This window comes from Ruditapes philippinarum, unplaced genomic scaffold (assembly GCF_026571515.1).
Source record: "Ruditapes philippinarum isolate M1 unplaced genomic scaffold, ASM2657151v2 ctg247_1_1_1_1, whole genome shotgun sequence".
NCBI lineage: Eukaryota > Metazoa > Mollusca > Bivalvia > Venerida > Veneridae > Ruditapes > Ruditapes philippinarum.
In genome coordinates, this window is record NW_026852169.1 from 146,026 (window position 1) to 218,114 (window position 72,089).

A 72,089-nucleotide genomic window follows, 5' to 3' on the forward strand; every position below is an offset into this window, starting at 1 on the left:
TTATGTTGACATGAAATATATTATGAACGCTTTGCGCTGTTCAGACATCAAATAAACCATTCCATCCCATGGACGTAAAACATGACAGCGTTGAGGGTCGCGACAGTAGACCGGCATAAACTTTGAGGAAATCTTATCCCCCATACCAGTTACACAGGCCATCAAAATCCGGGATGCACATACTTTTTGTTTTTTTTTCGGTCGTATTTGGCATGTGAAGATGCATTTTTACATATCCCTTTGAAAAACCCCAAATGTGTTTAAAAATTTAATAAATTATACAGGTGCAAATTTTGAAATCTTTTAAATTTACAAGCAAGAAACCTGAATGTTTCCCTTGTCATAAAACATTTTTCCCACAATTAAAGAAAAATTTTACAACTTAGACTTACAAGTTAAAAAAGCAAAAACTTATATTATTTTTTTTCTTTTGGGAAAACTTAAAATTAAATTTTTTCTTTTTCCCCTCGATTTTTATTAAAAAATAAAAATTCCACAATTTTGAATAGTCTAAAAAAAAGGCTTGACAAAAAAAAGATTGCCTCCTTTTCTCGACACAAAATGAATAAAAAATTATATTTTAAATTTTCTCTTCCCCGAATCCTTAACAGGGGTTTTATCCCCCCTCTAGACAAAGTAATTGCTAACTTGATATCCTATGAACTAATTAAAATAAACAACATATGATGTTACATATAATTTCGGCTCTTTTAATTTGTCACTTTACTAATTAACAAAAAAAAAATAGGGAAAACTGTCAAACCCTTGTTTAAAATTTATATAATTTATGTTTACAAATATAAAATTTGCATAATCCATAAACAGATATATGCCATCAATACACTCCAACCAAAAAATAGAAATAGACTCACGCCACTGATGGAAAGCATAAAAAGATAAATGATTTAATTGGCATTTTCAAACAAAATTAAAATTCATTTATTTAGTTACTGATTATTTCCATGTAGATTTATTTACAGAACAAATACATTTCATCTTAAGTCTTGCAAATACAGCCCAAAATTTTTGTTCGCAACTCAAAGTAGAACTCTTCATATAACAAATACATGTATAACCCAAAAACTTCAAGAATTAATTAATTTCAGATAAAATTCATTGTCCAATATGTCCATTTAAAATTGTAATTTATTGATCTTGCAAGATTACAAACTATCATAGATTTACAAAATTGTGATATCATTTCTGTTAAGCCATTTGTTGTTCACTATCTTAACGTACATTAAATCAGTTTTTCCCAGATATTTTTGTCTCAGAATTCACCGAATTGTAGTTTAAAATAGTTTCACAAAAATAGTATTGTTTTGCTCATTTCTCCATACTGAGTGATATATCATTCCAATAGACATAATCAAAGCATTAGAAAAATAATTAGCAGGGAATGTAACCCTAAATAAAAATTACAACATTTTAGCATTTATCTCTGAAATTAGGTCTAAATCGGTGCCCAAATTACATATCTCCTTACATTCCATTACGCTATCGGGGCGAAATATAAAATTTTTTTAAAAGGCAATTAGGACCCCAATGTTTTTTAACTTTTTATCCCTCAAAAATTTTTTTTTTTCGTGTCTTTTTACAGTTTTAAAAAACAATATTTTTTGGGGCTACTACGCACCCTTAGCATTTTTTTTGTTTAAAAGGGAAAAGGGGGCCCCTTTTCCAATCCTCAAAAATCTTTTATAAAAAATTTTCTATACCGTTTCACTTTTTTGGCCCTTTTTTTAATAGAAAAATGTATTTTTTTCCCGAGGCTTAATTTGTAAAAAAAATCACAGAACTATCGATACTGAGTTTGTTTTACCCAAAACATATTTTTATCTTCAAAACTCCCCAGCGACCCAAAAAGCAACGAAAAAAAAAAAAAACCCAATTTAAAAACCGCACAAAAACTAAAAAATGAAAATTTTGCGGGTTCGGTTTCATTGAGCCTGCCTATGAACGCGGTAATGGGTACGGTAAAGTTACCGTTCACGCCCTCTAAGAACCGACTTAAGCTTGAATTCAACATTTAGCATGAATTGGTAAAATTAAGAACTTTACGGCGATTAACATGGAATAATTAATGTGAAATATTAATTGCCCATTCCATAAAAAGCGGTATATGGTTTAAGAATGCATTTGCCCCTAAACGAGAAAACAATGGCGGAAGTAAATAAATATGGAATTTTAAAAAAAGAATCAAAAGTTTATGAAGCCTGCATAAATTACAGGTTATATTGTCAAAAGACAAATTTAAAAAGCAGGCAACATATCCTAAGTATTCAAGTGGGAAATACTGGAACCACCCAACGAAATTGTCTTTTTATCAAAATGAAAAAAAATGTATTTGTTCCTACTTAATAATAAATGGTTTAAATACAAATTTAAATCTGCCTGAAAGCGGGGTTTAAAGGATGGCATTCAGGCCAGTCCAGTTTGATCTGTTTAAAATTAATTTTAACAAGCTGCAATATTCTTTAAAATGAATTGTTTGACTTTTAATAATACAAGTTTGAAACGCAAACACACAACTTACAGTATTTTAGTGAAAGTTCTTATAATACTTCAAATTAATTGGGGAAAATAGAAAAAAGACAACAATATTTGCATTTTAGAAAATCAAAGTGACAGACATGTGAAGTGATATTGCTGTTATCCAAACATCAGCCAGACAAAAATGACTGTTTTGACAGCATTAGAAATATGATCAATCATTATAGAAAAATCAATGTATGTATTAAAATAGCAAAAGATTCGTTTCGCGATTGAATTCATTGCAATTATTAGCTCTTATCTGAACCACCTACACCAAACTAATCTTGGTTTAAAAAATATTTTCATGAGAACATCGCATAGATAGAGGGTTTTTCAAAGTTAAACGTCTGCAAAAAATAGCAACCCCGTTTGCAAATTACCCCTTCATGGGTTGCTTTATTTCACGCTTTCCCTGAATAAATAGAAGATCATACCATTTCCGTCGGTTCATACAAAATAGCAGCTTTAAATTATTTTATTACCCAAAAGAAAAGACGAAAATCATTTGCAAATTTAAAACATTTTTTTTTTAGTATCATGGGGTTTAATTTTTAGTCTTTTTCATTTAAATTTTTTTTTATCGTCGGACGCCCAAAAAAATAGAAAAATTAATTTAAAAACACAAAAAAATCCCCTAAAAACGGGAAAAATTTAAAAAGTTGGGAGGGTCGGTTTTATTGAGCCTGTTCATGGGTGATTGGGAAAAGGGAAATTACCGTTTAACGCCCCCCACACCGCGTTTAACCAGTCTCCCCCTTCCCCGGGTTTCCTTTCCCCTTCCCCCGTTCCCCTTTAAAATTTGTGGGCCCTTTTTTTCAACATTTTTTGTTTTTTCCCTTTTAATTTTTCCTATCATAAAAATTTTTTATCATTTTGGGGATTGCCTGTCCTTCCCCCCTGCCTTCTTTCCCCTTCCTTTTTTTTTTGGGCCGTCGGGCTCCTTCCAAATTTCCTTCTTTTTGCTGGTTCGTTTTGGGGATCTTTCAGTGAAATTTTGGTTTCAAGACAAAATTAAATGAAAAAACTTACCTTTAAACAACACCCAAAAATAACAAAAAAACTTTTTAACCCTTTTTTTAAAAATCTGTTCCTGATTTGATTTAAAAGTAAGATTCATCATAAAACCCCCTTATATTTAAAATTGCACATTCCCAAAAAAATGTTAGTTTTTAATTTTCCACCCCAAAATTTAATTTTTTTCAATTAGGCCGGCCACTTACAAAATTTTCATTTTTTTCATTGGTTTGTATAAAATATCGAAATTAAAATCGTTTTTAAACATAATTTTGCCCAAAATATGAATTGTTTTAAAATAAAAGGGAAAAATTTCTTTTTGCTTTTTTCATTTACAACATAAAATTTAAATGAAAAAAAAGATGGCCCCAAACCCCTCCATCCAACAGAAAAAGTTCAGCTTCCAAAATTTGACCCAAAAAAACAAAAAAACAAAAGCTGTTACTTATAAATTGAAAAACAATTTTAAGCTTTTTTTAAAAATTGGGCCTTTTCCCTTTCCAAATTTAAAAGAAAATTCAATTTCTTTTTAAAGAGTTTTTGGGTTTATATATTAAAAAAACACTTTTTTGGGGCCCTTTTGAAAGACACTCTTTTGATTATATTCAATTTCATTTAATGTATTTCAGAATTTTTCGGACACACTGTTTTTAATAATAAAGGTAAATGGTACATAAATAACAAAAGAATTATTCTAAGGCACAACTAATTACGTTGTATGAATTGAAAACGTGAAAAATCCAAGCGGCGGAAAGAACATTATTACCCTTAGGTCATCCCTATGTAATATATCATTTGTGGCATGCAAAATAGAATAGGCAAATACGATTGTTTTGCTATTTATTATGGAATCTATCCTTGAGGAAACAATAACACACACTTGACAAAAGTAGATTGTGTTTGAAGTTAAAAATAAAATAAAAATTAATACTTTCTGATTACATTTACGCTTAATTGCAAAATAAGTGAGTGCAAAAAGATCGCAAGTCATAAATATTGTAGTCTAATACGTCAAACAGACTGATAATTACAAAATTTTATAGATCAGCATTAAGTAGGCTTTGACATCATAGCTCGTATTAAAACACTTATAAATTTCATACAGTAGATATCATTACGCAATAAAATAATTGAAATCTGCAATTTTGTCATGTAATTATTAGCATTTTGGCTTTTTAATCTTAAAATAACATTTAAGAATGCTATATGTAAACCACACCTGTTAAGTATTCTTGATAGATATCAAAACACGAAGTTTATGATTCAGATAATATATGTTCAATTTCATGTTAGACAGGCTGAAAAGCAATGAACGTTGATATTGAGATTTCTTAGCATTCAAAATTTAAAAACTTTGAAACCATTGAAAAATGAAAAAATTATTTTTAACATTTCGAGCAATGAAAAAGAATATTTATGGCATACGTATGTTAAAAAATAACTGCCAATTATGTAAATATATCTTTCTCGTCTTGACATTAAGTAAAGAATGTCGCTGTTTCCATGCAAACGTTTGATGCAACAAAAACAATACGATTTACTATAATAAAATTACAAACTAAAGCAGCAGCAACATTAAATGAAAGTATTATAGATCATTCTTTAATTTAAAACATTGAATACTTAAGTTTAATCTATTTAATTTAGAAACGTCGCACAAAAGAACCGCAAGAAATTTCATCGGCAAATACAAATGTTGCACACTAAAACAAACGTTCATTAAATAAGATAAATAATTGCTGAGGACTTTAAAAATAATTTATTTATCTGCCTAAGTTCGGGCGGCTACTACCATTGCCATGATATAGTGCATGTTTTCTCTTTTATAGTTATAGATTAATAATTTTAAATGAAACTAAGATATGTGAAATATGAAGCATTTGAATACTTAATGTCTGGTTTCTATTTTAGTCTAAATTAAAAAACTAATTTAACTTTATATCATAAAACATTTCAATAAACTTCAAAATATTGGCTTGACTGAAGAAGGATATGATCAGAAATAACATTTTTGTGTGTATAATAAATAACGTTATTTTGGTGATGAACTTGGTGTATTTAATAAAGAATCATTTATTTTTATTTAAAATTTATTTTCAAATAAATCACGGGAAACTCAGTTTTTAGGGTTTTGGTTAAAAAAAATTTTTCTGGTAAACATGCACTTTATAGATTTTTAAATACAAAAAAACATTTATTTTAAAATGAAAGCTGCGTTTTTAAATTTCATACCTTTTAGCTTTTGTTTTGCTTATTTATTTTAATTCTTATCAATTTAAATTTAAAAAAATTTAAAATGTTTACATTATAACTTAATGATTTGAGGATGAAAATAAAATGAAAAAAAAAAATAAAAGTCACAGTTATCATGGTCAATGCAACAAAGACAATGTACTAATTGGATACAAAAAATGACAGTTAGACATTTATTTGAATTGTAACAAGACAACAACAACTAGACAACCAAAATTATGCATTAAATGCAATAACATGACAAATGGAAAAAGTAGTTTTTCAAACTTAAAATAACCAATTTTTCAAAATATTTGGGGCATTTTTTTAAATTTTCCAAAAAAACTTTAAATTAAACTCCAGTTAAAAAAACAGTACGACATTTTTCTTAAATATTGTAATGGTAAACCCCAATTTTCAAAAGTGGGAAAAATAATTTTTCTTGGGGAAAAGTTAACTTTTTACTTTAATTAGTCATTTCCCCTTAAAACCCCTTCCCAAAATTTAAATTCTTGCCTCCCCCGTTTTTGATTTCCCTTTCGCTTCCCCATACTTAAGAAAAGTTTTAGCGTAAAACTTCAAAAAAAAGACAGGGCCCCTACAATTTTTTTGTTAACTATCTAAAAACTGTCAATTTTTACTTTATTTTAAAAAAAACTCGATCTGCAGATCAACTATAAAAAATTTGTTAGCAACAGAACTTTTTAACATTATTTTCCCAAATAATTCCACAACGGGTAAGGTTAAATAGTTTATTAACACTTGTTCTTTTTGACTTACTTATTGCTCTGCTATTCATATGGTAGAAATAAGACTTCGGAGTTGGGGAATTTCGTGATTTTTAAATTGATTACTTCATAATAAATTCTGAAGAAGTAAAATACTGATATCATGGATTTTCTACACCGTCACTAGGGTGGTCCTTTATTAGCTCAAAGATGCAATAGTGCATATGAACTTTTCTTAAAGGTTTAGCGATACATAACATCTTTTGTAAAATAATACGTATGTCAGAAACATCAAGGATGGAAGAATAAGATTCTGAAGAAGGATGCTTCAAACTGAGAATTTATAAATGTTTTTATTTTATTTTTCATATAGAATTATAATAAAACTTATGAAGTAATTTATCCAACTGAGTTGCTTATTCAAATATAATACAAAAGAATGCTGGACAACATAGATTATCACGTTATATAGGAATTAATATAGAAGGATGAAAATATCAATTTAGAGGTCTTTTAGCGCACTAGTACTGTTGTCTTCACCTTTAAAGTATCGCTTAAGAAATGTTGACATATACGAGTAATTTAATAATCATGTTTCCTTCGTTGTCCCAGAATTGCTTTGATATTTTATATTTTATCCCACGGTAGGGAATCACGTGACTTTTACGGTTACGCGTACAGACAATATGGAGGCCTAAAAACCTCGCTTCACATGTGTTTTTCAGGTAATTCTTTATTATATCCCTTTTACTTACATACGAGGAGACCTGTTGCAGCCTACGCGGAATAAAGAATTGTTGCCGCCTATACCTTATTTTCCACCCCTGTGCTCATAGCTTTTACAAACACTCAAAAATTCAACAGGATTTTTCAATGTTGACAATTATTTTTCAGGTAACATTCACGCAATCTTTGTATTTTTTATGAATTTGATTAAACTACGTAGAGTTAGCAAAGAGAAAATGTTCATAGAAGTTCTTGATTTGAAAATGTAAATATTAGGCATGTTTAATGTTGACTAGTCATTTTCTATTCCAACACACAAGAGAAAAATGATTTGGGTAACGGCCACGCAAACTTTTATTGTTGATAACTCCCACGCAATATTTTATGTGCAAGCAATATCTATGCAGGTTATAGCCTAGATATTGATTTAACAAATCATGATTGATGCATTTAGCCTCAGACTTTCAAATAATTTTGAATAATATTTAAATTACCGCTAATAGGTCCTGGATAGAATTAACCCAGCAGGCACATAAACGTTGAACAACGTTGAATTATGGTCAGATTTTAACGTTGAAATAACGTTGGATTTATGTTCGGATTTGAAAGTTTAAACAAACGTTGAAATTCAACGTTGGCACAACGTTAAAGTTTCAATGTCATTTCAACATACTTCAATTTTAATATAAAAGCAAAGTAACAGAGTTTAACTGTTTAACAAAAAAAAAGACAGTTCAAGTGCAGCTTTAATTTTAACGATTTAAGAAGTCCTTTTAGCTACAATTAAGCTACAATCTGTTCCACTCTACTACTAGTACTTCTTCTAGATCTCTCCTGGTATGTCTTAAGTGTTTCATGATGGTGTTTGAATACTTCGTTGGCTGTCTCTTACTGCTTCTGCAAATAAAATAAGAAGTTACTAATTAAAAGTGACTTGGTCAATCTTAAATATATATATAATTAATCAACTTAGTGATATGTTTTATTTTAAAATGATTATCTCTAAGATTTACATAATAAAACAGCATAGAAATTAAGATACAGCTGAAGTTTCATATTGACAGCAAATTATGTACATAAAACAACAAAAACTTTTTTAAAAGAAGCTATTTAGAAGTCTCACCTATGATTGGTAAGAAAAACTGCTCCCCTTCAGTTACTTGCAGCATATTCCTAAGAAATATTAATTCTAGGCTCTAGCTAAGACCATTGTATGCAGCATCCTGAAAACAACAAATATGTAAATTTTATATTAATAATGTTACACAAGTATTCTAAAAATAATATACATGTATTATTAAGACAAGATAAATGTCCAGTAGTTGCAATATTAATGCGTTCTTGATATGGGCCGAACAACACATCATCTGCTTATAGGTTACAATAATACGATAAATAAATTTCAAAAAGGCATGACCTGTAAAATCACAAATTGCCAAGGACATCAATAACTTCGCGTAAGGCCTACCAAACCCAAATCATTCAATTAGGTCGCGTTTTAATACAAAAGTATCAAATATAATTACAGTGGATATTTTTCATATTTTGCAGATATGAAAGTTTCCAGCTCGGATATTGATTGTGATAAATGTGGGAAACATTTCATTCACGGAATGACCGCATCGGCACAGGACCTTATAACGTTTGTGGTAAAACATTTTATAGCTCAGCAAATCGGAAACGTTACGGATTTTACTGTTAGTATTAAAATAACATTCAAACATAAGTCCTCTAGATTTTATTACCTAGTTTGTAAAAAAAAAGAGACCCATTCTAATATGCTTTAGGGTTGTTTTTTTTTTTAGCTCACCAGAGCCGAAGGCTCAGGGTGAGCTATTAGTATCAAAGGGGGATGCTCCGGCATCGATCGTCCGTCGTCATGCGTCAACAATCGTCTTCTTTTCTGAAACTACTAAGCAGATTTACTTCAAATTTGGTCTGTAGCATCCTTGTGACAGTCACACTTGAATTTGCACATGTCATTCCAATTGACCCCTTTTAGGGGTCAGCAGAGCTAAAAATAGAAAAACCTTTAAACATCTTCTTCTACAGAACTAATTGATGGATGATCACCAAACTTTGTCAGTAGCATTCTTGGGAAGTCTTTTATCAAGTTTGCTCATATTAATTTGATTGGCCCCTTTTAGGCGTCTCTAGGGCTAAAAATAGAAAAACCTTTAAACATCTTCTTCTACAGAACTAATTGATGGATGATCACCAAACTTTGTCGGTAGCAATCTTGGGTAGTCTTTTATCAAGTTTGCTCATATGAATTTGATTAGCCCTTTTTAGGGGCCACTAAAATTAAAAAAAAAATATGTTTTAACAGCTTCTCCTATAGAACTAATGAATGGATGATCACCAAACTTTGTCTGTAGCATTTTTGGGTTATCTTTTATCAAGTTTGCTCGCATTATTTGATTGGCCCCTTTTAGGGGCCGCTATAGCTAAAAATATTTTTACTTCAGAACCAATTGATGGATGATCACCAAACTTTGTCTGTAGCATTCTTGGGTACTCTTTTATATTAATCTGATTAGCCCCTTTTAGGGGCCACTAAAGCTTCAAATAGAAATACCGTTAAATGTCTATTTTGTAGAGATCTAATTGATGGATGATCACCAAACTTTGTCTGTAGCATTCTTTGGTAGTCTTTGATCAAGTTTGCTCATATTAATTTGATTGGCCCCTTTTAGGTGTCTCTAGAGCTAAAAATAGAAAGTTATTGTTTAAACATATTCTATGCTCAAATTAAATATTAGAAAATATTGGCAATGGATAATTTCCAACACTGAAAAGCAGTTGTTTCTGGTGAGCGACTCAGGGCCATCATGGCCCTCTTGTTCTTTTTTTTTTTTTTTGCTTTAGAATAAAAAAAACATAATTATTTTAAATACAGACACTTATTTTAAAAATAATTGGTTACATAAGAGACTAAGTGATAAAATGACTTGAATGTCTTTAAAATCTTAATATTAACAGTAAAATGCCATACCTGTGACAGTTCGATTTGCCACAACGTTTACAAGGTCCTGTGCCGAGTAGCCAGTTTAAATGGTCATTAAGACCTGTCCGTGAACGAAATGTTTTCCAACATTATCCACAAACAATATCCGAGCTGCAACCGTCCATATCTGCAAACTATGAAAAATGACAACTGTAATTGTGCTTAAACTGAAAACGACCTCCTTCTTATATTTGAGACTTTTATTTTAATTTCTGTGATTAATTCATCTATATCTCTATATCGAAACTTCATTTAATATATTTACGTGAGTATGTATTCTGCTACCCATAGGCGCTTAATTCTATCAAGGACCTTTTGGCGGTATTTTAAATATTATTCAAAATTCTATGAACGTTTAAGGCTAAATACATCGATCAGATCATGATTTTGTTAAATCAATATCTAGGCTATAGCCTGCATAGATATTGCTTGCACATAAAATATTGCGTGGGAGTTATCAACAATAAAAGTTTGCGTGGCCGTTACCCAAATCATTTTTCCCTCGTGTATTGAAATTGAAAATGACTAGTCAACATTTAACATGCCTAATATTTACATTTTCAAATCAAGAAATTCTATGAACATTTTCTCTTTGCTAACTCTACGTAGTTTAATCAAATTAATAAAAAATACAAAGATTGCGTGAAAGTTACCTGAAAAATAATTGTTAACATTGAAAATTCCTGGTGAATTTTTGAGTGTTTGTAAAAGCTATGAGCACAGGGGTGGAAAATAAGGTATAGGCGGCAACAATTCTTTATTCCGCGTAGGCTGCAACAGGTCTCGTATGTAAGTAAAAGGGATAAAATAAAGAATTACCTGAAAAACACGTGTAAAGCGAGGTTTTTAGGCCGCCATATTGTCTGTACGCGTAACCGTAAAAGTCACGTGATTCCCTACCGTGTATCCTAAGTCAACGACATTTAAATGTAACAGACGCATACACATCACATTTATATTTTTGTCAATCATTCCATTATCCAAAGTGTTTTCTGTAATTTCAAATTTTCGAGGATTATGTTTTTATTACATATCATTGAATAGCCTTGGCCTGTCTCTGTGACCTGCAAAGACAGATGATTTGCATTTTCTGCACAAATAAAGCATGTATTTACGCAAAAGACTCACAGAAAGAATGAAATAAATTACAATTTGTTATTGACGTCTTGTCAGCAAATATCATTTCAAACGCCGTTTGTTGTTGTTTATGTTGTGTTGTATCATTCAAGACAAATTGCTATGAAACAGAAGACTGAAGATCATATAAAATGTTTTCTATAATATGTTGTTAGTCCGAAATGTTCGTTTTCTCTTGCTGATGAATTATAAAGGATACAACACCTCTGATTAATTACTTTATCATATCATTTGAGTATTTTGATCATAGGAATATACAAAATGCATGTAAATATGTCAGATATATATTTTAAAAGTGCTTAAAGCGTGTTATATAGTTTGATTTTTTTCTTTTTTAGGGGTTTTTTTTTCATTCCTGTTTTTACCTTGAACCAGAGGAAGTTAAATAATCGCACATATCATGTAAATTATTACTTGAATCTTATTTTATTTACTTTTCTTAAAATATTAGTACATTTTTCTCAAGGTTCTTACTCGAAATATTTTTGCTCATCTGGAGGCATGCTGCTTTTTCCTTGTACTGCTGCATAAATTTGATTTATCGTGTTGCGCCATTCAAAGTTTATTCACCTATTCAATTGATGTTGGAAAGTGTTTTATTGATAATATATATACATGAACAGCATTGCTACATTATAATATACCCAATCTAAGGCATTAAACGATATCGCAATTTTACAAGAGTACTGAATTATTTATTTTATCAACTGTTGTTATTAGCAAATACAAAACTTATTATAAAATCATTGTTTATTACCAATCACCATCAGCTTCTTGTGTTAGTTTCAACGAGTTTAACAAAAATACCCGCTTCGGACTTACTTGCATATTAGCAGAGAAGTATCGAAAATAATAATGGCGACAGCATATTGACATTGAATAAAAACCATTGCAAAATAAAGGAACATATACATCTTAAACTGCAAGAATACCGTAGCGTAGTATTGAAGCTTCTTTTTATCTGTTTATTCCATAGGGTAAGTCAAATATTTGAAGAAACAATCTGTATGCCGATGATTCTTATATAAAGGCATCAGATGCATACCCGGTCTTCACCTCTTCCCTACCCCAAACCACGCCCCCCCCCCGCCTCCGTCAAAACCGCTGAACGAACGGGCACAGGTCATCCCTTGCTTCATCACATGGCGGCAGGATTCGAATCATCGATGATTTATGGTAGCTTAACATGTTTGATTTATTAAAAGCCAAAATGATGATCGTTTGTGTGTGACACGATTAGTTTCTGATTTTGAGATTATATGTTTAACGCAAAAATAATCGTAGACAAACAAGGTCAAAAAAAATTGTGATTCTAGTTGCATCTGTTACTCCATTTTTTCTTTTATTTTAATTTATTTATTTATTTATTTTCTGCTGTGCTCTGTTTTCGTTTTATTTTATTTCGTGTGAAAAACTTTTATATCGTTATTTCTAGTCACATTAATGAGGAAGCTTAGTAAAGGTTAAGAGCAGGGGGTTTTAAGATTGCAATTAATTGTTCACTTTTTATCACTCATAAGGATATTATTTCTAATTTATCATGATTTATGTTAAAGTCATTAAGTCGGTGTCATTGTCCATTTGTACATATGTGTCTAGGTTGTTACCGGGTACCTGTCAATGTGTTAATTAGATGCTCTGTTTTTTTAATTTTGACTCATCACATTTATCAAAGTTACATTTCATGTAAGGAAACTAATTTTCAAATGAAAAAAAAAATAATTTGTAAAATGTATTACCGTTAATTGTACTTTTAATTTTTACTCTACATACGTTTATTACCCTCTATGTACTTTTATTTTCTTGCAAAACATACATCTTCTTCAAATAACCTCAGTTTATGTTTGAAGCATCGTTTATGTCACACTTAAGGATTCTTATGAATTAATTTGGCAATATCCATACGACAGAAACACTAAATGAAGCTTAATATGTCAATTAGATAAGTAACAAGAAACCTTTAATTTTTGTATTCTCACTTTGGTTAAGGGAAAATTGACATTTCAGCTGTCAACAAAATAATCAAGACAAAGGCTTTTAAGACAAAAAATTCTTTAACATACAATTATTGCTTATTTTGACACATAGTTTCTTCTTTATATTTACTATGGATAAAAAAGCAGCGACCATTGTCAATATAATTATTACAAAGTAAATGAGAATTTAATTTAAACGACAGAAAAATATGACTGTGTTTTCGTGGACGGTAATTTGCACTTTCCAGGACCGTCCATGAACAGGCTGAATCAAACCGAGCATGCAACATTTTACAATTTTATCGTGTTGGGCGTTCTTCATGGGATTCTGTTTTTCTCTATTTCAATCACACTCTTTCTTCCTAAATTGATGATCAAAATATATATATTAAAGAGATACTTTAAGGTAAACCTAACATACAAAAACTGTATCTGTACCTAGTATATGAGCAAATGCCTTTATGGCCATCCATATCAAACTGTTTCTTTTTCCTGAGCACCATCTGAAAGTGCTATACTTCATTATAAATAACATAAAAATAATGCTGATTCATTGCAATTCACTTAATAAAATTAGCGAACATGTTTTTTGCTTTTATTTATTTTTTATTTATTTATTTATTTATTTTTGTCAATGTTGTTTTTTTTCCGTTGATTATGTTTTTAGGGGGGTCACTTGGTCAGATGATAAAACTAGCAAGAGAAGCAACATATCATTATCATGATATTACAGTTACTATTTAGAAATTAAGATAGTTCAATTATTAAAGAATAAAGACACATATCACGAATTTAAGAGCAATCATAATTGTGTTTCTTGTTTATAAGCGTAAAAACTTACACTGTAAAAATGTTAATTTACAGATAATTGAATTGAAATGAATTTTGTCACTTGACACTATCGTCGTCGGAGGCTTGCTTTGTGACAACAGAAAACAATATGCTGTAAATTATAAGCTATGTATATTGTTATTGATAACTTCTATATTTTCTGACCTTGCAGATTGTTCATAACTAATGGCAGAACAGCTTTTAAATTTAATAATGTTGGTTTATACAGAATTTAGTTTAGTTCGATTGTGTAGGAAGCTGTAAGCTTATATACAAACTTTCGAATCCGTACCTGGAAACAACCAGTACTGAGCAATGAATGTTAACCTACAATGTTATCTAATATTCATTGAATGGTTTCGTTTAATGTGATTTAGGAGGTAGATTGCATTAGCAATATTCGCTAACAATTATTTGAACAGCAGATAAAGTGATTTTCATTTTGAAACGGATAGAATGCAACAGCTATACATATTTAATCACTAATCAAATACATCGATTTTAACAACAGTATAATTCTGTAGCAGTATATCTAGATAAATTGTTCTTGAGAACACTTAAAGTTTTTGTTCTTACTTAATTTTCAACCTCATTTTTAAAAAAAATAAATGGATAATCCCATGTTGAGGAAGAGTAAACGCTGTTAGAACATAAAATGTCACAATTTCTTCAAAAGATGAAGATTATTTGAAGCACAAAGTATGTCAAGTGTTAAGGTTCTCTGAGATAATATATTATTCCTTGGATATTAAATGCGACAGACATCCTTAACACAGATTATGTCAGCAAAATTATTAAATTAAATTGAATGATGGTGTTTTGTGTTGTCATTTGAGGCAAAACGATAATTATTTGTTATTTAATGATGTAAGCTACCACGTTACTAAAAGGTTACTAAAATGGAAATAAAAATTCTCTTTTTGATTGGTGCTCTAAAATTAAAAACGATGCAATTTAGTACAATGCCCAAGAGAATAGGGGGACAAAATGTTTTTGAATCACCAAGTTATTCAGCAAATAAATGAAATAATTATTACTTTAAACGTCAGTTATTAAAAACGCCAAGGGCGATACGTCGTTAACAGTTTTTCTTACATCAATACACAAGCAATAATTATGTTACTGCAACAAGAAGTTCTATTTTATTGAATGACTTGAGGAATAATAAGTAATCATGTTTTCTTACTTTGTGACCCAAGAAATGACATATTCAATCCTTTTTTAGCTCACCTGTCACAAAGTGACAGGGTGAGCTTTTGTGATCGCTTTTCGTCCAGCGTCCGTCCGTCGTCCGTCCGTCCGTCCGTAAACTTTTAATTTAAATGACATCTCCTCATAAACCGCTAAGCCAATTTCATCCAAACTTCACATGAATGTTCCTTTGGTGGTCACCTTTAAAAACTGTTCAAAGAATTTAATTCCATGCAGAACTCTGGTTGCCATGGCAACCGAAAGAAAAAACTTTAAATATCTTCTTTTAAAAAACCCTAAGAGCTAGAGCTTAGATATTTGGCATGAAACATCTTCTAATGAGTGTCTACCAAGTTTGTTCAAATAAAAGCCCTGGGGTCAAAATTGGCCCCGCCCCAGGGGGTCTTTGATTTTCCCTATATGCATATAGTAAAAACTTAAAATATCTTCTTTTAAAGAACCCAAAGAGCTAGAGCTAAGATGTTTAGCATGGAACATCTTCGTATGAGTGTCTACCAAGTTTGTTCAAATAAAAGCCCTGGGGTCAAAATTGGCCCCGCCCCAGGGGGTCTTTGATTTTCCCTATATGCATATAGTAAAAACTTAAAAAATCTTCTTTTAAAGAACTCAAAGAGCTAGAGCTAAGATATTTAGCATGAAACATCTTCTAATGAGTGTCTGCCAAGTTTGTTCAAATAAAAGCCCTGGGGTCAAAATTGGCCCCGCCCCAGGGAGTCATTGATTTTCCCTATATGCATATAGTAAAAACTTAAAAAATCTTCTTTTAAAGAACTCAAAGAGCTAGAGCTAAGATATTTAAACATGTTCTAATTGGTGTCTACCTAGTTTGTTCAAATAAAAGCCCTGGGGTCAAAATTGGCCCAGCCCCGGGGGTCATTGATTTTCCTTATATGTATATAGCAAAAACTTAAAAATCTTCTTTGAAAAAACCCAAATAGCTGGAGTTTAGATATTAAGCATGAAACATCTTCTAGTGAGTGTCTACAAAGTTTGTTCAAATAAAAGCCCTGGAGTTAAAATTGACCCGCCCCGGGTGTTATTGATTTTCCTTTTATTTGTATAGCAAAAACTTAAAAATCTTCTTTGAAAAACCCAAATAGCTAGAGTTTAGATATAAAGCATGAAACATCTTCTAGTAATTGTCTACAAAGTTTGATCAAATAAAAGCTCTGGGGTCAAAATTGGCCCCGCCCCAGGGGTGTCATTGGTTTTAACTACATGTGTATAGTAAAAACTTTAAAAAAAAACAACCTTCTTTTAAAAAACCCAATGAGCTAGAGCTTAGATGTTTAGCATGAAAAATCTTCTTATGGGTGTCTACAAAGTTTGTTCAAATAAAAGCCCTTGGGTTAAAATTGGCCCTGCCGGGGGGTCGAGGGGACGGGAAAAAAGGGGGGGTAGATCGTTGTTTTTCATTATATGTGTGTAGTAAAACCTTAACATTGTGAAACATCTTCTAATGGGTGTCTTCCAAGTTTGTTCAAATAAAAGCCCTGGGGTTAAAACTGGCCCCGCTCCGGGTGCCTTTATACAGGTGAGCGACCTCAGGGCCATCATGGCCCTCTTGTTTAGATACTGGTCGACTGAAAAATGTCTGCATTATAAAAACAGATTGGTTATGTCATGTTTTTTTTTCAATAATAATCACAGGAAGTAAATTTAATATTGGTTATGACAAAGAATGATGTCATATGGGGGTTGCGTTCATTGAACGCCGCCTTTCCTTGTTGATCTTGTTTATCATATTTTGTACTGCGGACTACTTGTTATTATAATGTTCTTCATACAGGAAAATCTAAAAATGCTAATAAAAAAGAAGTTTAGTCAACATGTGAGAATTAAGTGTTACAGTCTCCTCATTTTGACGAGTCCATTGGGTAGGATTCATTAAAAAGTCTTATTTCATTATGTGATAATACCTTATTCGGCACAGGAGATGATGAGATTTTTTCAGCATTATATTATGATGGCAAACTAACATATAACAATACATGTTTCGGTATTCTGTTATGGTGTGAGGTTCTTGAGAGAAACTCACTGAGAAATCTAAACACGCTTGTTATATTTCACGTTAACTAAATAAATAATTATTAACTTCCCATGTACCACGAACTTTAAGGCGGTAATCTATCAGTCAATAATACTAACCATATCAAAGAGAGGTACACAAGTTAGAGGTAATATTAAATTGTTTAAAACATATTTTTCATTTAATGTGCAATCAACTGTGTAATTGTTTCTTCAATATATGTGGACATGACAGGAATAACAAATGGAATTTATACTAATCAAAGGTCCATGGGTTGTGTATAAAACTTACACTGTTGGACGTACCCAAAAATTACAATAATAAAAAAAACAATGAATATTCATTATCTTGTTGACATTAAAAATTAAGTATATTGCATTATTTTATGTTATGAACACGAGTTTTCTTGACAGATTTGTTTGTATCACATTCTAGGTTGTTTGAAAATGATTATTAACACCAACACATTTATTTTTTCATTTGAAACCAACATTACATAGTAAAAGTTGACGAGATTAAAACAAGATAGTATATTTACAGTGAGATAGTTAAAATGAGTTCTATCTTTTATTTCCCCATTGGCAATTTGTTTGTATTGTTCTATTGTCGAAAGCACAAATATGTTTTCTATTTATCATCAAAACCTTTCGCCAGAGCTAGAACTGACAAAGACCCATTTTGCCGTTCTTATATAAATAAATTTAAGATAAAGTTGCTTTAATAATAGCAGTTTTGGGTAAGGAAAATATGCAATTATGTCTAATAGCTATTGAGAGGCCTGCACAATAAATATGTTTGTGTCTAGAAAAAAGAAACGTAAGTGATACTTTCCAAATAAGTCTGGCTTGAAAAACATGAGGGAAATTAAGAATTGAAGGTCGTTTTATATTTCAGGCATTATGCTTTTCATCATCATAAATTAAATAATAGTTTAAAAGAAAATATCTTCATTTAAATACCTTTAATCAATTGGTAAAGTTTTCTGATTTTAGTTAGATATAATTGTGTAATTATATAGTTGATAAATACATTAACATCGATGCTTTTTAAGTATTCAAAACTTTCAGAAATTAACATGAAAGAGCCGGTATGAATTCGAACAAAAGCGTGCCCTTGCAACAAAAGAACACTAGATAAACACCATGTATAAAGTATGTCAGTGGTTAATTTGAGAAATTTTTTAATGAGTTATCTGAATTACAGGACTTATTTATGATTAAAATGTCATAGAAATAATATTTAAAAGCAGTCATAAAGCTCCTTTGCTAGTAAAAGAAAAACCTTTTGATATTAAGATAACATGTGTCTTAGATGTTGCTTTTTTAATCAGTAAATATCTAAAAAAAAAAAAAAAAGAATAACAACATATATTTTATAAATAAAACATTGGTATAATAGAAAATAGCATCAGTTAAACAGATTCCGGGTTAGCGTGATTTGACACTGTTGCAGAATTTATTACATTTGCAGATGCAGTCTGGTGGAATATACAGGAACTTATTTGTTTGCCACTCCAGTTGAATTGGTGAAAAATGAAGTGATGCAGAACTAGGACCATTCAAGTTAAGTTTAAAACGGTGCCGTACTTCTGACTTTGCAATGCCAAAATAAGATTTCAAAGGTGCAAAACATTATTCAAGAGACTAAGGAAAACATATTTTAGTGATAACAATTGTCCTATGTATTTCATACACACCTACAAAATTAGCTACAAAGCACATAATATTTATCAGATGTTTTGGTACATTCGATTTTTTCTGCATACAATTGAAATTTAAATATTGTCCATTTCGCAAAGCCCACCAGACCTTTTGTCTCATTTAAGTGAATGAAATCTAAATACTATCGATTTCGCAATTTGTCTCATTTAAGCTAATATATCTGAAGAAGTATTCGCATTAATTTATTTTGCATACTTTTCGCAATACTAAAATGGTGTTTTACCATGTTAAAAGACGAAAGATATATCTATTTAATCTATTTAATTGTGTAAAAAAGAATATTTAGAAATAAAGATACACCATTCGCATGTTTATCTCTTATATGTAGTCACTATGGTACCATTTTAGATATAAACCTATAAAACCTGTTTTTTTATATCCTTGACGTAGTAACTATGGTGTCTATCTAAATATATCATTGCAGCTAATGGTAAAGAATATATTATAACAGATTACGTATTTCCAATTATGAAAAGAATAAGCTAGAGTTTTGGAAGAAATTAACATTTGCTTAAATTCATACAGATCCTTTTCATCAAGTTTACAGCGTCACAATTTTTTTTTAATATTTGTGTCATATTTTTAATTGATTAATTAATCATTTGTGTGATTAAATTTTATTTTTAGACCATTTTACAGGCAAATAATATCAGACTGAAGCAAAGAGGGATTTCTTAATAAGTAGTTTGTGAAATATAAATTTGCAAATCCTATCGTGGATTATTATTGTGTCTTTATTATAAAATAGAGAAAAACAGAATCTCTAAAGGAAGCTCAACCAGGCAAAATTGAAAACGTTGCAGGCTCAGTTTGATCGAGCCTGTTCATGGACGGTAGTGGTAGTTACAAGCCCCCCTAGGCCTACCACCGACTTAAGCAGAATTTAATATTTTACATGAACTGGTAATATTTATAATTTTAAAACATCCGCAAATGTGTTATACACAGACAAACTTGTTTCACGAAAACTTAGTTTAAAAAAAAAATCTAATTCGAATATTATCAAATAGTTCTTATTTTTTATCAGATATTTGAAGGAAAACTATTTCATATTTCATCACATTTATACTTATTTAAACTTAAACGAGGAATGATAGAGAAATGTAAGATAGTTAAGCGATGAAACCACTCTCTGTTAATGATTTAATGATGTAATGCTATAAACAATTTGTATGTAACAAATCAGGCCGAAATTTTTATGCACGTATCTCGATTAGCTTTATGGAGCTTAATCAGCTTATAAATGCATAATGCCAAGTTTAGTTTTTTTCTGCGTAATTTGTGAATAGTTCTAAGACTGAGAATGAAATGTATTGATGAATATCATGCATATTTGCATCAATAAAATAATTGAGTTAAACATAGTAATGACACATTGAATAAATGTAATAAATAATAAAACATAGAAATGAATATAAAATATTAGGTCCATAACTGAAAAAGAATATTAAAATTCCTATTGATATGAAATTGTCAAGTAATGATTTTGTGTCATATCTCTTAACTTACAGTGTATTGAGTTTGGACTTGTATTTTACTCCCGTCAGAAACTCACAAGCACTGAAGTGTCGAATGTGATACGTTCTTGTTATGTCTATGAGAGCCAACTACGAGTAAAAGATCAAGATAGTCCTACAATTAGCCTTCCAATTATACCTCCTTGAATTAGAGCAAGTTTATCCATACGTAATGGCAGCAAAAATAAAATACGAAATTGCTTTCTGTCAGGTCGTATTTGTACACGTGGTAGATGCAGTAGATATTGTACATTTTCTAAGTTAAACAATATGTACAAACCATATGTATTTAAATACTGATACAATATGCACGAAAACATAGTTTTATCAAAATCTAATTCGAATATAATTAAATAGGTCTTTATTTTTCTTAACTATTTTTGAAGAGGAACGTCTTCATATATTTATCACATTTATATTATTCAAACTTAAACGAAGCTCGATAAAGTATTGATAAATATGAATATATGGAAGTCTGATAGTAAAGGAAAACATGAAATCACTCCTGTGAAAAGATTTAATGTTATAAACAATTTGTATGCAACAAAACAGGCCGAATTTCCAATGAATTATCTCGATTGAATTCATGAAGCTTATTAATGTATACTGCCAAGTTCGGTTTTTCTGCGTAATTTGTTAATAGTTTTTATGTTGACATGAAATATATTTATGAACGCTTTGCGTGTCAGCATCAATAAACATTCCATCCATGGACGTAAAACATGACAGCGTGAGGGTCGGACAGTAGACCGGATAAACATGAGGAAATCTGTATGCCCCATATCCTAGTACTACAGGCATCAAAATCCGGATCACATACGTTTTGTGTTTCTTTCAGGTCGTATTTGTGCATGTCTTTAAAAATTCTAAATTTTACCAGTTCATGTTAAATGTTGAATTCTGCTTAAAACGGTGCTAGGGGGCGTGGACGGTAGTTTGCACATGACAGTACCGTCCATGAACAGGCTCAATCAAACCGAGCCTGCAACATTTTCAATTTTGCCGCGTTGGGCTTTCTTTAGGGATTCTTATTTCACTCTATTTTACATATATATTGTAAAACCAAATGTGTTTCAAAACTAATATTTATACATGTGCAATATTGAAATATGTTATATTACAAGCAAGCACCTGACTGTTGTTCTGTCATCAAACATCTTTCACAATTAAAGACAATATACAACTTAGACTTACAAGTTCAAAGTAGAACTTATACTAGGCTTAGTTCATTTGGAAACTGTCATTCATATTTCTCTTTCCTCGATTCTTATTACAAATGAAAGTCACAATTTTGAATAGTCTAGAAAAGGCTTGACAAGAAAGATTGCCTCCTTTCTCGACACAGATGAATAATAATTATATATTATTTTCTCTTCGCCGAGATCCTTAACAGTGGATTTATCCGCTCTAGACAAAGTAATTGCTAACTTGATATCCTATGAACTAATAAAATAAACAACATATGATGTTACATAGTAATTTCGCTCTTTTATTTGTCACTTTACTAATTAACAAAAAAAAAATAGGGAAAACTGTCAAACTTGTTAAAATTTATATAATTATGTTTACAAATATAAAATGCATAATCCATAAACAGATATGCCATCAATACACTCAACAAAAAATAGAAATAGACTCACGCACTGATGGAAAGCATAAAAAAGATAAAATGATTTATTGCATTTTCAACAAATTAAAATTCATTTATTTAGTTACTATTATTTCCATGTAGATATTTACAGAACAAATACATTTCATTTAAGTCTTGCAAATACAGCCCAAAATTTGTTCGCACTCAAGTAGAACTCTTCATATACAAATACATGTATAACAAAAACTCAAGAATTAATTAATTTCAGATAAATTCATTGTCAATATGTCCATTAAAATTGTAATTTATGATCTTGCAAGAATACAATCTATCATAGATTTACAAAATGTGATAGCATTTCTGTAAGCCATTTGTGTCCACTATCTAAACGTCCATTTAATCAGTTTCTCCAGATATTTTGTCTCAGATTCACCGAATTTTAGTTAAATGGTTTCACAAAATTGTATCGTTGTCATCGTTTCTCCATAGTGAGTGATATATCATTCCAAAAGACATATTAAAGCATAATAAAAATAATAGCAGGGAATGTACGAAATAAAAATACAACATTTTAGCATTTATCTCTGAAATTAGTCTAAACGGTGCCAAATTACATATCTCCTTACATCAATAAGCTATCGAGGCGAAATATAAAATATTGAAGGCGAATTAGGACCCCAATGCATTTACTTTTATGCCTCGAAAGATTATTTTTTCGTGTCTTATTACAGTTTTCAAAACAATATTTATTGGCTACTACGCACCCTTAGCAGTTATTTTGTTTGATGATTAGGGTCTTACATGCTCTAAATCTGTTATAATAATATTCTATACCTGTTTCACATTTTTGGCCTTTCTTAAGAGCAAAATGTATTTTGTTTCCGAGGCTTAATTTGTGAAAAGAATCACAGTAACTATCGATACTGAGCTTGTATTATCGTAACATTGTTTTATCTTCAAAACTACAGCGACCGTTTTCAGTATAATGCATACAGAAATAAAAAAAATCCATTAAGAACGCACAACACTACAAAATTGAAAATGTTGCAGGCTCGGTTTCATTGAGTCTGTTCATGAACGGTAATGGTACGGTAAAGTTACCGTTCACGCCCCCTAGAACCGACTTAAGCAGAATTCAACATTTAGCATGAATTGGTAAAATTAAGAACTTCACGGCGATTAACATGGAACCATTAATGTGAAATATTAGTGCCATTCCATGAAATGCGGTATATGGTTAAAGAATGCATGTGCCCTAAACGAGAAAACAATGGGCGGAAGTAAATAAATATGGAATTTTAAAAAAGAATCAAAAGTTATGAAGCCTGCATATTACAGGTATATTGTCAAAAGACAAATTTAAAAAGCAGGCAACATATCCTAAGTATTCAAGTGGGAAATACTGGAACCACCCAACGAATTGTCTTTTTATAAAATGAAAAAAATGTATTTGTGTACTTAATATAAATGTTTAAATCAAATTAAATCTGCCTGCAAGCGGACTTTAAAGGATGCCATCAGCAGTCAGTTGATCTGTTAAATGATTAAAATTAACAAGCTGCATATTCTTAAAATCAAATTGTTTGATTTAATAATACAAGTTTTGAAACGCAAAAACAACTTACAGTATTTTAGTGAAAGTTCTTATAATACTTCAATTAATTGGGGAAAATAAGAAAAAGACAACAATATTTGCATTTTAGAAATCAAAGTGACAGACATGTGAAGTGATATTGCTGTTATCCAAACATCAGCCAGACAAAAATGACTGTTTTGACAGCATAGAAATATGATCAATCATTATAGAAAAATCAATGTATGTATTAAAATAGCAAATAGATTCGTTTCGCGATGAATTCATGCAATATAAGCTCTTATCTGAACCGCCTACGATCCAAGGACTAATCTTGGTAAAATATATGTCTATGAGAACATCGCATGATAATATATGTTTATCAAAGTTATCGTCTGCAAAAGTAGCAACTCTTTTGCAAATTACCACTTCATGATTGCTTTATTTCACGCTTTCCATGAATAAATAGAAGATCATTACCATTTCCGTCGGTTGCATACATATAATAGACAGCTTTATATATTATGTATTACATTTAATTAGATAAATGACGAAAATCGGTATTAGCAAATTTAAGCAGTATTTTTTATGTAGTATCATGGGTTCAATTTCAGTCTTTTTCATTAAATTTATTTTATCGTCGGACGCGAAAATATAGAAAATAAAGAATCCCCAAAGAAAGCCCCTAACACGGCAAAATTGAAAATGTTGCAGGCTCGGTTTGATTGAGCCGGTTCATGGATGGTATTGGTAAGTGCAAGTTACCGTCCACGCCCCCTAGCACCGGTTTAACCAGTCTCCCCCTTCCCCGGGTTTCCTGTCCCCTTCCCCTGTGCCCTTTAACTTTGTGGGCCTTTTGTTCAATCATTTACTTGTTTTCTTGAATTCCTTATCAGTTACAAATTATTTATCATTTGGTGATTAGCATGTCCGTGCTCTGCCTTGTGCCCTGTCCTGTTTTTGTTTTGGGTCCGTCAGGGCTCCTTGCCACTGGTCCTTGTTGCTGGGTCGTGTGGGGGATTCTTACAGTGATATGGTGCAAGACAAAATTACTGAAAGACTAAGCTTGAAACAACACAGAATTGTAACAAAAAAGCTGAAGGCCACTTGAATTGAATCTGTTTCTGATAGATCATGTAAGATTCATCATAACCTCCTTATATTATAGAAATTGCTACATCCAAAATACTGTTATGTTTTAATTATCACTCAAGTCATTTATTCATATTAGGCGGCACTACAAATTTGTATTGTATGGTCATGTGTTAGTATACATATCGACTTATATCGTTTTTAAACATAACTGCGCAATATATGAATTGTTTTATAATAAAGGAATATTTCTTATGCTTTTATCATTTACAACATAAAATTAAATTATGAACGAAAGATGCAAACATCCATCCAACAGAAACGTCATTACTTCAAAATTTGACAAAACAGCATCAAGCTGTTACTTATGAAATAAGAAACAATTTTAAGCGTTATTAACTTTGGCCTTTGCTTGCATTTATATAAGAAAATTCAGATTTCTTTTAATGAGGTTTGATGAAATATAACAACACTTTTGGGCCTTTCGAAAGACACTCTCTGATTACATTTACGCTTAATTGCAAGATAAGTGAGTGCAAAGAGATCGCAAGTCATAAATATTGTAGTCTAATACGTCAAACAGACTGATAATTAGAAAATTTTATAGATCAGTATCAAGTAGGCTTTGACATAATAGCTCGTATTAAAACACTTATAAATTTCATACAGTAGATAACATTACGCAATAAAATAATTGAAATCTGCAAATTTGTCATGTAATTATTAGCATTTTGGCTTTTTTATCTTAAAATAGCATTTAAGAATGCTATATGTAAACCACACCTGTGAAGTTTATGATCAGATAATATATGTTCAATTTCATGTTAGACAGGCTGAAAAGCAATGACGTTGATATTGAGATTTCTTAGCATTCAAAATTTAAAAACTTTGAAACCATTGAAAAATGAAAAATTATTTTTAACATTTCGAGCAATGAAAAAGAATATTTATGGCATACGTATGTTAAAAAATAACTGCAATTATGTAATATATCTTTCTCGTCTTGACATTAAGTAAAGAATGTCGCTGTTTCCATGCAAACGTTTGATGCAACAAAACAATACGATTTACTATAATAAATTACAACTAAAGCAGCAGCAACATTAAATGAAAGTATTATAGATCATTCTTTAATTTAAAACATTGAATACTTAAGTTTAATCTATTTAATTTAGAAACGTCGCACAAAAGAACCGCAAGAAATTTCATCGGCAAATACAAATGTTGCACACTAAAACAAACGTTCATTAAATAAGATAAATAATTGCTGAGGACTTTAAAAATAATTTATTTATCTGCCGAAGTTCGGGCGGCTTCTACCATTGCCGTGATATAGTGCATGTTTAAACATAACATGTTACATGATAACTTAATGATAGAGGATGAACATTTATGATAAAAGTTACAGTCATATGCAACAAAGACAATCTACTTATTAGATACAAAAATTGACAGAAATTTATTTGAATTGTAACAAGACAACAACAAGACAACCAAAATTATGCATTAAATGACAAATGGAAATAGTCGTTTTACTCGATTTATCAACCATTTGAGCATTTTTAACTTTTCAAAATGATTGATATTATCCCAGTAACAACAGTACGATATGTTCTGAATATTGTAAGTGGTAAATCGATGATCAAAATGAAGAATTATCTTGAAATGTTAACATTTGACTTCAATAAGTCATCCATAACCTTCATACATATGTTCTTGCCTCCGAACAAAATGGACACAATTGTGATTTAATTACGCTCCCTATACGTAAGAGCAGTGTAGCGTAAAACTTCAAAAATAGCACAGGACACTACATTTATTGTTTTGCTATCTAATCTTTCAATTTTACTTCATTTAAAAAAACTCGATCTGCAGATTAACTATACGAAATCATTAGCAACAAAACGTTTTTGAACATTATTCCGATATAATGTGACAACGGGTTAGGTTTAAATAGTTTATTTACACTGTTCTTTTGGCTTACTTATTGCTCTGCTATTCATATGGTAAAAATATGTCTTCGGAGTTGGAATTTCGTGATTTTTAAATTGATTACTTCATAATAAATTCTGAAGAAGTAAAATACTGATATCATAGATTTCTACACCGTCAGTTCACTAGGTGGTCCTTATTAGCTCAAAGATGCAATAGTGCATATGAACTTTCTTAAAGGTTTAGCGATACATAACATCTTCTGTAAAATAATACGTATGTCAGAAACATCAAGGATGGAAGAATAAGATTCTGAAGAAGGATGCTTCAAACTGAGAATTTATAAATGTTTTTATTTTATTTTTCATATAGAATTATATAAAACTTATGAAGTAATTTATCCAACTGATTGCTTATTCAAATATAATACAAAGAATGCTGGACAACATAGATTATCACGTTATATAGAATTAATATAGAAGGATGAAAATATCAATTTAGAGCTTTAGCGCACTAGTACTGTTGTCTTCACCTTTAAAGTATCGCTTAAGAAATTTTGACATATACGAGTAATTTAATAATCATGTTTCCTTCGCTGTCCCAGAATTGCTTTGATATTTTATATTTTATCCTAAGTCAACGACATTTAAATGTAACAGACGCATACACATCACATTTATATTTTTGTCAATCATTCCATTATCCAAAGTGTTTTCTGTAATTTCAAACTTTCGAGGATTATGTTTTTATTTCATATCATTGAATAGCCTTGGCCTGTCTCTGTGACCTGCAAAGATTTGCATTTTCTGCACAAATAAAGCATGTATTTACGCAAAAGACTCACAGAAAGAATGAAATAAATTACAATTTGTTATTGACGTCTTGTCAGCAAATATCATTTCAAACGCCGTTTGTTGTTGTTTATGTTGTGTTGTATCATTCAAGACGAATTGCTATGAAACAGAAGACTGAAGATCATATAAAATGTTTTCTATAATTTATTGTTAGTCCGGAAATGTTCGTTTTCTCCTGCTGATGAATTATAAAGAATACAACACCTCTGATAAATTACCTTGGATATATAAGATATCATTTGAGTATTTTGATCATAGGAATAAACAAAATACATGTAAATATGTCAGATATATATTTTAAAAGTGCTTAAAGCGTGTTATATAGTTTTTTTTCTGTTTTAGGGGTTTATTTTTCATTCTTGTCTTTACCTTGAACCACAGGAAGTTAAATAATCGCACATATCATGTAAATTATTACTTGAATCTTATTTTTTATTTACTTTTCTTAAAATATTAGTACATTTTACTCAAGGTTCTTACTCGAAATATTTTTGCTCATCTGGAGGCATGCTGCTTTTTCCTTGTACTGCTGCATAAATTTGATTTATCGTGTCGCGCCATTCAAAGTTTATTCACCTGTTCAATAGTTAAATGACTATTTGATGTTGGAAAGTGTTTTATTGATAATATATATACATGGACCGCATTGCTACATTATAATATACCCAATCTAAGGCATTAAACGATATCGCAATTTTACTAGAGTACTGAATTATTTATTTTATCAACTGTTGTTATTTGCAAATACAAAACTGATGATAAAATCATTGTCTATTACCAATCAACATCAGAATCTTGCGTTAGTTTCAACGAGTTTAACAAAAATACCCGCTTCGGACTTACTGGCATATTAGCAGAGAAGTATCGAAAATAATAATGGCGACAGCATATTGACATTGAATAAAAATCATTGCAAAATAAAGGAACATATACATCATAAACTGCAAGAATACCGTAGCGTAGTATTGAAGCTTCATTTTATCTGTTTATTCCATAGGGTAAGTCAAATATTTGAAGAAACAATCTGTGTGCCGATAATTCTTATATAAAGGCATCAGATGCCATACCAGGTCTTCACCTCTTCCCTACCCCGAACCCCCCCCCCCGCCTCCGTCAAAACCGCTGAACAAACGGGCACCAGTCATCCCTTGCTTCATCACATGGCGGCAGGATTCGAATCGTCGATGATTTATGGAAAGGGTTTTGAAACAAGGAGCCGATTATTCTCGGTCACGGTAGCTTAACATGTTTTGATTTATTAAAAGCCAAAATGATGATCGTTTGTGTGTGACACGATTAATTTCTGATTTTGAGATTATGTTTAACGTAAAAATAATCGAAGACAAACATGGTCAAAACAATTGTGATTCTAGTTGCTTCTGTTACTCCATTTTTTTTTGTTTTATTTTTATTTATTTATGTTTTAATTTTCTGCTGTGCTCTGTTTTCGTTTTATTTTATTTCGTGTGAAAAACTTTAATATCGTTATTTTTAGTAAAGGTTAAGAGCAGGGCGTTTTAAGATTGCAATTAATTGTTCACTTTTTATCACTCATAAGGAGATTATTACTAATTTATTATGATTTAAGTGAAAGTCATTAAGTCGGTGTCATTGTCCATTTGTACATATGTGTCTAGGTTGTTACCGGGTACCTGTCAATGTGTAAATTAGATGGTCTGTTTTTTTAGTTTTGAGTCATCACATTTATCAAAGTTACATTTCAAGGAAGGAAACTAATTTTAAAATGAAAAAAAATAATTTGTAAATTGTATTACCGTTAATTGTACTTTTAATCTTTACTCTACTTAGGTTTATTACCCTCTATGTACTTTTATTTTCTTGCAAAACATACATCTTCTTCAAATAACCTCAGCTTATGTTTGAAGCATCGTTTATGTCACACTTAAGGATTCTTATGAAATAATTTGGCAATATCCATACGACAGAAACACTAAATGAAGCTTAATATGTCAATTAGATAAGTAACAAGAAACCTTTAATTTTTGTATTCTCACTTTGGTTAAGGGAAAATTGACATTTCAGCTGTCAACAAAATAATCCAGACAAAGGCTTTTAAAACAAAAAAAATCTTTAACATACAATTATTGCTTATTTTGACACATAGTTTCTTCTTTATATTTACTACGGATAAAAAAGCAGCGACCATTGTCAATATAATTATTACAAAGTAAATGAGAATTTAATTTAAACGACAGAAAAATATGACTGTGTTTTCGTGGACGGTAATTTGCACTTTCCAGGACCGTCCATGAACAGGCTCAATCAAACCGAGCATGCAACATTTTACAATTTTATCGTGTTGGGCGTTCTTCAGGGATTCTGTTTTTCTCTATTTCAATCACACTCTTTCTTCCTAAATTGATGATCAAAATATATATATTAAAGAGATACTTTAAGGTAAACCTAACATACAAAAAAAAAAAAAACTGTATCTGTACCTAGTATATGAGCAAATGTCTTTATGACCATCCATATCAAACTGTTTCTTTTTCCTGAGCACCATCTGAAAGTGCTATACTTCATTATAAATAACATAAAAATAATGCTGATTCATTGCAATTCACTTAATAAAATTAGAGAACATGTTTTTTGCTTTTATTTATTTTTTATTTATTTATTTATTTATTTATTTATTTTTGTCAATGTTGTTTGTTTTTTTTCGTTGATGATGTTTTTAGGGGGGTCAATTGGTCAGATGATAAAACTAGCAAGAGAAGCAACATATCATTATCATGATACTACAGTTACCATTTAGAAACTTACATAGTTCAATTCTTAAAGAATAAAGACACATATCACGAATTTAAGAGCAATCATAATTATGTTTCTTGTTTATAAGCGTAATAACTTACACTGTAAAAATGTTAATTGTAAAAAATGAATTATCGTCGTCGGAGGCTTGCTTTGTGGCAACACAAAACAATATGTTGTAAATTATCAGCTTTATATATTATTATTGATAAATTCTACATTTTCTGACCTTACAGATTGTTCCAAACTAATGGCAAAATGGTAAATTGTAATCATGTAAACCTACAGTTGTTTCTAATATTCATTGAATGGTTTCGTTTAAGTGATTAAGGAGGTAGATGACATAAGCAATATTCGCTAACAATTATTTGAACTGCAGATAAAGTGATTCTCAAATTGAAACGGATAGAATGCAACAGCTATAAACATTTAATCACTATTCAAATTCATCGCTTTTAACAACAGTATAATTCTGTAGCAGTTTCCTTTATGGTATACCTAGATAAATTGGTCTTGAGAACACTTTAAGTTTTTGTTCTTACTTAATTTTCAACCTCATTTTTAAAAATTTAAATGGATAATCCCATGTTGAGAAAGAGTAAAAGATGTTAGAACATAAAATGTCATAATTGCTTCAAGTGATAGAGATTATTTGAAGCACAAAGTATGTCAAGTGTAAAGGTTCTCTGAGATTATATTCCTTGGATATTAAATGCGACAGACATCCTATACACAGATTATGTCAGCAAACCTATTAAATTAAATGAATGATGGTGTTTTGTGTTGTCATTTGAGGCAAAACGGTAATCATTTGTTATTTAATGATGTAAGCTACCACGTGTGTTACTAAAATGGAAATAAAATGTCTCTTTTTGATATATTGGTGCTCTAAAATAAAAAAAGATGCAATTTAGTACAATGCTCAAGAGAATAGGAGGGACAAAATGTTTCTGAATCAACAAGTTATTCAACAAATAAATGAAATAACTATGACTTTAAATGTCATTTTTTACAAATGCCAAGGGCGATACTCATCAGCACTTTTTCATACATCAATAAACAAACAATAATTATGTTACTGCAACAAGAATTTCTATTTTATTGAATGACTTAAGGAATAATAACTAATCATGTTGTCTTACTCTGTGACCAAAGGAATGACATAGTTAATCCATTTTTAGATACAGGCCGACTGAAAAATGTCTGCATTATGAATTCAGATTGGTTATGTCATGTTTTGTTTATTCAATAATAATCAAAGGTTGTAAATTTAATATTGGTTATGACAAAAATGATGTCTTTGTACTGCGGACTACTTGTTACCATAGTGTTCATCCTACAGGAAAATTGAATAATGCTAATAAAATAGAAGTTAAGTCAACATGTGAGAATTTTGTGTTACAGTCTCCTTATTTTGACGAGTTTATTAGGTAGAATTCATTAAAAGGTTTCATTTCATTATGTGACAATACCTTATTCGGCACAGGAGATGATGGGGTCTTTTTCAGCATTATAATATGATGTCAAACTAAAATATAACAATACATGTTTCGGTATTCTGTAATGGTGTGAGGTTCTTGAGAGAAACTGACTGAGAAATCTAACCACACATGAAATATTTCGCGTTAACTAATAATTATTAACTTCACATGTGTTTGACAGAGTTCCATGAGGTCAATTGTGATTATGTTACTATGACTGGATAAACACAGGAAAACATGTAAATCTGGGAAAAAATTGAGAAGGAAGCATTCATACCCTAGCAAAAGTATAAAATAAGAACATGGATCATAATATAATGTCATTGATATATATTGCTTTACAAAGCTCTTAAACTATACAAGTACCACGAACTTTAAGGCGGTAATCTATCAGTCCATACTGATAACCATATCAAAGACGGGGTTCACAAGTTCAGGGGTAATATTGAATTGTTTGAAAAAAATATTTATTATTTTATGTGCAATCAATTGTGTTATTATGTTCTTCATCATAAATATTGCAAAGCCCATGCTAGCAACACCCAATATACGGTGACAAGACATGGATAACAAATGGACTTTATTTAATCAAAGGTCAGTGAGATGAGTATAAAACTTACACTGTCGAATGTACCCGAACAATACTGTAATAACAAATACAATATATATTCATTATCTTGTTAACAATAAACATTTAGTATATTAATTTTTTTAGAACGTTTTATCACATTCATTCTTGGTTGTTTCAAATTAATAATAATGATAACACGCATAACATTTCCTTTCAATTAAATACAAAAATGCTTAGTAGAATTTAACCAGGTTAAGACAAGTACTGTCAAAATGTCAGTAGAATTACAGTCAAAATGTTGAGCCAGAAGCGAATTTTATCTTTTACTCCCCTTTATCAATTTGCTTATAATACAAAAGCAAAAATCAGTATTGTATTTTATCAGCAAAAAATATGATAAACAAGATCAACAAGGAAAGGCGGCGTTCAATGAACGCAACCCCCACATGACCCAGCAACAAGAACCAATGGCAAGGAGCCCAGGGGACCCCAAACAAAAACAGGACAGGGCAAAGACAGAGCACGGACAGGTTAATCATAAACCTTTCGCTAGAACTGACAAAGCCCCATTTTGTCGTCCTAAATAATAGCAAGTTTAAGTCAGGAAAATGTGCAATTAATTATGTCTAATAGCTATTGAGAGGTCTGCAAAATAGATATGTTTGTGTTGATATATAAAGCCTCTAGAAAAGAGAAACGTAAGTTGTACTTTCCCAATACGTCTGGCTTTATAAACATGTGGAAATTTAGAATTCAGGTCGTGCTATATTTCGGGCTTTAAGATTTTATCATTATAAATTAAATAATAGATTTTTTCTGAATATATCTTCATTTAAATACCTTTAATCAATTGGTAAAGTTTTCTTATGTAAGTTCATGTACAATTGTGTAATTATATAGTTGATAAAACATTAACATCGATGCCTTTTTCAGTATTCAAAACGTTCAAAAATTTACATGAAAGAGCCGGTATGAACAAAAACGCCCCATTGCAACAAAAGAACACTATATTAACAACACCTATGAAGTATGTCAGTGGTTAATTTGAGACATTTTTAAATGAGTTATCTGAATAAAAAGACTTATCAGTAATTAAAATGTCATAGAAATAAAATGTAAAAGCAGTCATAAAGCTCCTTCGCTAGAAAAAGACAAACCTTTTGATATTAAGATAACATGTGTCTTAGATGTTGCTTTTTTTAATCTGCGAATAAAAAACAGTAAATATTTAAAAAAAAAAAAAAGAAAGAAGAATAGCAACATAGATTTTATAAATAAAACATTGGTATAATAGAAAGGGCAACATTTAAACAGATTCCGGGTTAGCGTGATTTAACACTGTTGAAGAAGTTATTACAGTTGCAGACACATTCTGGTGGAATATATAGGAACTTATTGCACAGTTTGATAGATTCTTATAAGCAAACATTTTCAAGTACAAAAAATGGGTGTACCAGATCCTGTTTTGACACTCAAGAAATTTACTTGAATTTATGAAAAATGTAGCTGATGCAGAACTAGGTTTATTCGACTTAAGTTTAAACCGGTGCCGTATTTCTGACTTGGCAATGTCAAAATTAGGTTTCAAAATTGGAAAACATTATTCAAGAGACTAAGGAAAACATATTTTAGAGATATCAATTGTCCCACATCTCACAAAATTAGCTACAAAGCACATGCTATTTATCAGATATTTTGGTACATTGGACTTTTTCTACATACAATTAATATTTAATCTTAATCACTGATAGCTCCTGAAATCTAAATATTGTCGATTTCGTAAAGCCCACCAGACCTTTTGTCTCATTTAAGCGAATATATCTGAAGAAGTATTCGCTTAAATTTGTTTTGCATACTTTTTTTAATATTAAAATGGTTTTTTACCATGTTAAAAGATATATTTATTTAATCAACAACAAGAATATTTAGAAATAAAGGTACACCATTCGCCAGTTTATCTCTTATACGTAGTCACTAAGGTACCATTTTAGATATAAACATATAAAACCTGTGTTTTTATATCATTGACGTAGTCACTTTGGTGCCTTCTGGTATTTAAATATATATTTGCAGCTTATGGTAAATAATATATTATAGCAAATTACGAAAATTATGAAAAGAATAAACTAGATTTTTGGAAGAAATTAAAATTTGCTTAATTTCATACATGTCCTTTTCATCAGGTTTACAGCGTCACAAGAATCTTATAATATTTGTGTCATAATTTTTAATTATTTAATTATTAGTATGATTATATTTCATTTTTAGAACACTTTACAGGCAAAATATATCAGACTGAAGCAAAGAGAGATTTCTTTATAAGAAGTTTGTGAAATAAAATTATGCAAAACTGATCATGGCTTATTATTGTGTCTATATTATAAAATAAAGAAAAACAGAATCTCTAAAGAAAGCTCAAACAGGCAAAAATGAAAACGTTGCAGGCTCAGTTTGATCGAGCCTGTTGATGGACGGTAGTGGTAGTTTCAAGCCCCCTAGCACCGACTTAAGCAGAATTTTAAATTTTACATGAACTGGTAATATTTTGAATTTTGGAACATCCGCAAATGTATTATACACAGACTAACTTCTTTCACGAAAACGTAGTTTTAACAGAAACAAACTTGAATATAATCAAATAGGTCTTAATTTTTCATAATAAATTTGACGAGGAAAATCTTCATATATTTATTACATTTATACTTATTCAAACTTAGAAGAGGAATTATAGAGACATATCAGATAGTTAAGTAATAGCATCGAAGCACGAGGCTATCTGATTTGTACAAGGGGGGGGGCGTAGCCCCCGAGTATAAATGATATTGCCGAGTGTTTTGATGTTCTTTCTCTTTTGTATCACAGTCAAACATAAAACACGTTCCCTGTTGTCACAATATGAAACCCCAGATAAAAAGTAACCACTGAACGAGTATCTGAATATGTAATTTATGTCGACTTCCCTTTCTCTGCCGTCACAATAAGTAAACACCAGCAAAAATGAGCCAATCAATGGGACTGCTCTGGTGTGCGCTGTAATTCAGTTAACGCACTGTGCATGTCTGTATATGAATACGATTTAAGAAAGGTCCCCAAACTTTGATACAAACGAACATGAAACCACACTCTGTTAAAAGATTTAATGCCATAAACAATTTGTATGTAACAAATCAGGCCGAAATTTTCATGTAATTATCCCGAGCTTAATCAGCTTATTAATGCATAATGCAAAGTTTAGTTATTCTGCGTAATTTGTAAATAGCTCTTATGTTGAGAATGAAATATATTGATGAATATCATGCATGTCTTAATCAATAAAATAATCGGGTTAAGCATAGTACGGACACATTGAATAAATATAATAAATAATAATAAAAATAAACATGAAAATAAAATATAACTTCGATAACTGAAAAAGAAGATTAAATTTCCCATTTATAAGACCTGTCAAGTTATGATTTTGTGTTACATCTCTTAATTTACAGTGTATTGAGTTTGGACTTGTATTTTACTCCCGTCAGACACTCACGAATACTGAAGTGTCGAGTATAATACGTTCTTGTTATATCCACGAGAGCCAATTACGAGTAAAAGATCAAGATAGTCCTACAGTTAGCCTTCCATTATATACCTCCTTGAATTAGAGCAAGTTTACTCATATACGTAATGGCAGCAAAAATAAAATATGAAATTGCTTTCTGTCAGGTCGTATTTGTACACGAGGTAGATGCAGTTACGAAGTTAAACAATATGTACAAACCAAATGTATTTAAATACTGATATGATACAATATGCACGAAAACGTAGTTATCAAAATTAAATTCGAGTATAATTAAATAGGTCTTCATTTTTCATTAATATTTTTTTTTCATATATTTATCACATTTATACTTGATTAAACTTAAACGAAGCTCGATAAAGTATTGATAAATAGGAATATATGGCTGTCTGATAGTAAAGCAAACATGAAATCACTCTCTGTGAAAAGATTTAATGTTATAACCAATTTGTATGCAACAAATCAGGCTAAATTTCAAAGCAATTATCTCGATTGAATTCATGAAGCTTATTAATGTATACTGCCAAGTTCGGTTTTTCTGCGTAATTTGTTAATAGTTTTAATACTGAAATGAAACATATTTATGAACATTTTGCGTGTCAGCATCAATAAAAACATTCCATCCATGGACGTAAAACATGACAGCATGAGGGTCGGACAGTAGACCGGATAAACATGAGGAAATCTGTATGCCTCCTATCCTAGTACTACAGGCATCAAAATCCGGATCACATACGTCTTGTGTTTCTTTCAGGTCGTATTTGTGCATGTGATAGATGCAGTTTTACATATACTTTGTAAAACCAAATGTGTTTCAAAACTAATATTTATACATGTGCAATATCGAAATATGTTATATTACAAGCAAGCACCTGAATGTTGTTCTGTCATCAAACATCTTTCACAATTAAAGACAATATACAACTTAGACTTACAAGTTCAAAGCAGAACTTATACTAGGCTTAGTTCATTTGGAAACTGTCATTCATATTTCTTTCTCCTCGATTCTTATTACAAATGAAAGTTACAATTTTGAATATTCTAGAAAAAGCTTGACAAAAAAGATTGCCTTCTTGCTCGACACAGATGAATAATAATTATATATTATTTTCTCCTCGCCGAGATCCTTAATAGTGGATTTATCCGCTCTAGACAAAGTAATTGCTAACTTGATATCCTATGAACTATTAAAATAAACAACATAGGATGTTTCATAGTAATTTCGCTTTTTTATTAAAAAAATTCGGGAAAACTGTCAAACTTGTTAAAATTCATATAATTATGTTTACAAATATAAATGCATAATCCGTAAACAGATATAAAGCTATGCCATCAATACACTCAACAAAAATAGATATAGACACAAGCACTGATGGAAAGCATAAAAAAGATAAAATGATTTATTGCATTTTCAACAAATTAAAATTCATTTATTTACTAGTTACTATTATTTTCATGTAGATATTTGCAGAACAAATACATTTCGTGTAAGTCTTGCAAATACAGCCGAAAATTTGTTCGCACTCAAGTAGAACTCTTCATATACAAATACATGTATAACAATTACTCAAGAATTAATTAATTTCAGATAAATTCATTGTCAAAATGTCCATTAAAATTGTAATTTATGATCTTGCAAGAATACAAACTATCATAGATTTACAAAATGTGATATCATTTCTGTAAGCCATTTGTGTCCACTATCTAAACGTCTATTTAATCAGTTTCTCCAGATATTTTGTCTCAGATTCACCGAATTTTAGTTAAATGGTTTCACAAAATAGTATCGTTGTCATCATTTCTCCATACTGAGTGATATATCATTCCAAAAGACATATTAAAGCATTAGAAAAATAATAGCAGGGAATGTACGGAATTAAAATACAACATTTTAGCATTTATCTCTGAAATTACTCTAAACGGTGCCAAATTACATATCTCCTTACATCAATAAGCTATCGAGGCGAAATATAAAATATTGAAGGCGAATTAGGACCCCAATGCATTTACTTATATGCCTCGAAAGATTATTTTTTACAGTTTTCAAAACAATATTTATTTGCTACTACGCACCCTTAGCAGTTATTTTGTTTGATGATTAGGCTCTTATGATTACATGCTCTAAATCTGTTATAATAATATTCAATACCTGTTTCACATTTTTGGCCTTTCTTAAGAGCAAAATGTATTTTGTTTCCGAGGCTTAATTTGTGAAAAGAATCACAGTAACTATCGATACTGAGCTTGTATTATCGTAACATTGTTTTTCTTCAAAACTACAGCGACCGTTTTCAGTATAATGCATACAGAAATAAAAAAAATCCATTAAGAACGCACAACACTACAAAATTGAAAATGTTGCAGGCTCGGTTTCATTGAGTCTGTTCATGAACGGTAATGGTACGGTAAAGTTACCGTTCACGCCCCCTAGAACCGACTGAAGCAGAATTCAACATTTAGCATGAATTGGTTAAATTAAGAAATTTACGGCGATTAACATGGAACCATTAATGTGAAATATTAGTGCCATTCCATGAAAAGCGGTGTATGGTTTAAGAATGCATGTACCCTAAACTAGAAAAAAGTGGGCGGAAGTAAATAAATATGGAATTTTAAAAAGGAATCAAAGTTATGAAGCCTGCATATTACAGGTATGTTGTCAAAAGACAAATTTAAAAAGCAGGCAACATATCCTAAGTATTCAAGTGGGAAATACTGGAACCACCCAACGAATTGTCTTTTTATGAAATGAAAAAATGTATTTGTGTACTTAATATAAATGTTTAAATCAAATTAAATCTGCCTGTAAGCGGGCTTTAAAGGATGACATCAGCAGTCAGTTGATCTGTTCAATGATTAAAATTAACAAGCTGCATATTCTTAAAATGAAATTGTTTGATTTAATCTCTTCAAGTTTTGAAACGCAAAAACAACTTACAGTATTTTAGTGAAAATTCTTATAATACTTCAATTAAATGGGGAAAATAGAAAAAGACAACAATATTTGCATTTTAGAAATCAAAGTGACAGACATGTGAAGTGATATTGTTGTTATCCAAATATCAGCCAGACAATAAATGACTGTTTTTACAGCATAGAAATATGATCAATAGAAAATAAAATAGCAAATAGATTCGTTTCGCGATGAATTCATGTAATATAAGCTCTTATCTGAACCACCTACGATCCAAGGACTAATCTTGGTAAAATATATGTCTATGAGAACATCGCATGATGATAGATGTTTATCAAAGTTATTGTCTGCAAAAGTAGCAACTCGTTTGCAAATTACCTCTTCATGATTGCTTTATTTTACGCTTTCCATGAATAAATAGAAGATCATTACCATTTCCGTCGGTTGCATACATATAATAGATAGCTTTATATATTATGTATTATATTTAATTAGATAAATGACAACAATCGGTATTAGCAAGTTTAAGTAGTATTTATTATGTAGTATCATGGGTTCAATTTCAGTCTTTTGCATTAAATTTATTTTATCGTCGGACACGAAAATATAGAGAATTAAGAATCCCCAAAGAAAGCCCCTAACACGGCAAAATTGAAAATGTTGCAGGCTCGGTTTGATTGAGCCTGTTCATGGATGGTACTGGTAAGTGCAAGTTACCGTCTACGCCCCCTAGCACCGGTTTAACCAGTCTTCCCCTTCCCCGGGTTTTCTGTCCCCTTCCCTGTGCCCTTTAACTTTGTGGGCCTATTGTTCAATCATTTTCTTGTTTTCTTTGAATTCCTTATCAGTTACAAATTATTTATCATTTTGGTGATTAGCCTGTCCGTGCTCTGCCTTGTGCCCTGTCCTGTTTTTGTTGGGCTCCTTGCCACTGGTTCTTGTTGCTGGGTCGTGTGGGGGATTCTTTCAGTGATATGATGCAAGAGAAAATTACTGAAAGACTTAGCTTGAAACAACACAGAATTGTAACCAAAAGAAAGCTGAAGGCCATTTTAATTGAATCTATTTCTGATTGATCATGGAAGGTTCATCAATAGCTCCTTATATTATAGAAATTGCTACATCCAAAATACTGTTATGCTTTAATTATCACTCAAGTCATTTATTCATATTAGGCGGCACTACAAATTTGTATTGTATGGTCATGTGTTAGTATACATATCGACTTATATCGTTTATAAACATAACTGTGCAATATATGAATTGTTTTATAATAAAGGAATATTTCTTATGCTTTTATCATTTACTGCATAAAACTAAATTATGAACAAAAGATGAAAACATCCCTCTAACAGAAACGTCATTATTTCAAAATTTCACAAAACAGTATCAAGCTGTTACTTATGAAATAAGAAACAATTTTAAGCGTTGTTAACGTTGGCCTTTGCTTGCATTTATATTAGAAAATTCAGATTTATTTTAATGAGGTTTGATGAAATACATCAACACTTTTGGGCATTTCGAAAGACACATCTCAACGACTAAATAATCAATTTAAAATTCTCGATAAACTTGTGTTGCGGTCTTCAGTCTTTTTTATATGGAAACTGTAATAAGTGGAAGCAGAAGCTTAAGAACTTGCTTTACGATAGTTGTTAAAATGATCATTATATTATTTAGACAAAACCTATTTGCTAAAACTATTTTATCATTTTATAAGGCGCGCGAAATTGCATGTTCAATTAGGTATCGTTTAAATAACGGTTCATGATAGCTTTATTGTATCATAGTTTGGGGACCTTTCTGGTGAAAATGTGTCAAAGTTAAATCGTATACATATACATGCACAGTGCGTTAACTGGAGTGCAGGTATTAGTTACCCGCACTCCAGAGCATGCCCATTGAATGGCTCATTTTAGCTGGGGTTTACATATTGTGACGGCAGAGAAAGGAAAAGCGACACAGATGTTCGTTCATTGGTTCCTTTTTGCCGGGGTTTCATATTGTGACAACAGGGAACGTGTTTTATTTTTATGACTGTGATACAAAAGAGAAAGAACAGCAAACCACTCGGCAATCTGATAAATACTCGGGGGCTACGCCCCCTCGTACAAATCAGATAGCCTCGTGTTTTGATGCTCTTTCTATTACTAATAACCTTGATGTGATATATTTCATCGTCTTTCTTTTCTGAAAAATAATCTTATGTATTCCTAAGACAAAATTTTCTGCCATTTTACTGTTAACCACACTATTTTACTGCCATTAAAAAGTGATTAAATCTTGCATTAATATAAATAATATTCTGTTTAAACATATATTAACCTTTATCACTTCTAAAAATTAACTGAAACTTTGAAATGAATGTTATAAAATTAAAAAAGAAAGCATAGTATTTTGCACAGTTTTTTATATAAATCCCGATCTTTTAATGCTATGTATAACGCGATTTATAAACCAGTCAGATTGCATCATAGCTCGTATTAAAACACTTATAAATTTCATACAGTAGATAACATTACGCAATAGATTGATTGAAATCTGCAAATTTGTCATGAAATTATTAGCATTTTGGCTTTTTAATCTTAAAATAACATTTAAGAATGCTATATGTAAACCACACCTGTAAAGTATTCTTGGTAGATATCAAAACACGAAGTTTATGATCAGATAATATATGTTCAATTTCATGTTAGACAGGCTGGAAAGCAATGATGTTGATATTTGGATTTCTTAGCATTCAAAATTTAAAAACTTTGAAACCATTGAAAATTGAAAAAAATTTTTTAACATTTCGAGCAATGGAAAAGAATATTTATGGCATATGTATGTTAAAAATAACTGCAATTATGTAATATATCTTTCTCGTCTTGACATTAATTAAAGGATGTCGCTGTTTCCAGGCAAATGTTTGATGCAACAAAACAATACGATTTACTATAATAAATTACAACTAAAGCATCAGCAACATTAGATGAAAGTATCATAGATCATTCTTTACTTTAAAACATTATTTGAATACTTAAGTTTAATCTATTTAATTTAAACGTTGCACAAAAGAACCGCAAGAAATTTCATCGGCAAATACAAATGTTGCACATTAAAACAAACGTTCATTAAATAAGATAAATAATTGCTGAGGACTATAATAATAATTTATTTATCTGCCAAAGTTCGGGCGGCTTCTGCCATTGCCATGATATAGAGCATGATTTCTCTTTTATATTTATAGATTCATAATTTTAAATGAAACCAAGATATGTAAAATTGAAGCATTTGAATACTTAATGTCATAAAACATTTCAATAAACTTCAAAATATTGGCTTGACTGAAGAAGGATATGAACAGAAATAGCATTTTTGTGTGTATAATAAATAACGTTATTTTAGTAATGAACTTGGTGTATTTAATCAAGAATCTATATTATCTTATTTAAATTCATATTTAAATAAATCACGAATCTCAGTTTTGAGGTTTGGTTAAAAGGTTTTTTTTCTGGTGAAACATACACTTTATTGATTATAAATACAAAATACATTTATTTAAGTGAAAGCTACGTTTAAAATGCATACCTATAGTTTCGTTTTGCTTCTTTATTCAATTCTTATCAATAAATTTAAAACATAACATGTTACATGATAACTTAATGATGGAGGATGAACTTAATGATAGAGGATGAACATTTATGATAAAAGAAATACAGTCACAGTTATCATGGTCAATACAACAAAGACAATGTACTAAATGGATACAAAAATTGACAGAAATTTATTTGAATTGTAACAAGATAACAACAACACAACCAAAATTATGCATTAAATGACAAATGGAAATAGTTGTTTTTACTCGATTTATCAACCATTTGAGCATTTTTGTGTTGTATCATTCAAGACGAATTGCTATGAAACTGAAGACTGAAGATCATATAAAATGTTTTCTATAATATGTTGTTAGTTCGTTTTCTCCTGCTGATGAATTATAAAGGATACAACACCTCTGATTAATTACCTTATCATATCATTTGAGTATTTTGATCATAGGAGTATACAAAATGCATGTAAATATATCAGATATATATTTTAAAAGTGCTTAAAGCGTGTTATATAGTTTGATTTTTTTCTTTTTTAGGGGTTTATTTTTCATTCCTGTTTTTACCTTGAACCAGAGGAAGTTTAATAATCGCACATATCATGTAAATTATTACTTAAATCTTATTTTTTTTACTTGTCTTAAAATATTAGTACTGTACATTTTTCTCAAGGTTCTTACTCGAAATATTTTTGCTTATCTGGAGGCATGCTGCTTTTTCCTTGTACTGCTGCATAAATTTGATTTATCGTGTCGCGCCATTCAAAGTTTATTCACCTACTCCATAGTTAAATGACTATTTGATGTTGGAAAGTGTTTTATTGATAATATATATACATGGACAGCATTGCTACATTATAATATACCCAATCTAAGGCATTAAACGATATCGCAATTTTACTAGAGTAGTGAATTATTTATTTTATCAACTGTTGTTATTTGCAAAAACAAAACTGATTATAAAGTCATTGTCTATTACCAATCAACATCAGTTACTTGCGTTAGTTTCAACGAGTTTAACAAAAATACCCGCTTCGGACTAACTGGCATATTAGCAGAGAAGTATCGAAAATAATAATGGCGACAGCATATTGACAGTGAATAAAAATCATTGCAAAATAAAGGAACATATACATCTTAAACTGCAAGAATACCGTAGCGCAGTATTGAAGCCTATTTTTATCTGTTTATTCCATAGGGTAAGTAAAATATTTGAAGAAACAATCTGTATGCCGATGATTCTTATATAAAGGCATCAGATGCATACCCGGACATCACCTCTTCCCTACCCCGAACAACGCCCCCCCCCCCCGCCTCCGTCAGAACAGCTGAACGAACGAGCACCTGTCATCCTTTGCTTCATCTGATGGCGGCAGGATTCGAATCATCAGGGTTTTGAAATAAGAAGCCGATTATTCTCGGTCACGGTAGCTTAACATGTTTGATTTATTTAAAGCCAAAATGATGAACGTTTGTGTGTGACACGATTAGTTTCTGATTTTGAGATTATATGTTTAACGCAAAAATAATCGAAGACAAACATGGTCAAAATATTGTGATTCTAGTTTCTTCTGTTATTCCAATTTTTTTATGCTGTGCTCTGTTTTCGTTTTATTTTATTTCGTGTGAAAACCTTTAATATCGTTATTCTTAGTCACATAACTGAGGAAGCCTAGTAAAGGTTAAGAGCAGTGGGTGTAAAGATTGCAATTAATTGTTCACTTTTTATCACTCATAAGGAGATTATTTCTAATTTATCATGATTTAAGTTAAAGTCATTAAGTCGGTGTCATTGTCCATTTGTACATATGTGTCTAGGTTGTTACCTTGTACCTGTGAATGTTTAAATTAGATGCTCTGTTTTTAATTTTGAGTCATCACATCACTCAAAGTTACATTTCATGTAAGGAAACTAATTTTCAAATGAAAAAAAAATGTAAAATGTATTACCGCTTATTTACTTTTAATCTTTACTCTTAATACGTTTACTTCACTCTATGTACTTTTAATTTCTTGCAACTTCAAATAACCTTAGTTTATGTTTGAAGCATCATTTATGTCAGGCTTAAGGATTCTTCTGAATTAATTTGGCAATATCCATACGACAGAAACACTAAATGAAGCTTAATATGTCAATCAGATAAGTAACAAGAAGCCTTTGAGTTTTGTATTTTCACCATGGTTAAGGGAAAATTGACATTTCAGCTGTCAACAAAATAATCCAGACAAAAGCTTTTAAGAACAAATTATTGCTCATTTTGACACATAGTTTCTTCTTTATATTTACTATGGATAAAAAAGCATCGACCATTGTCAATATAATTATTACAAAGTAAATGAGAAGTTAATTTAAACTGCGTTTTCAATCACACTCGAACTTACTAAGTTTATGATCAAACGATATATATATTCAAGAGATACTTCAAGGTAAACCGAGCATACTAAACTGTATATGTACAGCACAACGTAGTCTAAGAGCAAGGGTCAAATCATTCATATCAAACTGCATTCTATTTCCAGGGTAACCATCTGACAGTTTTACACTTCATTTTAAATAAAAATTAAAAAATGCTCATTCATTGCAGTTTACTTAATACAATTAGCGAACATGTTGGTTTTTTGTTTTTGTTTTTTATTGTTGCTGTTCTTTCTTTTTTCTTTGTATTTTTAGGGAGGGGGTCACTTGGTCAGGTGATATAACAAGCAAGAGAAACAACATATCATTATCATAATATTACTGTTACCATTTAGAAATTGAATATAGTTTAATTCTTAAAGAATAAAAACACATATCACGAATTTAAGAGCCATCATAATTTTGTTTCTTGTTTATAAGTGTAATTACTTACACTGTAAAAATAGTAATTGTAAAAAATGAATTTCAATGAGTTTTTTCACTTGACTATCATCGTCGGAGGCTTGCTTTGTGTACATAATAATGATAACACGCATAACATTTCCTTTCAATTAAATACAAAAATGCTTAGTATAATTTGACCAGGTTAAGACAAGTACTGTCAAAATGTCAGTACAATTACAGCAAAAATGTTGAGTCAGAAGCGAATTTTATCTTTTACTCCCCTTTATCAATTTGCTTATAATACAAAAGCACAAATCTGTATTGTATTGATCAGCAAAACCTTTCGCTAGAACTGACAAAGCCCCATTTTGTCGTCCTGAATAATAGCAAGTTTAAGTCAGGAAAATGTGCAATTAATTATGTCTAATAGCTATTGAGAGGTCTGCAAAATGGATATGTTTGTGTTGATATAAAGCCTCTAGAAAGAGAAACGTGAGTTATACTTTCCCAATACGTCTGGCTTTATAAACATATGAAAATTTAGAATTCAGGTCGTGCTAAATTTCGGACTTAAAGATTTTATCATTATAAATTAAATATTAATAGATTTTTTTCTGAAAATATCTTCATTTAAATATCTTTAATCAACTCGTAAAGTTTTCTTGTGTAAGTTCAGATATAATTGTGTAATTATATAGTTGATAAATACATTAACATCGATGCCTTTTTAAGTATTCAAAACGTTAAAAATTTACATGAAAGAGCCAGTATGAACAAAACCTTCCCATTGCAACAAAATAACTCTAGATTAACAACACCTATGAAGTATGTCAGTGGTTAATTTGAGACATTTTTTAAATGAATTATCTGATAAAAAAGACATATCAGTAATTAAAATGTCATAGAAATAAAATGTAAAATCAGTCATAAAGCTCCTTTGCTAGTAAAAGAAAAACCCTTTTGATATTAAGATAACATGTGTCTTAGATGTTGCTTTTTTATTCTGCGAATAAAAACTGAAAATATAAGAATTAAAGAATAACAACATAGATTTTATAAATATATAAAACATTGGTATAATAGAAAATAGCACTAGTTAACAAGATTCCGGTTTAGCGTGATTTAACACTGTTGCAGAAGTTGTTTTATTTGCAGATACAGTCTGGTGGAATATATAGGAACTTATTGCACAGTTTGATAGATTCTTATCAGCAAACATTTTCAAGTACAAACGAAATGTATGTACCAGATCCTGTTTGCCACTCCACTTGAATTGATGAAAAATGAAGTGATGCAGAACTAGGTTCATTCAAGTTAAGTTTAGAACGGTACCGTACTTCTGACTTTGCAATGCCAAAATAAGATTTCAAAGGTGCAAAACATTATTCAAGAGACTAAGGAAAACATATTTTAGAGATAACAATTGTCCTATGTATTTCATACACACCTATAAAAATTAGCTACAAAGCACATAATATTTATCAGATGTTTTGGTACATTGGATTTTTTTCTGCATACAATTGAAATTTAATCTTATTCACTGATAGCTCCTGAAATCTCAATATTGCCGATTTCGCAAAGCCCACCAGACCTTTTGTCTCATTTAAGTGAATGAAATCTAAATACTATCGATTTCGCAAAGCCAAAAGACATTTTGTGTCATTTAAGCGAATATATCTGAAGAAGTATTCGCTTTAATTTGTTTTGCATACTTTTTGCAAAACTAAAATGGTGTTTTACCATGTTAAAAGACGAAAGATATATCTATTTAATCTATTTAATTGTGTAAAAAAGAATATTTAGAAATAAAGATACACCATTCGCATGTTTATCTCTTATTTGTAGTCACTAAGGTACCATTTTAGATATAAACATATAAAACCTGTTTTTATATCCTTGACGTAGTCATTCTCGTGCGTATTTAAATATATCAATGCAGCTAATGATAAAGAATATATTATTACAGATAACGCATTTCCAATTATGAAAAAAATAAACTAGATTTTTGGAAGAAACTAACATTTTGCTTAAATTCATACAGGTCCTTTTCACTAAGTTTACAGCGTCACAAGAATTCTAAAATATTTGTGTCATATTTTTAGTTGATTAATTAATTATTAGTATGATTATATTTTATCTTTAGAACATTTTACAGGCAAATAATATCAGACTGAAGCAAAGAGGGATTCCTTAATAAGTAGTTTGTGAAATTTAAAGGCAAAACCGATTTTGGCTTATTATTGTGTCTATATTATAAAATAGAGAAAAACAGAATCTCTTAACCAGGCATAATTGAAAACGTTGCAAGCTCAGTTCGATCGAGTCTGTTCATGGACGGTAGTGGTAGTTGCAAGCCCCTTAGAACCGACTTAAGAATTTTATATTTCACATGAACTGGTAATATTTTGAATTTTGAAACATCCGCAAATGTGTTATACAAACTTGTTTCACAAAAACCGTAATTGTAACAGAAACTAATTGGAGTGTAATCAAATAGGTCTTAATCTTTTTATAATATATTTAAAGAAGAACTTCTTCTACATATTTTTATCACATTAATATTTATTCAAACTTAAACGAGGAATGATAGAGCAGAAATGTCAGATAGTTAAGCGAACATGAAATCACTCTCGGTTTAAAGATTTAATGTTATAAACAATTTGTATGTAACAAATCAGGCCAAAATTGTCATGCAATTTTCTAGATTATATTTATGGAGCTTAATCAGCTTATTAATGCATAATGCCAAGTTTAGTTTTTTTCTGCGTAATTTGTTAATAGTTCATAGGTTGAGAATGAAATATATTGATGAATATCTTGCATGTCTGCATCAATAAAAAAATCGGATTAAGCATTGTACGGATACATTGAATAAATATAATAAATAATAAAAAAATAAAAATGAAAATAAAATATTACTTCGATAGGTGGAAAAGAAGATTAAAATTTCGAAATTGCCAAGTAATGATTTTGTGTAACATCTCCTAGCTTACAGTGTATTGAGTTTGGACTTGTATTTTAATCCCGTCAAAAGCTCACGAGCACTGAAGTGCAGAGTGTGATATGTTCTTGTTATGAGAACCAAGTCTACGAGAGCCAAGTACGAGTAAAAAATCAAGGTAATCCTACAATTAGCCTTTCAATATATACGTCCTTGAATTAGAACGAATTTACCCATACGTAATGACATCAAAAATAAAATACGAAATTGCTTTCTGTCAGATCGTATTTGTACACGTGGTAGATGCAGTAGATATTGTAGATTTACTAAGTTAAAATTATGTACAAACCAGATGTATTTAAATACTGATACAATATGCACGAAAACATTGTTTTATTAAAATCTAATTCGAATATAATTGAATAGGTCTTTATTTTTCTTTAATATTTTTGAAAAGAAACTTTTTCATACATTTATCACATTTATACTTATTCAAACTTAAACGAAGCTCGATAGAGAATTGATAAATAGGAATATATGCCTGTCTGATAGTAAAGTAAAAATGTAATCACTCTCTGTTGAGAAAATCAATGTTATAAACAATTTGTATGAAACAAATCAGGCTGAATTTTAATGCAATTGTCTCGATAAGATTCATGAAGCTAATGAATGTATACTGTCAAGTTCGTTTTTTTTTTCTGCGTAATTTGTTAATAGTTGTTTTATTTTATGTTGAAATGAAACATATTTATAGACACTTTGCGAGTCAGCATCAATAAAAAATTAACTGTTTTGTGAGTCCATGGACGTAAAACACGACAGCGTGACGGTCAAAAAGTAGGCCGGACGAACATATACAAGTGCAATATTGAAATATGTTATTTCACAAGCAAGCACTTGAATGTTGTTCTGTCATAACAAACATCTTTCACAATTAAAGAGAATATACAACTTAAACTTAAAAGTTCAAAGCAGAACTTATACTAGGCTTAGTTCATTTGGAAACTGTCATTTATATTTCTCTTTCCTCGATTCTTATTACAAATGAAAGATACAATTTTGAATAGTCTAGAAAAGGCTTGACAAGAAAGATTTCCCCCTTTCTCGACACAGATGAATAATAATTATATATTATTTTCTTTTCGCCAAGATCTTTAATAGCGGATTTATCCGCTCTAGACAAAGTAATTGCTAACTTGATACCCTATGTACTCTTAAAATAAACAACATAGGGTGTTACATAGTAATTTCGCTATTTTATATGTCACTTGACTAATTAACAAAAAAAATTTAGAGGAAAAAATTTCAAACTTAAATTCATATATGTTTACAAATATAAATGCATAATCCATAAAAGATATAAAGATATGCTATCAATACACTCAACAAAACATAGATATAGATACATACTTAAAGGGGCAGTACAATCAAGATGGAAAGCATGAAATGCTCTAATGATTTATTGCATTTTTAAAAATTGACCATTTATTTAGTTTTTTATTAGTTTTATGTACATATTTGCAGAAAAAAGTTTCATTAAATTCTTGCAAATACAGACCAGAAAATAGTCACACTGAAGTAGAACTGTTCAAATATGGCAATTCAAATTGTAATTTATTGTCTTACAAACTATATAAATTTTGTATTAAAAATGTCGTAAACATCCATTAAATCATTTACTTCAGGCATTTTGTCTCAGATTCACTTGTTTCACATAATAGTGTCGTAGTGCTCATTTCTGCATACTGATATATCATTTCAAAAGACATATTAAAGCATTAGAAAAATAATAACAGGAAATGTACGAAATAAAGATACAACATAATTGCATTTATCTCTGGAAATTAGTCTAAATGGTGCCAAATTACATATCTCCTTACATCAATAAGCTATAGAGACGACATGTAAAATCTTGAAGGCAAGTAAATACCCCAAAATGCATTTACTTTTATGCATCAAAAGTCTTATTACAGTTTTCAAAACAATATGTATTGGCTACCTCGCTCCCTTAGCAGCTTATTTTAGAAAATGAGCGTCAGTGGAACACTCGACCGATACGCAAGAGTACATAAACCGTCGTTTTCCTTTGTAACTACCGTAATAGTGATTTTGTTTAGAAGTCAAAAAACGTCTTTGTCACTATATTTCACAATTTTGTTCTTTCTAACAGGGATTTACAGGACGCAGGATTATGCGTCATATACGCATAAAATGCCATCCTGTATGCACAAAAATAAATTCTAAATACACATGGTCGCAGAAAAATTGTCTAAAGTAACTGTCATTTCCATATTTAAAAATAATTTTATATACCATGGACACACAAAAATTGTTAAGAGTAACTCTTTTTTCCCTATATTGTACGATATCTAAAATGTTTTTTATTTCAGAAATCAAAGTGGCAGACAAGTAAAATGATCATGCTGTTATCGAAATATCAGCGCGACACTAATGACTGTTTTGACAGCACAGAAATTAATCAATAGAACATCAATGTATGTATTTGAATAACAAATCAAATTTGTAACCAGATGAATTCATGCCATATAAGCCCTTATCTTAACAACCTATGGGTTTGATTTAATGATTCCAGGACCAATCTTGGTAAAATATATGTGTATGTGAACATTGCATGATGGTAGATGGTTATCAAAGTTATCGTCTGCAAACTAAGCACGTCGTCTGTAATTTTTTTATGATTGCTTTATTTCACGCATTCGGTACGTAAATAAAAGACGGTTGCAGCGATTTTTCTATCTTTTTTTCTCCAGTGATGGTATTAAAGTAAATACTAAATATTGACGAATTTCTAATGTTAAAAAGGTACCAAATCAGTATAAGAAACTTAAATTAATATCTAAAGAAAACCTTTTCATGATGAATCAACACATGAAAAATCACATTTTTATTTTTATATGCTATTTTAACTTATCTTTTCATCTTTTCATATTTTGTAACTTCTTTAATACAAACACAGTGAACAACATACTTTTTAAATAATAAATGACTTTAAATGATTAATGTGTAAAACATATTTGTGCATGTACTTACTTATAACTAACAATTTAAACTGACCTAGAGATATCATAGAAAATTAATTAGGTTTACCATGACGTAGTGCCCTTTAAAAGGTACCTCTTTGATAACAAGGGGTGTTCAAATATGAATGCAAATGGGTCAATTTTCAGAAGCGCTAACAAACAGTGCCAAAATAATTATATCAATCCTTCAAAATACTCAACACCATGTGATATACAAAGTTACAGTCTTTTAAACCAATATTTAAGTTCGTTTTCATAATATTTTCAAGGTATACTGTTCAGTCACTGAAAAATAACCTAGCGTTCATATTTTTTTCCAGCAAGGTTCTTTTTTCGCCTCGGAAACAGGAAAAGTCACAAGGGGTAAGATCTGGCAGAATAAGGAGGGTGAGGAAGCTCGTGTCGGATATTCTCGTACAATTATAGTCGCTTTGTGTGACGAAGCATTACAATGCAACAACCTGACGCCACGGAGACCAGTTGCTGGACGACGGTTTTTGATTTTTTTTAATTTATTAAGAGCCTTGCCATCGTTAATCTTGGCCTTTAGTAAAGAAAATTACATGCTTGACCTTTTTGAAGTTCATGATGCGTTTTCTATGCAAGGTCTTTGACTTCCTTTGGTTGCCCATAATTTGTTATGTATCTTTAGCTTGGGCTCATAAAAGTGAACCCACATCTCATTGCCAGTGATGACGTTTGTAAAAGATCGATTGTTGTATTTAGGGAACTGTTTCAAAAATTGTTTGGAGATTCTTACCCAAGCAAGTTTTTTTCTCTTTAGTATGGAGATAGGGAATCCATCTGGCACTTATCCTTTTCATTTTGAAATCATGTCTGAGAATTGTACAGAGCCACCAACGCATTTTGCTATATACCTTGTTGTAAATCTTTCATCAGTAGCAATCAAATCCTTTATTTTTGAACCATTTTGGCAAAGTTGCTGTTTTTAGACGTCGTGCATAAGGTGCATTTTTTACTGAATCCACACCTCTTTTTAATTTCTTACACCACCATTGACAAATGGAAAAGAAAATTCATTATTCCCAGAAAATTCATTATTCCCATAAACACGACATATTTCATTAAATGTGTCTTTCGTCTGTATACCAAGAATACAGTGGTTCTTGATAAAGGACCTTATTTGGTCAGTAAAAAAAAGACATTTTCCCAACCATTTTAGCTTTAGTATACACGTGTAGATAGCGTTTATCGAGCTATTGTCAAAGCTAGACTGAACAGATTTGCACATGTAATGTATCGATTGACGGCTTACACAACCATCTATGCGATAAATGTACAAAGTTCGTGTAAAACGTGCTAAAAAGCGAGATGTTGGCCTAGTTGCATTCATATTTGAACATCCTTTGTATACCGATTTGTAATGTTTGTATTAAGCGATCTCTTTTAAGAACAAAAGTATTAGGCCTGGATAAGAATTAACCGATAAAGTAACTTAACTGATGGTGACATGCAAACCTGTCATATATTTATGTCGTTACAAAAACTGTATATAAATTAAGCAGAAAAGACATTATACATACGTCAAAAAGTAAATGCAATTAAGATAATTGCATCAAAGGTCGCATCAAGTTCGACATGATATTATCCATTTATCTTATCTCATCTATAATTAATCTGATCAACTTGAGCTAAATTTCAGACATGCGTGTGTGATGTAGTTATAAATGTATTCAGTTGAAAGATTGATTAAAGGATTTGATTGTTTAATGTTCAGTGTTTTGATTGAAACATGATAAGTAAATAAAGACATCAACAGATGTAATCAAGCGGCCGCTCGTTCGATCCTTGGGTGAATTGAATACCATAATGCTGACATTTTATTATTAAATGACTATCGAGTCTGCAATTCTCTTGTGATTTTGTTGTTATTAATGCTTCCGAGTACCAGATTTTTTTCCTTATTACAAAGATAATCTTATAAACAAAATTAACATTATACTGTCTGAGCAATAATGAAATGGAAACAATACAGGTCGCCGATACGGCTAAATGTAAATTTGATTACAAATGAGTACAAGTTTAAATCGCGCATCAGGTAATTCAGTGCAGGTCATCAAAGATATTTTATTGTCACATACTGTCACTTAAAGCAAATACAAAAAAAACAAAGGGCGACGTTCGTATATTCTACCATTCTATAAATCACATCTAGGTTGTAAAAACTAAATTTATCTTTTGTCTGACACAAGCATAGAAAATGTCATGTGTCGACTTTCCAACAAAAAGTGCCCCTCCGTTCATTATGTCAGGCCAGAGCAGGGACCTAAGAACAACAACCAACGTCGTTCCGTAAGCTAGCTGGATAACTTCCTCACCTGAAAGAAACCAAAATCCCTAAAGTGATTCAAACCTACAGCGGTAAGGGGAAAGTGATAGGAATAAGTGCCTGTGATGGAATGTATTGTTTTTAAGAAGCACACAGAGAAAAAGTAACAACATTTTTTTCAGTTTGTAGTTATAAAACATGACATCTTTGAATATTACGAGATCAAAATTTGGGTTGTATTGAAAGCTTTTCTCGGACTTTGTAAATAACATTGCGCTTTCATGAAGCCGATGCATCTTGCAGACTACTCCATAACTATTAGAGATAATTGTGTGTTTTCTATGCGAAGACTTGCCACTAATTAAGTAAACGCATGGTAAGTTTATTTCAGCAAGGTCGCTATTAAAGGAGTTTCACTAACAAGACAGACACAGACATTATTTTATCAGTACGATACACATCTCAAAAGTAGAATAAGGATATATTTTGTCAATAATGTTGTCCAAATTCCCATTTCTAGTGGCCTTATCTGTCTCATCGACGTATTAAAGGGATACATGCGTATCTCATTTTATATGTTTATGCTTCTTAATAACTTATCTTAAGCCCCTTAATGCGAGGTACCTAGCTACAATGATTATACATGTTTTGTTGTGTTTTATAACGAATGATTTAGCCAATATTTATATTTATATATCACATCAAACCCTTGTAGATTTCAAACCAATTGCATCTCACCGCTGTCGGTTCGAATCCCGACAGGAACTTTGGATTATTTCATGTGAGGAACCTATCATCTAGCTGATAGGTTTATCGATGTTTCTACTCAGGTGTCCGTTCGTGCCTGAAATAATGCGCAAAATGGCACCTGAGGTATTTCTCTACCAAAGCATTTAGTCGCCATATAACATAAATTGTGTTTGTGCTATGTTAAACCAACCTAAAAGAATGATACTTTTTAATTTTGTTTTGTCTCTCTGAACTCAGTCAAAATTCAGTTAGGCATTGAATAGTTTAATCATTTTTGCTTGTTAAAACGGTTTTTATGCGTTTTCTTGAATTACGCCTGTATTCATTTTGAGGAAATATTTGTCCAATTTAACTTCTTACGTTTAGTTTAAAATAATCCGTTTGATAAGTAGGTGTCTGAGTTTTGTTAGATAAAAATGAAATATTAATCTTTTCTCCTTAACATAGTGATAATATCATTCCTAAATGTTCCGTTTCAATTATCTCACTGACATAAGCTTTATAAAGTGTGTCTGTCGAAATATATGTGACAAAGTTGTTTTTGAAAGGTCCTCAAGTTTGACATAAAAGACACTTCAATCACTGGATAATGCTATCCTATTACTGCAAAGGACATTTGGACATTTGTTGGGTTGAATGTTCATTCTGTTTTTGGTTTTTGTAGAAATTAAAAGTACGAGAAGGACATAAAGGTAATTATTTTCAGAGCAATGTATACAAGAACCACGACATAAATTTTAAAAAATCTAAGCGGTATCTAGAAAAAAGGCAATTGTACCTCGATATCTTTGCCGATCACATCATTTCCTTATGCCATGAAACATTTACATATCATTTTAATAATTGTCCCAAGATGGTTTTAAGATTACTTTACGGTGATAAGCTTTTATCGTCATTTCCTCTAAGATAAAAACTTTCTCGATTATTACATTGACGAAAATATTCTTCCTGTTTAGTGATATTTACATGACATTTTGATATTAACATGACATTTATTTCTGAAAAATGATGAAATGATTTATAACATAAGACATTTCTTATAGACGAGGAACGATCGTATCATTCAAATAATTAAATTAATTCAAATAATTAAAATTTCGCATTTCAAGAGTTTAAAGAGCATACTTTTAATCACGAGTGCGTTTATTGACAAAACGTATCAATTCGAATTGATACCTATCTTAAATACCATGTCGTTGGTCTGTGCAATCTTGATAAATTGTTGGATTTATTGCATAACATATAAAAAACAATAATAAAGATCAACAAGGCAAAAACAACGTTCACAGGACGCAGCCCCCTGACACACCAAAGCAGGACACCTAGAAGACCCCTAACAAAATCCTGGAACGGACACAAGGGCGGCGAAAGGAGAGGGACATATAATGTGTGAAATAATATAAACTAAAACGGACCCATATATGGGAATTAAAGAAATTTAAAGATATTAAGATTATCGAATATCTTACAAGCACTTATGCTCAATTAATTTTTTATGTTTTAAGTATTCTAACGAATCCAATAAATTCAATTGATGTAAGTACTCTTTCAAGCATTAATCTTAAGTGGATAATTAGTTTTAAATCTTGAAGCAGAATGTACATTTACACTGACTATATCGGCTGTTTTTTCAATTAATGTATGTTCTAAATAACAATTTAACACATCTTGAAATACTCTCCTTCCTTCATTTATACTATTTTTAATACTAATGTAAATTAATGACTAATTACTATTATAAGTAATTTACTTTCTTACTTAGTGTGTGTGCGCGTGCACGCGTGCGTGTGTTAGTGTGTGTGTGTGTGTGTGCGTGCGTGCACACACACGTGCGTGCATGTGTGTGTGTGTGTGTGCGATTATACAGTATTGTCCTGAACATTTTAAAAACTCCTATCATGATTTAATACCTATGTTACTATATATAGTAACAAAATCTAGGGTATTTCAGGGCCATTATGGCAAGATCTAGGTCATTATGCAATTTCGGCCGCCTTGCTATTCGGCATTATTTTTCCATTATGGGCGAGTGAATGAGCGCACGTGCAAAATGACGTTATCAACTCTCAGTGACTTTCAAGATGGCTGCTGACGTTGAATGAACTGTAGTCACTTGCACAAAAAACTTTCAGTTTAAATGACGTAATCAGTCTCAATCAACAAAGCTTAACATTGAAGATTTATAAACACAAGAAAAGAATACAATAACTCTACCAAAGACAAAATATAACCCTCAGAATTTCCAAAAATGATTTCAGTTTGACTGTAAAAATAAGATCGGATCGATGACAAATGGAGCTAGACATCAGTCTCGGAGGCACAAAAGTTAATAAACTGGCACTATATGTTATTCTCACAAACAGATATATAGAGTTTTTATCGATATAATCAACAATAAAACAACATTGTCTCATATTTATTTTGTTTTCTCATGTTTTCAAATGTATTAATAAGAGGGTTAAACTGAATGACATATTTTTGATTACATTGACAACTGTCCGTTTCTTTGAAAGGGCGACAACCAAAATTAGCGGCGATGTCTAAATGCCGTATTTCGGACATAGGTATTAAAGATGTTAATACTTGGTTGCTGCTCGGCATTATGCGATAATGGCCCTCGAGTTCATAATGTCCTTCGGACCTGCGGCCCTCAGGCCATTATGCACATCTTCGGGCCATTATCGCATAATGCCAAACAGCAACCAAGTATTAACCTCTAAATAACATGTTATGAATTACTCATACACGCAGTAAAGGTAAACAATCGTTCGTATATATTTGCAAATCGTATAATAAAATTACCTTGATTTTATTTGCTGTTTAGTAGTCCTTGAATCCTTGTTCTTATAAGGACTAAGAACATAAATAAAAATACAAACAGAAAAGACAATAAATTTGCAAATTGAAGAATGCGAAATCTTGAACAAGTGCCACGTGCCTAATGTATTATAATGTTACATTTCAGTTGATATAACCTTAATACGAAGATGATTTCGAGAAAATAGTTTTGTTAAATGACAAAATCCGCTCCTTTAATACTAGTAGTTATACGTTCATTTGATGCTGAAATCGGGGCTGAAATTGAGAAAACAACAAAAAACATACTGTTGTTTATATTGTTGAAAAAGAAAACTACGCTAAAGAGACCAAAAATTAAGCTACATTGTCATTAAACAATGTTCTGTTTCATCTAGGTGTCGTTATCTAGAGTAATTTATCATCAGGCCTTTTATAAAAGCGCGTTATTTCAGAGTGTTTTGGATTAAAATTAACATTATACATTTGATTTACATCTTTAAAATTTATTGAGCCGTTCCGCTGGATAGCTTTATCAAAATTATAACATAAAACAGACGTGATATCAAATATATAACGTAACGTCTTTGATATTGCAAAATAAACCGTAACGTTAATATTATGCATATTTTTTAGTTAACTCGTACAAAAACACGTCAAGTTTAAAAATATTATATAAAATAGTTCCTTTTAGTAAAACCAAAATAGGAAACAGCATAAGCTTGATAAATAAACATTTAGTAATATTTACTTAATATAAAATAATAATATACACTTTTCAAGAAAATATGTAAGCAAAATTAAAACTTGATTTGACACTTACCTAACCAACAAATATTTAGTATTCAGCTATTGCATAAAATGTAATAAAATAGATAGGAAAACGAGGCCTTAAATCAATTATGTTTTAAAGTCAGAAAAGAAATGTTCAAAATCCAATAAAAAAGAAAAATGCATTTTAAATAAATCGTTAGGAATTTATGTCACGAGGAAATACATTTTATTACATGAATTTACAACTAAATTAAAAGAAAAAATTTCCCTATGGTATCACGCTAAGAAAAACTTATGTTATAATAAGAAATTTTATTTCTTCCATTACCGTCCATATATAACCTAGCATGTGTTATCAGCAGGGACTTTATTTTGTATGTGTATGAGAGAAGGGATAAACATTTCATTTTAGAAAAAGATGCAAATCTTAAAAATCTTGAAAAAAGACAGCAGCCACGTAAAGAATAGGATTAAACGTCAATGTTCAATATCAAACTGAATGCAATTATAATGTTGTAAATGTTATCCTCTAGCATTATGCTCGAATATGCTATCCTCGTGTATTGCTCGAATATGCTATCCTCGAGTATTGCTCCAAATTATATGGTTTACATGCAGAGAAAAGGCAACAGTTGTCTGATTCTGAAATGTCTATAGAGAGCCATACTTAGGCTGGATGATTACATGTATTTTATTTAGCACTTTAGATAATATAATGATTAAAAGAGGCAGATGAAATACAGGTTCAGAAATCATTTCAAAAACCAATTTGTCTTTAAAGTTACATATTGGTTTCACAAAAGCAGTAAAGCAAAATGAAAGGAGTAATTGGTTTGGAGTTGAATCGTAACTGATTGCATGAAAAATGACAAATTGGCGCAGTTGCGAATGTGAACATCTCTTCCAATCAGGAATTGTTGTCTAGATTTGTCTAAAATAAATAAGTTCTAGTAAAAAAGAATACTTGCCATTTAATGAAAACAAATAAAGTCTTTCAAATCTACCTGTTGGTTTTATTTATTTCGAATGACATCAAAAGTTATTTGATGTACGATTACTTGCAAAACACTGCTTTTATAAAATTGAGAAGAAAAAGCTTCTTCTCTTTCATAATAACTGATTATATATGTTTAAACGGAATACTACTTCTATTTATATATTTGATCTAAAATTGATAATAGTAATCATGACCTTTTCTCGGAAGTGAAATTGTAGGGTAATATCACTAAACAGGAATAAGGCTGAAAGTTCTCGTTTACGGAAAAGATTTATTTTCAGCATGATACAAAAATGTATATAGATAATTATACACCTATCATGCATAATTATTTAAATGATATGCAAATGAAACCGGTAATTTCGTGTGTCTTATAAAATGATGAAAATCAAAATAATGATTTCAGATAAAGCCTTTGTCTAGACTACATAACCGTCAATTTATCAGCTACAGGAAAGACATTGCGAGGACTGAAGCTCTTATTTCGCAGTAAGACAACGACGGAAACTACATATATTTTAATTGTAAGTAGAGGCTTTCATGAGCACGAAAAATGTAATCCTACATGGATTTCTCTGATTTTGTATTTTGATCCCTCACGGTATTCACCTTAAACAGATCTCCGGATCCAATCTTTGAAGGTATGTCCATAGTCTGTTTTAGGTATTTTATGAAAACTATGAAAACACTAAAATATTGTGGAACCGAGATATTTGCGCTGGACCAATTTTCAACCTGAAAGGTATCGTTTAGCTTTAAAAACAAAAACAAAGTCACAAGGTGCGAGATTGGGTGTATAATTGTATATGGAGGATGGGGGAGCACAATTTTATACTGCTTTTAAAAACCTTGCACTATAGACTACTTGTGCGATGACGCGTTGTCATGCAGCATTCTTATATTGGCCAATCTCGTTGTGGGTCTTTGTTTTTCGGAGGTACATGTATTTGTTTAGGTTTCGAAGAAAATAAAATAAAATTTCGCATTAACAGCTTTGCCATAGGAAAAGGAACATGAATGGAGGGAGCATGAGTTGTAAAGGAAATAGCATACATTACTCTCTTTACACTGATAATTTTGCAATGCTTTGTTTGTTTGGATTTTTACGGCACGTCAACACATAACTGGCCATATCGTGCCGAATGCTATAATAGGCTTAAAATATTATGTAAAACATTGTAAATGACAATAGAAATGAGCCAATTAGATCCTAAAATACAAGTTTATCTCTTTTAAATAATCAATTATGTTTTTTGATGGAATTGTATTAAAAAGTTCTTTGAGTGAATTTACAGAATAAAATCTATTACGGGCCTGTGAAAAATCATGACATTCAAGAAGAAAATGCTTGACAGTAAAATTTTCATTACAACCTACACAGAAAGGGGCATTGTCATTTGTGAGGAGATAAGAGCGGGTAATTTTAGTGTGTCCAATTCGGCATCGAAGAAGAACTGTTTGATCACAGCGGTTTGACAGAGATAGAGATGGTGACATATCAAGAGATGGGTTTATATCGTGAAGTTTATTAAAAACGGCATTGTCCCAATTTGCTTTCCATTCAGATGATACGAGTTTATTTATAGCCGGTCTAAAATCACAAGCAGGTAACAATAAGTGAGTTTTTTGAAAATTTAATGAAGCATCTACTTTTTCATTTTCTCGTATTCCTACATGGCTTGGAATCCAATATAATTTAACATATTTTGTTTTTAGTATATCATGAAATCGCAAAAGAAGTTTCTTTACCATGATATTGTCAGATTTTTTTTAATGGATATTAAAACAGAAAGCGAGTCAGAAAATATCACAAATTTATCGTGGGTATGCTGTGCTATGTATGACAATGCTAAATCGATAGCTTTTGCTTCAGCAGTAAAAATTGATGCATTATCTGGTAACCTCATACTAGATGTAAAATTATTTTCAAACACAGCCGCACCTACTTTGCAACCTTCTTTTGAACCGTCCGTATAAATATGTATAAAATCTTCATGTTCTTCCTTAATTGCTAGAAACTTCTCTTTGAAATATTCAGGTGAATTTGATGCCTTTTTTATATTTGAAAGGTTAATATTTATTTCCGGGGAATTATAAGTCCAAGGTGGAACATCCTCATCGTCATTTTGAAGGATACTGTCTGGATTAATTTTAAGTTTATCTAAATCATCTTTTAAACGAAGGCCTAATGGTTTAATTTCCTTTGGTTTGCTAACAAATTTTTCAGTATAACTTGGTTTGAAAATAATATTTTTAGCTGGATTTTTCCTATTAGATGAAATTCTAGTTGCATATTGAAGTGATAGTTTTTTACGACGAAGATAAAGCGATGGTTCCCCAGCTTCCGCATATAGACTTTCTACAGGTGAAGTGCGAAAAGCACCTAAAGCTAAACGTAAACCCTGGTGATGTATGGTATCTAGCATTTGAAGGTATGATTTTCTTGCGGACCCATATACTACAGATTGTACTTGATAAAACCTTAAGTAAATTTAAAGCTTTTAGGCATTTAGTTTTCAAATGTTTAATATGTGGTATAAAAGAAAGTTTTTTATCAAATATAATTCCTAGAAACTTAGCTTCATCAACTACTGGAATTTTAGAACCAGATATGTAAAGTTCAGGGTCATTATGTTGTTTTCGCAATCGGCAGAAATGAACACATTGAGTTTTTGACTTTGAAAATTTAAACCCATTTTCTATTGCCCACTTCTGAATTTTATCTAAATTTTGTTGAAGTTGCCGTTCAATTGTTCTCATACTTTTCGATCGATAGCAGATAAGAAAATCGTCTACATATAGAGAACAATCTATGCCTGGTGTAAGAGCGCTAGCAATATTGTTTATTTTAAGGCCAAAAAGTGTAACAGAAAGTATGCTTCCTTGAGGAACACCTTGTTCTTGTTGGTGATCCTCAGAAAAAGTTGAACCAAGTCTTACTTTAAAGTGCCTATCGTTTAAAAATCCAGAAATGAAAAGAGGAAATCTGCCTTTAAGTCCAGCATCCTTTAGATCTTTTAGGATACCATATTTCCAAGTAGTATCGTAAGCCTTCTCAAGATCAAAGAAAATTGATACCAGGTGTTGTTTATTTACAAAGGCTTCTCTAATAAAAGTTTCAAGTCGTACAAGATGATCGTTTGTACTTCGCTGTTTATGAAAACCTGACTGAAAATTAATAATAATTCCATTATTTTCTAGATACCAAACTAACCGATTATTTATCATTCTTTCGAATGTTTTGCAGAGGCAACTTGTCAGTGAAATTGGGCGATAATTTGTAGGGTCAGTTGAATCTTTTCCAGATTTAGTGATAGGAATAACCAACGCATTTTTCCAAGTGTTAGGAAATTCACCAGAAACCCAAATTCTGTTAAAAATTTCAAGAAGCAAGTCAAGAGATTGGGGCGGTAGGTGTTTAGGAAACTGGTAGTAAATTTCGTCCGGGCCTGCAGCACTGTCTTTTGCAGTTTTAATTGAATAAATTAAGTCGTCAATAGAGAAAAGGGAATTATAGTCTTCGTCATTTCTTGAAGTAAAATTAATATGTTCTTTCTCAGCTTTACATTTGTGTTGTTGAAATTCATTTGAATAATTGTTTGAAGAAGAGTTCTTTTCAAATGTTTTAGCCAAAGTTTCTGCAATATCCGTTTTTGTTTTGGCATATTGGCCATCACCAGTTTTTTAAGTGAACAATTGGACTCTTTTTATACTTACCACTTATTTTCCGTACTGCATCCCAGACTTTCTTAATAGGAGTATTTGAATTAATATTTGAAACATATGATTGCCAGGATTTGCGTTTAGACAAACGAATTGATCTTCTAGCTTTAGCTCTAAATATTCTATAATTTTCAAGGTTTTCTGTTGTAGGGCGATGTTCAAACTTTTTTAGTGAAGCTTTACGTATGCGAACAGCTTTTTTACATTCATCGTTAAACCATGGCTTTTTGATTTTGTTGCTATTATTTTTTGTTAATGGAACAACTTTGCAGGCAATAGTATGTAATGCTGAAGAAAACGTTTCAGCTATATCAGCAGAAGTGAAATTAAATTCATTTTTTGTTAGACCAATGGAACAGAGCCTAGAAAATGTTTCCCAATCTGCTTTCTTAAATTTAAAAAATTGACGTCTTTCATCTGGTATAGAGTCATTTGATGTAAGTAACAATGGAAAATGATCACTGCCGTACTGGTCATCTAACACTTTCCAATCGAAGTCCAAGAATATAGCAGAGTGGACAATCGAGAGGTCGATGCAAGAAAACGTACCTGTAGCTGGATGTAAATATGTAGGTGACCGATTGTTTAATAAACAAAGCTGAAAGTTATCTATCAATTTTTCAGTTATATTACCCTTGTTATTTGTAGATGTACTGCCCCACATAGGATTATGAGCATTAAAGTCGCCTAAGAGAAGGAAAGGTGATGGTAATTGTCGAACAATACTCTCAAGTTCATCACTTGTTACCGTTATATTTGGAGAAAGGTATAGAGAACAAATTGTTAGAGGTCGATGTAAGGTCACCTGCACAGCTGTGGCTTGTAATCTTGTATTAAGTTTTAGTTTTTTTTGTGGAACGCAATTTGCGATAGCAATGCTTGTACCACCTGATGTTCTGGCGTTACTAGTGCATATATAGTTATATTTTGTTTGTTTGTTTGTTTGTTTTATTTTACGGCTTTTTCAACAGTATTTCAGTCATATAGTCGGGTAGTTTCCTAACCATCGTTCCTGGAGAGTTACACCAGTACTAGACTACCTTCCTCCGCGCTAAACTACCAAAGCATCTCCCGGGGATCGAACCCACGCCAGAGAATATAGTTATATAGTGTATAACCTTTTATAGAGATATTATCTTTAGGAGATAACATGGTCTCCTGAAAACATAACACATTTGGAGATAATTTTGATAAAAGTAGAAGTAGATCATTATAATTTGACTTTAGACCACGGTAATTCCATTGTAGGATAGAATGATTTCTATTATCCATTTTAAAGAAAATTTATATCATTTAGGAAATTTTATTGGACTTCTGCTATTCGGAGTTGGAGGAGGGGAGAGGTATAGATCCTCATCCTCCATCAATTGGGTGTCGTGAAGTGGATCGAACCGATTTTCTGTGTTGATCGGGTTCCGCATTGCTTTTTTCAACCGATCTGTGATGACAATTCGCTCTTTAGGCGATTGTTTTTGAATAACTTTCTCAGAAGATGCTATTTGAATGCTTGCGGTTTGCTTCTTTGGAGAAGACTTTAATGGTGACTGAGTCTGCACAGAGGTAGACTGCTTACTTTGTGAAGCTGTATGCTTTGAAGGTAATGGTAACTTAATTTGGGGGCATTGACATAAGTTGACCTGTACTGCAGAGTCAACCATCTTAACAGACTTTGTAACTGCAGCTGAATACGACAGTTGTTTTGGTCCTTGTGATTCAACAAGCTTTCGTGCATCTTGAAAGGAAATATTTTGCGTATACTTCTGACGTAGAATTTCTTTTTCCTTTAACCACAAGGGGCATGACCGGGAGGTGGCGTTATGCTCTCCTCCACAGTTGGCACATTTGACAGGGACGTTACAAGTCTCATTTTTGTCATGGTTTGAACTGCATCTGCGGCAAATAGTCTGCCTTGCACAATTTGATTCATGATGACCAAATTTGAAGCATTTGTAACATTGCATTGGGTTTGGAATGTAAACCACAACGCGAACTTTAAGGTAACCTACTCGAATCGATGATGGAAGAATGGGTGTAGAGAATGTAACTATAAGGCTATTCGTTGGCACTTTATTACCATCTCTTGTAGAATAAATGCGCTTGATATTTGAAACCTGCTGCGACTTTAACTCTTCAGCAATACCATTCTCTGCCATTCCAGCAAGGTCAGCACATTTGATAACGCCCTTGCTGGAGTTCAGAGACTGGTGAGGCGTGGCAGTTGAATCGATATTGAAGAAGGTTGTGCATTTCAAAATATTTTCTACTTGTTGCTTTCGCTCTACCTCTATCAAGAGTCCACCATTGCGTAGTTTCTTGACAGATTTAGGCGTACCAATTAAAGCTGTAAGTTGTTTTTCTATAATGAAAGGGCTAAGTTCAGTTAGTGATTTTGAGCTGTTTGATTTGATTATCAGAAAACGGGGAAAACTTCCATCAACTGAATCGTTACAAATTGAATCTTCTTGCGATTTTCGTTTTTTGGTTTGGGAATCCATGATAAATTTATGAAAAATTCGTCTCCCGGGTTCCCCAGCCACCTCGGACTCCAACATGGGGATGTGCGATGGAGACGGATATCCAGTCTCCGCACAACAAGGCTACCAGAGAGATATACTCGTATAGATTGTAAATAATTACAATTTACACAATAAGCCCATTAGCCACCGCCTTCTTGGATATGTTATAATGTATTTATAATGCAAATGTGAAAGATTGTAATATAACGGCACCCATAATTACAGTTTTAGTAGGAATTGAAAGGTATACTAGAATCACAAGTAGGAATCAAAATATGTGCTTTGAATTGTATTCATTTCGGGACCGTGTAAGTTCAATGAAATCTGCAATTGATTTAGAAATATATATCCAAGGGCAAGGCATGACCAGCCGATTGACCAAAAAGCCGGGCTCACTTGGCCACCCGTCTACCCTAAATCAGAGGCCAAAGCAGTGTGTTGGGAGTACTGGAGATCCCTGGGTATCCCTCAACTACCAGGACCCTCTTTTCTAGGTTACGGGACGCTGCCCACGGCAAACAGGCAGTCTGGGTGTTGGCCATATGTCCGTCATACAGGCGCACAGCAGCGCACCTCCATAACGGACATATGTTACTCCTCCTCACCACGTAGAGGTACCCAAAAGAGGAGGTTTTGCAATGCATGGTAATTTGCTTGACTTTGTACCCCAAATCTTGATTTGGTTAATAAATATAAAAAAGTGCTATGAATACTAAAAAGTACAACCAAAGCACTATTTGTATGTATATTTTCTTTTATAAAGTAACAAGATCAAAGGTCAAACTTTGTGTTAACAAGAGTCCAACAACCCGAATCTATTTATGGAAATAGTTTGAGAGTAATGTTATAATAATATAAGCAAACGAATAAATGTAAACCCTACATAAAGTATGATTAAGTAGTGTTGTCTCTTTGACAATGCATTGTTTGCATGTAAAATAAAACATTGTACAACATCTTTTAGGGAGTCTAAAAGAAAATGATAAACGACTTGCATATCGTCGAAATTCGGTTAAATGATAGCATTGTTATAGCACTATCTTTATGACCGTAATATGTAGAACATACCTGTAGATTAGTTATGATGTATCCTATACCAATGTGGTAAATAATATTAACAGAAATTTGATCTCCTTCACCCTTATTAAAAGATCATCACATTTGATAAAATTTTAATTTTGTCTGTTAATTAGAAATGTTTTGTAAACTTGAAACATCTTGCTACTTCTAATGTGATGTTATTTATGCCTGAAATAATGCTAGAATGGGGATTTGCTAATAACAAAGATAAAATGCACTTTACTACAATGTTATTATGTATAACTTCTTTATCCAGAAATAAAAGGTGATAACGGTTATTTTAAATAAAAATAGAGTGGAATTTGTTCTTCTTATTTAATAATATCTTGACCAATCATAAAAGTTGTAACATAATTTCTTTACCATTAAGTAGCATATTATCTACCTCAATACAAGGATTTTCTTCATTTTGTAAAAAAATAAATTATATGGGAATCATTGCAGGTCTCTAAACAGCTTAATTTAATCTTATAAAATTATATCTTAATAACAAATGATGTAATTAGTTTTAGGAATAAAACGCGATTTAAAGAATGTATGTATGTAGTACGTTACTGAAATTTTGTTTTTGTCAGTTTAAGTCTATTTTAGTAACTTTTACCAATGAAATAAGATATAAAAAATATAACATAGGGCGAGTTAAAGTCCTTATATAATTTACAGTGCAACAAGGATGTAGAACATGTTGTACTTGAGAAGCCCCAAAGAAAGAATAATCTTTTTATATTCAATTTGTAATGATTAAACAAAAGACCTTGATTTGTCACACGACCTCAATTTTGGTGATACTTAAAGAGTATAAATGGCTTCTTCGGAAGTTGTAAATAACATTACTCTTTTCTAGGGCTTTATATAGCTAAAGAACCAGATACACTTTAAGCCTACTTGATAACTATTGATTATAACTGCGTCATTATTTGACTAAGACTTTCTATTTGTTAATTAAACAAATAATCGATTAATTACAACAATGACGCAAAACTGAATAACATAATGCTTACTGTATATTAAAGCATATCATGATGTAATACAAACAAATAAATCTGATTTAAAAGTAATATCTGAGTAATCTTTCTTAAAGGCAATCGGGAAATGGAAAGTATAACTATTTTTTTACCTCTAATAAGGCATATTTTGTTATGTTTCTTGTTTCTTAATCAGAAGGTTTAAGAATCATCTTTCCTGTTTTTGCGGACAGACAGTCTGACTAACGAACAGACGGTCTGACTGACGGACAGACTGACGGCCAAACGATTGTGATAATAAGATATATTTTGAAGCTCAAGAAATGCAAATTTAATTATTGTTTGAAGATTTTATCGTGTTTCATATATTAGAAACGTCTAGGTTATAAATCATTTTTCGGAAGTTTACAGTCATGTCGTTATCACTGTGAAACAAGAAGATTGTTGACTGTTTCCCTCGTCCACGTAATAATCGACAAAAGATTTTAGCTATGAGGAAATGACGATAAAAGCTGATCAATCTAAAGTAATTTTAAAACCATCTTGGGATAATTATTTAAATGATATGTAAATGATTCATCTTACAAATGATGTAACTTTCAAGATCGATATGCCTTTAAGTTCTAATCGTTTCTTTTTTGTTGTATTAGATATGATATTAGATATGCGTCTTAAACCTGGCATTAATGAGGGTCATATAACATACCAGACAAATTTACGATATATTCATATGTCCCTGAAACCATTTTGCTTGAATTTCACGTGGAGGCAGTTGTATGACAATGGGCATTATTATGACAACTATATTTCTGGAGTTATGTCCCTTTTTTATTGAGATTTTTTTTCTCTAGAAATGCCTATTCAGAATGATTTTAAACCTTAAAAATGATATCAATATGAAACTTTAAACACTTAGTGATCATGATAAGACGCAGTAGTTATATCAAAGGTCATTATCTTGAAAGCAACATATATTACAGTTATGCCTCGTTTTAACTTAGAATTTTTGACAAAATTACCTAACTTATCAAGTAGAATGATTTCAAAAGCATGAACGTTATCAACATGAATCTTGGAATACTTGTTTGTCATGACAAGGCACAATTGATAAGTGATAATTGGCATTATTTTCTAAAAGCTATATTATTTCTTTAAGTTATGTTCCTTTTAACTTTGTCAAAATATTTGGACCCATATATAAGGGACGTTTTCTGATTATATACATCCTGTGGGGTTATAACCGATAGGGAACTTTTGTATTGCTTGCAATACTTATATAACACATTGTTGTTGATACTTTGATATTTATGTTTTAATATCAATGTTGACTTTGTTGGCAATGTCGCGAAAATTGTTGAATGTAAATATTGCATTTTACGCAGGAAATTGTGTAAATAATCGTTTTAAGTATATAACAGGCGAAGTTGTTATAAAAAATATTTATTTTTTTAAAGTAATCAAACGAGACTCCTAACATAGATTATCATCAAATACGATGAAAGCATATGAAGTAAGAAACTATTTCAAAAACAAGTTTTTACTCAATAATTAGTTCACATTTTGATACAATCAGTGTTTTCTGACTAACAAAATCGGCATTTCTTTCAATCAATGTCTGTTGCCCAATAAGCCTTCAATCTTTGCGTTTAAAAAATGCTATTATTTTAAATGTTTATACTGTTTGAGTTTTATTACAGTTACAAAAAATTATTTATATATTTGCCATAAAGCTGAGCTATCTTGTTTTTCTTTTGCATATTAACAATAAGTACAGATAAACTGTGTAAATATTTTGTATGGTAGTCAAAATATCTTTTTGTTTACATTTTGCTACATTATAACAAATACTTCATGATCCAATGTATTTCAGGGTATTTCATGTTTTAAGCATCTCACATGTTCTGAATATATTACAACAACACGATAGATATTTGGAAAAAAGCGATCCCTCGGTACCATCAAAAACAGCAAAATTGCAGACTCGGTTTGATTGAGGCTGTACATGAGGACTAATAAAAAAGGGCAACATCTCTCACACCCCTTAGCACCAGCTAGAACGGTACTCAATTCTCAACATTGAAAAGTGCTCAATGATTTCGAAGGACCAGAAAAAAATAATAATAATGAAATAAAGTTCTGTACGGCGCAACATTTTACGACTGCCATACAGCAAAATCATATTTGCTCTTCCTACAGAAAGAAAGATTCATTAATTTCTAAGCAGTAATGTGCCCTTAAAAGTAATCAGATATTATCAAATAAAGACAGATTAGATATTATCAAATAAAGACAGATTCATAACATAAAACGCCACAACCAACCTGAGTTACTAACCTTCCTTTATGTTGAAAAAAAAGAAAATTAAGCAATTTTAAATATTGACGATAACTATAATCATCTGTTTGGTTTTGTATTTTGATATATGGGAATAAAACTTTGCCGTTCTCTTTGTATCATGAGATTATATTCCGCATATTAGGAATTTCTAGTGCAAACAATACTGTTCTAGAATCGTCTGTGTAATGCTTAAGCTAACTTGTCTGATAAGTATTATTCATCTTACGTTGAAATGAAGAAATAATTATTCTTATATCAAATATTTGTTATATTGTTTGAATAAAAAATACATCAAGGTCACCAAACATAGAGTTATTGTCAATAGCAATTTTTTTCCAAAAATATTTTTCTCGAATATTATTTTTATCATGACTTTTGTTATATCGTTCTACTTCAGAAAGTATTAGACTGTTATATGAATTCAGATATGATTTGTAACTGTTAAATATTTTGTTTTTGTATTCTGCTATTATATAAGATCTTATGCATAAGATGGTCGCAAGAGGTTGTAAAAAAATTATGTTGTTGAAGAAAGTCAGAGAATTATCACATTCAAAGGGAAAAGCGCCTTTCAATTAATTTAACCGTTTGGATTATCCTTGTTATTTGATAAATTTACATTAGAATAAAAAGAAAATTACACTCTGTGATATTAAAGAAAGGCATCATTATTGATAGTGTTTCTCCATACAGTACAATCTTTGCAGACGGACATGTTTTGTAACTACTACCACTAAGTAATCAGCTATTTCAAAATGTACATAGAAATATAGAAATGAAATACAAACGGACGAAAAAAATGAGAATAATAATAACATGATACATTTAATTAATGTTAATACCCAAAAATTCATCACATGTTTTTGAGAGAAAAAAGATGCAAACGACAATGTATAAAATGGGATAAAATGAAAGACTTTAAAATCAAGCTGAACATAATGATAATGTATAGCGTGTTATTCTCAAATAATGCACGTAATTACATAGTTAACATGCACTGGAAATGCGAGAGCTGTCTGCTGTTACATTATTTAAAGATAATTGATGATATGTACTTAATGCATGAGTGTTCTTGAAATTTCAGAAAGCGCTTTTGTCAATAGAACTGATTAAGTGTTACAGATAAAATTCAGGTTAGTATGAGACATATGTATAGCTGTTCGTCCGATGGTGTTTCGTAACGTTAAGAGATGAAACAGCATTATTGAAAAATGGTAGTTTCAGTGAGTTTCGAAATCGCGACCCTCGGTAAAAAAGTAAACAAGACACGCTAGTCCTTGATGTTAGCTCCATAATAGTAAACGCAGGTTGACCAAATAACCTATAAAACACTATATTCGGAATTATACCATAAGGTTTGTATATGCCTATGATATATTTGAATGATGCTGTACAATTCAGCTGAATATGAAAGTCTCCTTTCATTTTTGTTGACAGCTAGATTCATTTAAACTTCTGAAATCTTAGCAAAACTGTTTAACGTGAATCACGATATGTAACCGCGTCAGATTTTTTTCAAAGGATAAACACTTAAATATTTAGCCTTTCACTAAATTCACTAGCCATAAAACAGCTTAAAATACTCAACAATCATCCATGAACACACAGTTGTATTTTTTTAAAGGACTGGACAATGTAAATGCAAAGTAAAATATATAAAAGAAACAATGCTAGTCAAACGAACAGTCTCAATGTATTCTGGAAAATACAAATTTGTAAAAAAATGTAATTTCATTACTACAAGTATGATATTGACTGATATATAAAAAAGTATATAATCTGTTATGTCGCGTACCAATGCGTTATTTAAATTATTGTTTATACATGGGGATAAATTTGCATTATCATGTAATGTAGATGAATCGAAAACTATTAAATTGTCTGATCACTCTTGTTATTCATTAAACTCTAAAGGATTTAATGGTGACATGGATCTGTATTTTAAAACTATTGTATGAAGCGGATCGTTCTTCTCAGTACAGCAAGTCATTTATTGTAAGCGAATCATATGACTGGATATTTTTTAAGTTTTCTTTGTTTTAATGTTAAATTGCATTTGTTATATCAAGTAGACATCTTTTAAATATACTTTGATTCACAAAACAATAAAGACCGAACTCAAACGTAGAACTAAGTGTGACTCTTTAAGGCAATTGCATTTTAAAAAGCAATTTATCTTATAAGTTACATATTGATTCCACAAAAGAGTCTCAATCTGTCTTAAATTAATCAATTATTTTAAAAGAACGTCATTTATTGTAAGCGAATCATATGACTGGATATTTTTTAAGTTTTCTTTGTTTTAATGTTAAATTGCATTTGTTATATCAAGTAGACATCTTTTAAATATACTTTGATTCACAAAACAATAAAGACCGAACACAAACGTAGAACTAAGTGTGACTCTTTAAGGCAATTGCATTTTAAAAAGCAATTTATCTTATAAGTTACATATTGATTCCACAAAAGAGTCTCAATCTGTCTTAAAT